Source organism: Pinus tabuliformis, chromosome 5_2, assembly GCF_031772625.1.
Source record: "Pinus tabuliformis cultivar Carrire ecotype Pingquan chromosome 5_2, CPIR1, whole genome shotgun sequence".
Lineage (NCBI taxonomy): Eukaryota > Viridiplantae > Streptophyta > Pinopsida > Pinales > Pinaceae > Pinus > Pinus tabuliformis.
The window spans coordinates 743,658,971-743,731,059 of record NC_142306.1 but is presented as its reverse complement, the minus strand read 5'-3'; the positions used below and the strand labels follow the sequence as shown (position 1 = coordinate 743,731,059).

General features: G+C 37.2%; 1 protein-coding gene across 2 annotated transcripts; it reads left to right on the top strand.

Moving 5' to 3' along the window:
* Positions 1-26,747: 26,747 nt before the first annotated feature.
* On the top strand, positions 26,748-66,811 carry LOC149161377 (protein SGT1 homolog A-like). 2 transcript variants are annotated; one of them, XM_089436978.1, is made up of 11 exons: positions 26,748-27,197; positions 39,914-39,983; positions 40,175-40,299; positions 41,581-41,767; positions 42,052-42,148; positions 42,307-42,372; positions 58,896-59,034; positions 65,854-65,942; positions 66,051-66,155; positions 66,254-66,348; positions 66,445-66,811. In XM_089436978.1, exons 1-11 carry the CDS (start codon positions 27,038-27,040, stop codon positions 66,446-66,448), a joined length of 1,137 nt encoding a protein of 378 aa, XP_089293104.1. In that variant the 5' UTR covers positions 26,748-27,037; the 3' UTR covers positions 66,449-66,811. The 2 variants fall into 2 exon arrangements, with proteins under 2 accessions (XP_089293104.1, XP_089293103.1); XM_089436977.1 differs by having other exon boundaries at positions 26,749-27,197; positions 66,254-66,811.
* Positions 66,812-72,089: the final 5,278 nt, after the last annotated feature.

Sequence of the window (72,089 nt, the reverse complement as noted above, 5' to 3'; positions counted from 1 at the left end):
AAAGAGTTGAACGAGTTTTCTTTTCATGTCTTTTCAAACTCTTTAAACATAAAAATAATATCGAGTTACCCCTTCGTTAGACTTGTTAAACATAAAAAATATAGGACTTGTCAATCATGACGAGACCAAACCTCTCCATCCTAGGGTTCATTAAAAATACTCCGAAGGATAAGCTTATATGACAAGCATATGTTATCCTCCTCAAGCTTGCACAAAAATAAAGAGTTACTTGTTAGTAATGGTGGGGCAGAATTGGGAAAGAACGTTTGTTTTTGTATTACAAAGGGCAGCGTGTCGCCCTTGAACATGACACTTTGTCACCTTCGTTTTTGGGTTGGGAAATCCATTTGTCTCTTAGTTGACCATACCTCATTGAAATTCTTTAAACTGGTTTCTGGTCTAATTTTTTAGTCAAATGTTGCCAAGTCAAAATGTCATGTCGTCGATATGTTCAAAAGAAATCCAACCTCAGTCAAAATTACGTTGCAATTTATAGCCTTTAATCGCATTGGTCATCCCTGAGTCAGTATTGGATTACTCTAAACTTGTCCTTCAAGACTTGACATGAGTTTCATGTCATAAGCCCTCCTGTGTTAGGTCGCTTCCTATTGACTTCGGCTCATTATCTAGGAAGTTGATCTAAAAACCTTCTTCAGTACCTTGGAGCCTGCATGCCTTAATGGCAGGTTTCTCGCCACCTTCAATGACAGGTTGTCATCATTGACCTTCAATCAAACGATTCTATGAGTGTTCGACTTGAAGACATCTTTCACACATCATAGATTGTATTGGAAGTACCTTGAGAACCATTGTAATTATTAGTGGTTTCTCTCACACTTGTTAATGGTTCACATCATTAACCGGTAATCAAGTGGTTTCTACAATGTTTGACTATGAAACATTCACTCACATGGTTAGATTCGTACTACATATCGAGAGATGGAGATCACTACCTTGGATCTAGTTTCATCCATCTAGGTTGCATGGAGTTATTAAATATTAATGATTGTAAACATAGATCCAATTATGGTTGAATCCATATTATGTCTGCTATTGACATGGATCTTCGGATGTATTTCCATATTGATTCTTTGAGATATTTATGTTGTGAGTATGATAATGCCTACCTCAGTGATGATTATATATTTTATTGTAACCTTTTATTGATTGTTTCAGGCCTCCAACCATGGTCTCTATTTCGAACCTTGGCATGATAAAGCGCTTAAGTCCTTAAACATCTTTTATGACTTTTCACTTTAGGGGGCAATCTGTTACATGACATTTTTTCACCATTAGGCAAATGATCATCAATCTGGATCTTTTGTTATCTATCAAAGTGTTCCAAAGCACCCCCTGCAAGGCTAGAAGCTAAACAATCCCAAAGAGAATGAAATTTCTGGATTACAAGGTCCAAAAACCTATTTTTGAGTACCTACATGGTTCCTTATCCAATTTCTGCACATACGCAGACTTGAACATTAAAGTCAACGCAAAAGTGTGCTCCGTCTTACACAATGGACTACGCACATGACTCAATGTAAGTAAAAATAAAAAAGAAAATTATAGCATCTTTGTTGGGCGAATATTTCCTAGCTAAAAGCTTTGAGTTGATGCTTACTCAATCTTGATCCCTCTCATCATGGAGCTAATTCCCTCTATTTGTGGATCCCCTATCCCACCTTTTAAGGATCTCATCCCTTAGGAAGAGGATCTCAAACCTCCTCCTCTTGTCCTATAAATCAAAAACAGGTTAGAGGGTTCGGGAGGACCACTGAAGGCAGGCTTATGTTGCTGAAATAAGGCTATAAGGATTTTCATCCAAGGAGAAGGTTGGAGATCATGGGAAGAGGCTTGTGATATCAAGGCAACCAGGTTATAAGCTTGTTCTCCTTTCAATTCACTACAAATCAATTGTTTTTTTTCCTAATCACGCTTATTTTGATGTTATTTGTGAGTTTCCTTGATCACTCACATGGTTTATAATTGATTATTGATTCAACTATATGATGTATGTTAAGTTAAGAACTTCATTTACCTTTTATTTTATATTCGAGATGGTTTGATCCCTTTGTATGTTTTTGTCTATGCAGATCTCTTTTGGAGTACCATGGAGAAGTTGTGGAAAACATTGGGAAAACCTCTAAGGAATTGAGGAAAATATGGTTGTGGAAAGCACTGAAAGGAATTCAGCAAGAACTTCGCTAAATAGGTAAGTGATTCTTCGCATACTACATGTTTCAATTAGTCATAAGCTAAGGAAATGTAGCAATTATTTTCATGTTTGTTACTTGGTTTTGTTTGAAATATAGGGAGATCCTTCCTGCCCGTAAGAAGGATTGAGTCGACCTAACACCATAAGTCTAAGAGAGTGTTATATATATGGAATAGGAGGATTCACTAGTTTAAGCGCATGCAATGGTGTTAGGAATACAACTACATAAATTATGCTTTTTGAGTTGGGTTTTCCTAGACAAGGTTTGTGGATGAAGTGGTAGTTTGACATCTTTATTTCTTATATCTAGTGATATTAGTGCTTTTTTGGTGTGCAATTGGTGGAAAATACAACTCTAGTAAGTTTACTTCACTTTGTTTCAGTTTTTAAACTCAAAATTAATGACAATTTGTTAATTCGAATATGGGAAGAGGCAAGACTAAACAATTTTCAAGTTTGAGCCTAGAAACACTAATGAGACACACACACACACACATGCAGGGCATTGTCCCATTTATGAGATTGCATAAATTTGACGAGTTCTCAAATGTAACAAAGTGTACATAACGAGGATAAAGCAACAATCGCCTCTATTGTAGACCAAGTGTGAAATCATGAAACAAAAAGAGATAATGAAGTTGCTTTACAAATGGAAACCATGCAACAACAAAGACAATAAATTGTTGAGTTATAGGTTGAGTGTGTTACCCCCAAGAAAATGGTTACTAGTATGGTTAGCATCCATACTATGGCATTCTTCATGGCTCAATTATCTATAAGTTCTTGGGGCATTAAAGAGGGCAATAGAATCCATCAATAGCCAATAGATGTAGCGATGGAGTTTGTAGAATAGAAATTAGTTAGCATTGAATTGAAGCAGAAGTAAAGCATACTGAAGCAAAGGTTAATAAAGCATTCTCTTTAATAAAATATGAAGTTTTTTAAAGTTTATTTACTATTAGATGTTTTCATTAGAATAAATATTCATCATAGAACTCATAAGTGTCTTTTTGAGAAAAATATATATAGATGAAAATTGTTAAACTCAAATTTTAAACTTTCTCAAACTAATTTTGATAAATGATGATTTTAATATGCACATGTATACTAAAAAATGTAGATGTAATATTTTTGCAATATAAATATATGTTTTTAAAAACAAAATAAATTACATCTATACAAGAATGCATTGAAACTAAGCAATAAGTAAATAATAATATTTCTTATTAATTTATAACCTAACTTATATATTAAATAGACTTATCATTATTAAAGTAGAACCATACGAGAATAGGAAATAAGTAAATAATAATATTTTTTCACTAATTTATAAACTGAATTTTATATTAAATTGACTTATCATTATTATTAAAATAGAACTAAACTCTTAACATGGGTTGTTTTATGCACTGTGATATCCACATATAAAAATGTTTGATTTTTTATTTTTTTAAGAAACGGGTAGGTTGATATTAATAAAATGGGTAGGGTTATTACATTGTTAACTTTATAAATCCTATAAAAAAAAACACTCTTAATTTCTACATAATGGCAAAACATTCAAAATTATGCATAATTAAATCTAAAAACTACCTGCTTTCCATGTCTAGATTTCCTAGGCTATCAGCTAATTTATTTTTCTCCATCTCCACCTAAGGTAGAGGCGCTGAAGGTTCTCCTTGATTCTCCCTTTCTTTTGGGGCTTCTGGAGAACGAGGCTGAGATGATTCAAGTAGGCCAAAAAATTCCTTGAGAATGCTCACAGTGGTCACCTCAATGGTCACTTTTATGCCTTCTACCATTTCCGAGAGTGTTTCTTCCTTTGTGGCAAGAGTTTTTTCCATGAGCTACAAATGGATCATGTCCTCACACAAGTCTTCCAATTGACGAGAGACCAATGCAAAGTGTGACCTCGCTTTAGCTATATATTTCTCACTAACCTTGGCGACGAGAGACCAATGCAAAGTGTGACCTCGCTTTAGCTATATTTTTCTCACTAACCTTGGCGACGAGAGACGAGAGTTCCAATTTTGTTTCCTCAATTTGTATAGGCCACAATATCTCAAGGCTTGTATAGTTTTTGGGTTATTACATGTTGTTGCATCTTGGTATTCGTGTTCTCTCTCCCTCCATTCCATTTTTGTAATTCAAAACCCTGAAAATAACCATGGAGGATTATTAGAAAACATTGCGATTATTTTTTCAAAGAAATTTGTGTGTTTTACTAGTTTTTACAAACATAGTGAATTTCCACAGTTCCTGTGTGAAAAACTGTGCAAATTGCATTTTCTAATATAAAAAAAAAAAAACCAGGTCGGTGTGCACGGACCTGACGAGGAGCAACTACACACACCGAGGGTGATTTTTTAACTAATAAAAACCCCTAAAAAATCTAAATTTAGGGTGAAATGCAAAATAAAAATAATCAAAACGAAGGTAATGGAAAGAGGGAGAAAGCAATTCGTGATTTGGTCCATAGGTTTCGTCAAAATCCACCTCTGAAGTTTTTGGTAAAAATGCACTCTCAATGACTCTCAAATGGTAAAAACGCAAATGGTAAGAGTTTTTTTTTATTTTTTGGACTTTTATAGGCTTTTTAAGCCAATTAAAATATTATTTTTTGCCTTTTGCTTCTGAAAATTCAAAATTTTAGTGTTTTTACTAGGTTTTTGAGCGGTTACGATAATTTTTTAGTTTAAATGTGCAAAACACAAGTTTAATAACGAAAATGAATCTTTTTGGGTATGAGTATATTTATCACTTTTTTGAACTCGTTAAAACTTACGAAAAAAGTGAAACCCTGGAGTTCTCTTTAAACCCTTTTCAGACTCCATAAACAACAAAATCTCATCGAGTATTTGACTATTCGAACTTGTAAAAGTAAATGAACAATTGTTTATTCTGTATAAGTTTAACCCTTTTACAGACTAAACTAGATTATTTACGAAAAAGGTACATTGACTAATCAAGGTCAATAGAGTTCTCTCCTACATTATTTTACCCTTTTTTCGAGCTTGAGACACTAAATTTACGAATAAGAACATTTCAGAGTTTACTTATGTTTTTCTCCTAACTCCCTAAAAATGAAAAACATTGAGCTTTACTTTCTTCGAGCTCGTTAAAACTTCATGTTGAAAGAGTTGAACGAGTTTTCTTTTCATGTCTTTTCAAACTCTTTAAACATAAAAATAATATCGAGTTACCCCTTCGTTAGACTTGTTAAACATAAAAAATATAGGACTTGTCAATCATGACGAGACCAAACCTCTCCATCCTAGGGTTCATTAAAAATACTCCGAAGGATAAGCTTATATGACAAGCATATGTTATCCTCCTCAAGCTTGCACAAAAATAAAGAGTTACTTGTTAGTAATGGTGGGGCAGAATTGGGAAAGAACGTTTGTTTTTGTATTACAAAGGGCAGCGTGTCGCCCTTGAACATGACACTTTGTCACCTTCGTTTTTGGGTTGGGAAATCCATTTGTCTCTTAGTTGACCATACCTCATTGAAATTCTTTAAACTGGTTTCTGGTCTAATTTTTTAGTCAAATGTTGCCAAGTCAAAATGTCATGTCGTCGATATGTTCAAAAGAAATCCAACCTCAGTCAAAATTACGTTGCAATTTATAGCCTTTAATCGCATTGGTCATCCCTGAGTCAGTATTGGATTACTCTAAACTTGTCCTTCAAGACTTGACATGAGTTTCATGTCATAAGCCCTCCTGTGTTAGGTCGCTTCCTATTGACTTCGGCTCATTATCTAGGAAGTTGATCTAAAAACCTTCTTCAGTACCTTGGAGCCTGCATGCCTTAATGGCAGGTTTCTCGCCACCTTCAATGACAGGTTGTCATCATTGACCTTCAATCAAACGATTCTATGAGTGTTCGACTTGAAGACATCTTTCACACATCATAGATTGTATTGGAAGTACCTTGAGAACCATTGTAATTATTAGTGGTTTCTCTCACACTTGTTAATGGTTCACATCATTAACCGGTAATCAAGTGGTTTCTACAATGTTTGACTATGAAACATTCACTCACATGGTTAGATTCGTACTACATATCGAGAGATGGAGATCACTACCTTGGATCTAGTTTCATCCATCCAGGTTGCATGGAGTTATTAAATATTAATGATTGTAAACATAGATCCAATTATGGTTGAATCCATATTATGTCTGCTATTGACATGGATCTTCGGATGTATTTCCATATTGATTCTTTGAGATATTTATGTTGTGAGTATGATAATGCCTACCTCAGTGATGATTATATATTTTATTGTAACCTTTTATTGATTGTTTCAGGCCTCCAACCATGGTCTCTATTTCGAACCTTGGCATGATAAAGCGCTTAAGTCCTTAAACATCTTTTATGACTTTTCACTTTAGGGGGCAATCTGTTACATGACATTTTTTCACCATTAGGCAAATGATCATCAATCTGGATCTTTTGTTATCTATCAAAGTGTTCCAAAGCACCCCCTGCAAGGCTAGAAGCTAAACAATCCCAAAGAGAATGAAATTTCTGGATTACAAGGTCCAAAAACCTATTTTTGAGTACCTACATGGTTCCTTATCCAATTTCTGCACATACGCAGACTTGAACATTAAAGTCAACGCAAAAGTGTGCTCCGTCTTACACAATGGACTACGCACATGACTCAATGTAAGTAAAAATAAAAAAGAAAATTATAGCATCTTTGTTGGGCGAATATTTCCTAGCTAAAAGCTTTGAGTTGATGCTTACTCAATCTTGATCCCTCTCATCATGGAGCTAATTCCCTCTATTTGTGGATCCCCTATCCCACCTTTTAAGGATCTCATCCCTTAGGAAGAGGATCTCAAACCTCCTCCTCTTGTCCTATAAATCAAAAACAGGTTAGAGGGTTCGGGAGGACCACTGAAGGCAGGCTTATGTTGCTGAAATAAGGCTATAAGGATTTTCATCCAAGGAGAAGGTTGGAGATCATGGGAAGAGGCTTGTGATATCAAGGCAACCAGGTTATAAGCTTGTTCTCCTTTCAATTCAATACAAATCAATTGTTTTTTTTCCTAATCACGCTTATTTTGATGTTATTTGTGAGTTTCCTTGATCACTCACATGGTTTATAATTGATTATTGATTCAACTATATGATGTATGTTAAGTTAAGAACTTCATTTACCTTTTATTTTATATTCGAGATGGTTTGATCCCTTTGTATGTTTTTGTCTATGCAGATCTCTTTTGGAGTACCATGGAGAAGTTGTGGAAAACATTGGGAAAACCTCTAAGGAATTGAGGAAAATATGGTTGTGGAAAGCACTGAAAGGAATTCAGCAAGAACTTCGCTAAATAGGTAAGTGATTCTTCGCATACTACATGTTTCAATTAGTCATAAGCTAAGGAAATGTAGCAATTATTTTCATGTTTGTTACTTGGTTTTGTTTGAAATATAGGGAGATCCTTCCTGCCCGTAAGAAGGATTGAGTCGACCTAACACCATAAGTCTAAGAGAGTGTTATATATATGGAATAGGAGGATTCACTAGTTTAAGCGCATGCAATGGTGTTAGGAATACAACTACAGAAATTATGCTTTTTGAGTTGGGTTTTCCTAGACAAGGTTTGTGGATGAAGTGGTAGTTTGACATCTTTATTTCTTATATCTAGTGATATTAGTGCTTTTTTGGTGTGCAATTGGTGGAAAATACAACTCTAGTAAGTTTACTTCACTTTGTTTCAGTTTTTAAACTCAAAATTAATGACAATTTGTTAATTCGAATATGGGAAGAGGCAAGACTAAACAATTTTCAAGTTTGAGCCTAGAAACACTAATGAGACACACACACACACACATGCAGGGCATTGTCCCATTTATGAGATTGCATAAATTTGACGAGTTCTCAAATGTAACAAAGTGTACATAACGAGGATAAAGCAACAATCGCCTCTATTGTAGACCAAGTGTGAAATCATGAAACAAAAAGAGATAATGAAGTTGCTTTACAAATGGAAACCATGCAACAACAAAGACAATAAATTGTTGAGTTATAGGTTGAGTGTGTTACCCCCAAGAAAATGGTTACTAGTATGGTTAGCATCCATACTATGGCATTCTTCATGGCTCAATTATCTATAAGTTCTTGGGGCATTAAAGAGGGCAATAGAATCCATCAATAGCCAATAGATGTAGCGATGGAGTTTGTAGAATAGAAATTAGTTAGCATTGAATTGAAGCAGAAGTAAAGCATACTGAAGCAAAGGTTAATAAAGCATTCTCTTTAATAAAATATGAAGTTTTTTAAAGTTTATTTACTATTAGATGTTTTCATTAGAATAAATATTCATCATAGAACTCATAAGTGTCTTTTTGAGAAAAATATATATAGATGAAAATTGTTAAACTCAAATTTTAAACTTTCTCAAACTAATTTTGATAAATGATGATTTTAATATGCACATGTATACTAAAAAATGTAGATGTAATATTTTTGCAATATAAATATATGTTTTTAAAAACAAAATAAATTACATCTATACAAGAATGCATTGAAACTAAGCAATAAGTAAATAATAATATTTCTTATTAATTTATAACCTAACTTATATATTAAATAGACTTATCATTATTAAAGTAGAACCATACGAGAATAGGAAATAAGTAAATAATAATATTTTTTCACTAATTTATAAACTGAATTTTATATTAAATTGACTTATCATTATTATTAAAATAGAACTAAACTCTTAACATGGGTTGTTTTATGCACTGTGATATCCACATATAAAAATGTTTGATTTTTCATTTTTTTAAGAAACGGGTAGGTTGATATTAATAAAATGGGTAGGGTTATTACATTGTTAACTTTATAAATCCTATAAAAAAAAACACTCTTAATTTCTAAATAATGGCAAAACATTCAAAATTATGCATAATTAAATCTAAAAACTACCTGCTTTCCATGTCTAGATTTCCTAGGCTATCAGCTAATTTATTTTTCTCCATCTCCACCTAAGGTAGAGGCGCTGAAGGTTCTCCTTGATTCTCCCTTTCTTTTGGGGCTTCTGGAGAACGAGGCTGAGATGATTCAAGTAGGCCAAAAAATTCCTTGAGAATGCTCACAGTGGTCACCTCAATGGTCACTTTTATGCCTTCTACCATTTCCGAGAGTGTTTCTTCCTTTGTGGCAAGAGTTTTTTCCATGAGCTACAAATGGATCATGTCCTCACACAAGTCTTCCAATTGACGAGAGACCAATGCAAAGTGTGACCTCGCTTTAGCTATATATTTCTCACTAACCTTGGCGACGAGAGACCAATGCAAAGTGTGACCTCGCTTTAGCTATATTTTTCTCACTAACCTTGGCGACGAGAGACGAGAGTTCCAATTTTGTTTCCTCAATTTGTTCCTTCATTGTAGGTAGACCTCCATTACTGGCTGAGGCTGCCATGATTTGAGCGACCAATATTCAGGAACTCTTCAATGCAAATTTCTCCTCTTAATTGCTACTTAAATAAATCTTATGTCGCCATCAATGCAGAGGGGAGCACATTGAAGGCGGAGGTCCCTACTCTTCTTGCTCAAATCTTGAATTGCCATTTTGGAGCCCACTAGTCGACTCAACCTCATGCGAAGATTAATGGCATACATTTCGCTTAGGGTAGCTACCTTCTTCAAACGAGATTGAAAATTTAACGCCTGCTATGTCCTCCACCAACTATCTGTCTGCATGATGCACTCCCACCCTGGCTCCCAGGTGTAAACATATATTTCTCTATCCAACATAAATAATGTGGGATTTTTGATGGTCGTCCAGTTCTCGAACTGAGTTTCGCACACTATTTCCCTGTCATGTATTATCTCCCTGCTCATTACTGCCCTTAGAGGATTATTCCATATTTTTTTTATTCATGGGATGTGATGTAAAGAAGGGGTCCCTGGATCAGGGATCAATACTCCTTGTTTAAGGGAGACTCCCTTATTTGCTTGAGCATATGCCATCTGGTTGAGTTCCCTTTTAACATGGTAGAATTCAATGTTATCGAACTATCGAGATAGAGACTCAATCCGTTGAAGGATGGGAGGAGTAAGATCTACAACTATTGTCGAGAAATTTTAGCATTTCTGAATGATGATCATTCAGTCTCCAATTACCCAAAGTTGACGAATTCTATTTGCTTTTGCAGTGGCCATTCCTTGCCAAAGAACTAGGGCTTCTACTTGATTATTTCTATCGATTCCTAGCCCCCATGTTGATCCAAAAATAAAAAGTGAAGATTTCATTAAATAATTTGTAAGCTAGTTCATGTATTTTAAGGAGTGGATCATGATTGCAAAAGTACACAAACTTAAGTGAATTTGAAGAATCTTAACAGTTAAAAATGGACAAACATGTGGCATCAAACACAAGCAAATTGATAACAGAGTTCACCCATCTTGGGCTATGTCTCGAGGTCCAACTTCTAGTGGTGACCTTTTTATTATATGCTCAAATGCTCAATAAATCAACATACAAGATTTAATATACAAATTTAGCACTTCAATTGTGTCCAGAATGCTCAAAAACCCTTGTTTAGACTCTTCTTAAGATAAAAAAGGCTCAAAATGAGCAAGTTAGGCCTATTTATTCAAAATTGCCTATAAAGTCTACAACAAAACCCAATTGCTCTGACAATTGTTCAACAAATTTGCCCCAAACCAATTGGTAGGGAACTGGAGTAGTTGGGCGGAGGTCACAAATTCGACCTGCACCTCCCGCCATTGTATGTGTTGATTTTGTTATATATATATATATATTAAACATGGTCCTCCACCCTTGTCCAACTATCTTGCTCTTGGTTCCACGTCATTCATATGGCCTAGGACTTGGGCCTTGGGCGCAGGCAGGGTGCCACAGGCCCCACCCCCAAATAATTCGCCAATTGTTCCATTATATAGGTCGTAGACCATGGTCCAAGTCAGTCAGGCATGCTCGCTGACCCACCCCTTCCTCCAACTGCTCCACTAATGCATGTTAAGTGAAAGTCATTGCCCATAGTTCATCGAGCATTATTATAGATCGATTGGTCAGGAAGGCAACTTGTATAGTGGAGGTCATGTGTTCGATCCCAATGGAAACTCATTTGGTGCATATACCATGTTTTTCTGAACTTCCAAGGGCCACGTGGTGCCCTCTAATTGGCCCACATGGTGGCTTGTGAATGACTCCAATACAATCCCATCCTACCAATAACCATTCTCCACATGTCCTCATGGGATTGGCCCACATGCCATTCATACAACCAAGTCAACCTATTGACATCAACACCACGTCAACGTATGGATGCCATGTCTACACAGTCAACCCTGCACTTTGACTTTTTCTTTTCTTTTTTTTGCCCTGATAGCTTGCTCATATGGTGTCAGATTGAGGTGATTCAAGCGTCATTGGAATCAGAATGAAGAGCACTATAACGTGGTGTTCGTATCAAGATATTTTGAGCACTTTCATTTTTTTTAATCATTTTCTAGATCCCCTGGATCACTCCTCCCAACTGGAAGCTTTTGGACCACCAAAAGTCTATTTTTACTCAACAATTAAGTGAGGGTACAACTCCCTCACTTTCCTGATCTCTATCCACCTTGATTTTCTTAGATTGGTACCTTTAAGGCCCATACAAAGATACTCCATATTTCCTTTACCTGAATTTCTTATCCTCATGTCAAGAATAGTGTCTTCCTACAACTCATTTAAATATTCAGGAGCAAAGTCTTCTATAGATGGAATCTAAACATTCTCTTCTTGATCAACGATTGTAGGAGGCTCATATAATCTCAAGTTTTTCACATTCACAACATAATAAAGTTTCATGTAAGGTGGAAAATCTAATCGGAAAGCATTGTTACCAATCTTCTCCAAGATTTTGAAAGGACCATATCTGATTGGTTTGAGCTTTTTACCTTCACCTTGTAATATTTCCTTGCTAATGTACAACCAAACTTTATCTCCCACTTGGAAATCATGATCAACCCGATGTTTATCATGTCTTGCTTTGTACTTGGCTTGTCTTTTCTCTAATTGTTCTTGTACCCTTTGATGCACTAATTGGATTTGTTAAATGAAATGCTTGGCTTTGTCCACATCACTATGTCCATCTACAATATATTTACCAAAGATGAAATCCAAAGGAGATTTTGGAAAATAACCCAAACAAGCTTCAAATGGAGATACTTGTATAAATGAATGCTTGGCACGATTGTAGGCATGTTAGATGTAATGCAAATGCTCATCCCAAAATTTAGTATGCTTACCACAATATCCTTGAAGGATATGCACTACTGTTTTGTTCACTACTTATGTTTGGCCCTCAATTTGTGGATGAAATGTCGTGTTCTTATTCAACTTTATATTTATTAGTTCCTAGAAACTTGACCAAAACTTCCTGATAAATCGAGAATATCGATCAGAAATAATAAAAGTAGGTAACTCAAAATGAACCTATACATTTTGGAAGAACATATTTGCAGTTTGTTCAATTGTGATTTGTTTCTTACAAGGCATTGTATTCTAGGTAAATCCTCTCTGCGGATAGATACGATCCCTCTAGCCCAATGAGTGGGTCTAGCAACAAACGAGACAATCTACAAGACACTTTCCTAAATTACAATTGAAATGAGAGAAGAGGAAAGAGGCCTAGCTCACTCTAATGCTATAATGCACTCCTTTGTTGAAGATCTTGATCTCTTGCTCCTCAGGCTCAGTCCTTAATGCTCACAACATTTGAATACCTACACAAGAGGCCACAGACATAACAAAGCATAAAAGTGAAACATGCATAATCGAATGTAATCCACTTAACAAATCAAGGAGAATTAAGATAAATGAAGCATTGACACAAGAATTTATGGAAAGTGAACCAACAGTTGTATATATTAATGAACAAAAGAGGAAGCATACAACCTAGGCCTTAATGTTAGTAGCCCTCCTTGAATGAATGTCCAAGTCCAAGCTCAAGCTCTCCAAGCACTCCTTCTCCAAGCTAAAGTGAAGAGCATGTAGGCACTATCTCAGCATAAGGGCGCAAATAATCAGAGACCAACCATTTGGGAATGGAGGGGAATGAATGTATAGGCAGGTAGAGGGATTTAGGATCTCACCAAAGATAGGGGAAGGTCCTCATCTCAAGGAGGAAGCTCATATGGATAAGATCAAAGGGTAATATTGGGAGAATTCGACCACATCCACAACAAACATCATCTAACTCGTCGTTCTGGAAGCCTCTAGATCAAGAAGCTTCTCTTCCTCTTTGGGAAAACCTTCCTTTTAGGGATCAGCGCCATCAACACGAGCAGGCAGTGTCACAATCACGTTGACCCATAAATTAGGGTTTTGAGCTCAATTTTCTCAGGAAAATATCAAGGCAACTTTTCATTAGTTATTCAGGGAGGATCTAGACTTCATATCAGGATGGGTACACTACATAGTTGTCAAGTTTTGGGCACTTTGGGGTATGGCACAGGGAAGTGCATGAGGTGTGATAAAATACTGTGCAACACCTACCCGCAATTCTAAAGTTGGTAATTCCTCACCTCCCAGGCCTGAACGTGAAATATCGTACCATCAAATTCAGGCTCTCCATCCCATCACTCGTCAATTTGCAAAATATGTTGGACTGGTTCCAGGAGTGTATGCTCTTCCATATTCTCAAAAGAAGAACAAGACTACCCCCACAGGAGTAGTAGTTACATCTGTTGAAGAAGCAATCTTTTCCACTCTTGAAGAGCTAACAGAAGTCATGGAGAAAGAAGCAGAACCTTCACTCTTTCAAGGAGAAGAAGAAGGAAACCCCTTACTCTCTGGTTCAGGTGCAGGAGGAGGAGGTTGAGGGGAAGGAAACAAAGGAGGACAAGAAGAGGAGGAGGAACCAACAGATTCAAAAGAGTAAGAGGAAGACAACGAAGAAGACAACATGGCAGACCAAAATCTGGATTGGATGACTCAGGGCCCATTGGCACTTCCGAGTGTCTTGCACAAGATTCCAAGACACGTAGAGAATCTCTTAACGAAATATGATCCTAACAAGACAGTGAAGGCAGAAGATCGCTTAGACACTTTCTACCTACATCTACAGACACTCAAGGTACGTTATGATGATGTTGCATGTAGACTATTTCCATGTACCTTGGATGGTAGAGCAGTTGTATGGTACCACAATCTTCCTCCAAACTCCATCCAGAATTGGAGGGTATTCAAAAGTATATTTCTTGAAGACAAGACCCTTGCCGTGTTACTAAAGGAGTTGGGTAGTCTCAGGATGGAGCAAAAAAAAAAAGGTCAAAGATTTTAATTAGAGGTTCAACCGTATTTTGAACAAGTTCTCAGATGACCCTAACCTCACAACTCCATCACTATCGACTACTACACTTATGCCTTGTCGACTAGTATTGTGCAATTCGTCAAGCGAGCTATGAAACCAACTTTAACAGAAAATTATGAAGAGGCTATTGCCGTAGAGAAGGACCTATGCGCTATTGGATTCATTGCAGACGATGAACCCACTAAGGACTCCAAAGACATGAGTAAGAGGTCTCAGACCTCTGTGAGCAAGGCCAAGGAAAAGGAAACAAATGATATTGAGAACCTTACTCGTCTCGTCAAGTCCTTGACCACTGAAATGGCTAAACTTAAATAGAGGACAAGCGAGACTACCATGAGCAGCAGGCCCCCAGGTATCCGCAAAAGAAGAATGTAGCTTCCAGCAGCAACAACAACCAGCCGACCAAATCTACGCAGAGCTCCAACATGGTTATGAACATTAAAAAACAAAAAACAAAAAACAAAAAACAAAAAAAAAAAACAAAAAACAAAAAAAAAACAAAAAGCAAAAAACAAAAAAAAAAAAAAAACAAAAAAACAAAAAACAAAAAACAAAACAAAAAACAAAAAACAAAACAAAAAACAAAAAACAAAACAAAACAAAACAAAAAACAAAAACAAAAACAAAAAACAAAACAAAACGTGCCCATAATGGAACCATGGAATGAGTAGCCTTGTTACATAGTTGCATGACAAGGTCATGGTTTATGAACAACCAAAGTCTGATGAAGAAGAAGAAGTTGCTACAACCGATGAAGCTCCAAGCAATGGGCATGTAGTAAACATGTATCATTATGCTCTCGTAGCCTAGAAGACCACTACCGATAAGGAGCCTCTGAGTGACAATCCGACCCAGAAGTAAAATAACCGATACAAATTGAGAAGCGAAGGGGCCACCACTGTCATTGAGGTACCGAAACAGAAATTCAGAGAAAATCTGTTAAGGAAAATGGGTCCTCCGGTCGACTCAACATAGAACACTTAGAGCAAGTTTGGGAAGACAGCTTCAGCGAAAAGTGTTTCCACAAGCAGTAAAGACAAAACTATCCCACCGGAAACCATGAATTCGATTCCACCCCCAGACACTTCAGTGAGTCTTCCCGCAATATAGTAAAACATTGTAGAAAATATGAAGAAGGCTCATGTAAATATTTATTTGTTTGAACTTGCAAAAATCACGAACTAGCGGGACATTCTTCTACGAGCACCTAGGAAAACCTATATTGGTGATGCCACCTCTTCAAGCAAAAGATCTAGTAAGTCCCCTGATGCTCTCACATCTGTGCTTAACGTGCTCCACATGGAGGAGGCAAACCCACTCTAACCACCATCCTTATTGTCATTTGAAATCTTTAACTTCAATATTCATAATTGCTTGGTTGATTTTGGTGCATCAATTAATGTCATGCCACTCTCTGTGGCAAAGAATATCAACACTCAATGGAGTAAGACAGATGCAGATATCATCCAACTGGACATAGCTTGTGTGCCAGCAATTAGTGAACTCAGGGATGTGATCATTCGACTATCATCTAATGAACGAGTTCATCAATGCATCAATATTGTAATTGTGGAAATCCTGGAAACATATGGGGTATTGTTGAACAAAGACTGGTCAAGTAAACTGTAAGGATACTTTTCCACTGACTGGTCACACTTATGGCTTCCGTATAAGGGCGAGAACAACCAGATTCAAGTATTGTCAAAGAGATACATGAAGCACAACGTAACTCCCTTGAATGGACAGAACGAGTCATTGGCTTTTGCAAAACTTGTTTTTGGAAATTGTCTTCTGTAGACACAGTTGGGGTGCTATCTTGTAGAGCCATCCCTTGTCCCATCAGACACACAGTTGGACCTCCTTACATGTTCAACTGTGGAAATGAAACTGGTATAATAAATAGTAGTAGTAGTGGTAGTAACAATAGTACTAGTGCGGTAAGCGGTCCTTGTACATACGATATATGGACCATGTACTTTGATGGATCCAAAATGTGGTTGAAGTTCAAAGAATCTTGTGACACTGCAGCCCTTGGCCAATCCTGTATCCACCTTCTTTGTATTGGTTGTAACTTTTGGCCGATGAAGTTCTGGTGGAAAATACAAACCATCTGTGAGAAGAGTTTTGGTCCAACCATGAACCTGTGTCCAATTTGGCAACCTCATGCCTATACTCAATTTTCTGCTTTGGTGTTTTCGAGCTTATCCAACTAGTAGAAATGCAGAGGGGAAAATCTAAGCGAGAAAACCTAAATCAAAGGCCTTTATATGCTTCTTTGAAGGAACAACCTCTCCTGCTCTCAATAATTCAGGATCTCTCTTCTGCCCCAAAATAAATAAGTGTCGATGCATAGTTCTCTTTAAATAAATAAATAAAGGCGAAAGAAGAGAAAGGCTTCTTGCGCAAAGAGGCAAGCAACTCCACCGGGGTACTATCCAGGCTCGTTGGCAGTGGAACAATTCTTGTGTTCTTGCGTGAATCCGTCGAGGTACTGTCTAGGTCTGCTGGTAGTGGATCAACACCAGAGATGAAAATCTATACTCTGGAAATCTTAAGCTCGCGAGCTAAATTACCCTTCCCAATTCGAAACACTATGATCTGGTTGAATCTTATGTTGTGTTCAACTGAGAAGGTACAAAGGAAACCATGTCTGCCCATGGGGGAATTTGTGAAGCCAAAGTGATATACACAATGGATCAGTACTCCCTAAGGGACCAAGGCCCTGCACTAAAAAAATGAAACAAGACAGAGAAGCTTGTATTCAACAAGTGTGTCACCAAGTGTTGTAGCAGCTGTAACACCCTCCAAAATTTTGGTTTGCACTTAAATTTCGGAGCCTTGGTCTTTCCCTCTATTATTGCAAACACTTGAGCTCATTTCATGAGCTTTCTAAGAGTCTTTTCACCCCTTTTGCTTGTTCGATCGATTATTGTCTTCTTGCATGTTTGATTGTTTTACCATGCTTGCGGTCCTTTTCTGGTTATTTCGAAGGTTGGTCTTTGTGTATTCGAGTTGTCTTAGCTATGTAAACATCCGTCCCACTCATACACAAAGTTTTAAGCATTATCGCACACGTGTCGTCGCAGTCGTCCTAAAGTCTATCTTAGATGTCGCACTTGTCATTGTTTGTCTTAAGAGAATCTCACTGAGGGTAATGCTTTGCCTTGTTGTTCTGGTGGTCTATGTTGTCGTGTCATCAAAGTATGATAAGTGTGTGATCACAAGTTCATGTTCCTCACAAGCTCACTTTCCTCCCACACTTAGCCATTTCTCTGAAATCCTTCCGACTGGGCAACTCACTTTCACCGGACCCCCGACTGAACTACGCATTGCACTGTCTCAACCCTCAGTGATGCAACCTTGATGCCTGGAATTACATAGTGCACAGTCACTATGCCCTAGGTTAGTTGCACTGCGCAATTCCAAAGCTGAGCAGCCTCCCTTCATCCCCATAATTGCGCAATATGTTCTCCTGGTTTGACTTGAATTACACATTTCGCAAGATCAATCATCAATATTCTTCCTAGCCTGTTGGAACCCCATAATTCATAAAGGAACAAGCCTACCTTACCTCCCAGAACTGCGCATAAGTGTCTCCCCAATGTCCCCCCTAAACTGGGACTCACTGATCTCAAGAACTACATAGACCTGTCCTCCCAAGCCCCTCTGCTGCTCAGTCCTGCCTTGCCTTTGAAAATTATGGGGACTTGCCTCCCTCGGTCCCATCCTGCATCAACCACTGACTGTCTAAACTGCGCAATCCCGTCTCCCAATGGTTTCTATGCAATTTTCACTGGCAGTGAAGACTGTGCTTAGGAGTTCCTCAGCCAAGTCTGAGCTATGCTCTGCGCAATCTAAGTGACCAAACTCTCTCCCTGTCACCTGGAACTATGCAATGTGCAATTACTGGCCCTCTTTCCCAGCTTGTCACCTGCTCGGGCCCAATCCATGGATAACAATGCTTCATCTTAGACTACAGAGTTTTTGGATTTAATGTCATCCCGTCATGAGTGAATTGCAAAAACCGGTACACTATTAGATCATGGCAAGATGATGAAGAAGGAAAAGAAGGAGTGAACATGTTAGAAGACACAATTACAGCTTAACAGACAAAGAAGCTTATCAAGAACAATCATAGAGAACACATGCATGTAACCACCTCTCAAGACCGAATATCATTGAAGACCTTGCATCATCAAGCTATGTAGAGGAGAAGAGAAAGCACATCCAAGAACACATCTATCACTCAACAGTAGCAATGACTTGACATTGCCACCTCAACAAGCTAATCCATGTCAGCAGTGTCATGTCAAGTCATGTCATGATTTCTTAAAGGCCACATCACTATTATGAGCCATGTATATTGTAATGTAAAGTGGAAGTCCAATGGAAACACATGAATATGAAGAGTCATGTCAATTGAAAAGTCATAGGAAGTTGAAAAGTCATGATGGTGGTCAAAGAGTCACAAGGGTCAAGCATCACCCCTTGGTTATATATAGCCCCTCATTGTATGAGCAAAGGACTTTTCACCTTGGCTCCTCCCGTAAAGCATATAGAGTTTCAGTCAGTTCTTTGAGGAGCAAGGAGTGGCTCCAATGTCCCACTACTATGGCTAGTGATGTGTGATGTAAACATGTGTCTTAGAACTTTTGCTTAATATAGAAGCCTTTTTAGGCCAACACTTTTCCATGCATGACTTATGGATGTTTGTAAGACTATTCTATGAGCATTTATATTTCATGTTTGTTTCACATGTACTAAGATAGTTGAACTATTTTGGTTATTTTGGTGTTTATCTTGTTGGGAATGTGTTATAATGGTTGTCACTTTTGTCTCATCCTTGTGGACTACTCCGCAGGATACTAGATAGACCTTTCCCCACTCATTGGTTATAACGATCGTCACGTTCGCTGTGGACTATTTTGCTGGATGGTAGACGAATCTTTCCTTGTTCTTTGGTTTTAACGACTGCTGCATATCTTGTGGAATATTCTGCTGGATGTTGGACAAGTCTTCTTGGTTCACGTGTGTCTCTTCCTGGGTGGTACTATTACCTCTCACTTAGAGGCTCACTTTTCTCCCTCCCTTTTGTAGTAAGAGAACCTACACACAGTTACACTGCACACTCATTAGGCACACTCACCTTGCTTTTCTAAGGTACCATTGCAACACTCTCTTGTGTTGAAAGCTAGAGTCGAGGCAAATCTCTAAGTATTTGGAAACCGGGCTATCATACCGGATGGGACTCTTACACCAAACAATGCGAGTTCTGATTGGGACCTCATATCAGGGAGATCCCTTGAATGTTGGCAGATCCAACACCATCAACACACTCACAACTATAAAGATGGAAGTGTTGTTGCTCCTAGCCTTCCAAAACCTACAAGGTTGACACCACAACTATTGGAGGAAAAAAGAACATAAGGGCTTTGTTACAGTTGTGATAGAAAATATACTAAAGGTCATAAGTGTGTTGAGAAGAAATTATTGTACATATATTGTGAAGAGGAAGAAAAGGAACAAGAAATATCAAAAGAAGATGATATAGAATAGGAACCAACCCTAAAGAAAGAAGAAATGAATCTGACCATATCTCGTAATGCATTGGCAGGAATTACCACTCCTCAAACTCTCAACATAGAATGATATATCAAGAAGAAAAATGTAATAGTGTCAATTGATTCAGGTAATACCCATATTTTTGTTCATTGTAAGATAGTCAAGGAATTGGATTGCTTCCTATATCAAGCACCAGAGTGTGAAGTGATGGTTGCAAATGGAGGAACTATAAATTGCTCTAGAAATTGCCATAATATCAAGTTAACCATGGGGGAATATGTGTTGAATAATCTAATGCTTTCCATTCCAATGGGTGGTGCTGATGTTATACTAGGAGTCTAATGGTTACAATCTTTGGGGACAATAACTTTTAATTTTCAAGAACTTTTCTTGATTTTCTTTTGGAAGGAAAGGAATTTGAATTAAGGGGTATCGTAGGGAAACCATGAAAGATAATCAAATCTAATGGCATGACAAAGCTTCTGAACAAACAACAATGGGGCATAATTGCACAATTATGCTCACTAAATCATTTATTTCTCCAGATCTCAAAAAAGTATGGGACAATCATTCCAAGGTATTTGAGACTCCCAAAATCCTCCCACCTATTCATGATCATGATCATGCTATTCATTTGATTCCAGGAAGTGTTCCTCCAAACACCAGGCGTTATAGATATCCCTATGCCCAAAAGAGTGAAATTGAACGTATGGTTTTTAGAAATTCTAGAGGCCCGTATAATTCAATCTAGTCAAAGTTCTTTCTTTGCTCTAGTCGTATTGGTGCACAAGAAGGATGGATCATGAAGTATGTGTCTGAATTATAGGGAGCTCAACAAGCTCACTATTAAAGATAAATTTCCCATTCCTATCATTGATGAATTGTTGGATGAATTACATGGAGCAATTTACTTCACCAAGATGGATCTTCATTCAGGATATCATCAAATTAGAATGAAGACTGAAGACATTCTGAAAACAACATTCAAAATTCATGAGGGTTATTATGAATTATGGGTCATGTCTTTTGGCCTTACTAATGCACCTTCCACATTTCAAGGTTTGATGAATTTCATTTTCAAACCCTTCCTTAGAAAATTTGTGTTAGTATTTTTTGACAATATACCAATCTACAACAAGTCTTGGAAGGATCATATTCAACATGTTGACAGGGTGCTCAAATTATTGGAGGAGAAACAATTATATGAAAAAATCTCCAAATGTTTCTTTGGAGTACATGAGGTGGAATATTTGGGTCATATTGTATCTTAAGAGGGTGTTAAGGTAGACCCTAACCAAATTAAATCCATTAAGGAATGGAAAATCCCCACAACCATAAAGCACCTTCGAGGATTTCTCAGGTTCATAGGTTATTATTGCAAGTTTGTTAAGAAATATTAGAGAATAGCAGCATCTCTAACAACATTACTGAAGAAAAATTCATTTTCTTGGACTCCAAAAGCAACTAAGTTCTTTGAACATCTTAAAGAGGCAATGTGCCAAACACTGGTTTTAGCTATGTCTGACTTCACAAAAACCTTTATTTTGGAATGTGATGCCTCAAAAAATGGAATTGGTGTTGTTTTAATGAAAGAAGGGAGAGCCATTGCTTTTGAAAGTTGTCCAATCAAAGGAAAGTATTTACACAAACCTATTTATGAGAAGGAAATGCTGGCAATACTATATGCATTAAAGCAATGGCGACCTCACCTAATGGGAAGACACTTTAAGGTAAAAACAGATAATGATAGTCTTAAATACTTTTTGGAACAAAGATTATCTTCAGAAGAGCAACAAAAATGGGTCACAAAGATGTTGGGTTATGACTTTGAAATCATCTACAAAAAGGGGAAGCAAAATGTTGTTGCATATGCCTCTCAAGAAAGGATGAGGATGTGGAAGCATTTCCTTGTGCCATTTCTATTATCCAACGTGATTGGATAACTGAAGCAAAGGATGAATGGAAGAATGATGAAGATGAGTGGACACTCATTCAAAAGTTGCAACAAGATTCTAGTACATCTAATACATTTAGCTGGAAAAATGATTCATTATGGTACAAAGATCACTTATATTTTTGTGAGAATTCTCAACTCAAACAAAATATTCTTTTGGAATTGCACACCTCCTCCTTAGGAGGGCCCTTAGGATTTTTAAAAACTTACCACATGGTAAAGAAGGATTTTTTTTGGACGGCCTTAAATTTGATATTCAAAAGTTTGTGGCAGAATATTTGGTTTTCCAACAAAATAAAGTTGAGACAATTAAAAGCCCGTGTTTATTACAACCTTTAGCCATTCCAAGTTAGCATTGGGAGGAGGTCCCAATGGATTTTATCAATTGTCTACCCAAGTCTGAAGGAAAGACTGTCATCATGGTGGTAGTTGATAGACTTACCAAGTATGCACACTTTTGTGCATTATGTCACCCTTTTAGAACCAGTACAATTGCTATTGCATTTATGGAAACAATTCAAAAGTTACATGGAAACCCAAAGATTATTGTAAGTGATAGAGACCCCATTTTCACTGGAAATTTTTTGACGGAATTATTTTCTTGTCTTGGTACTCAATTAGCTCATAGCTCATCTTATCATCTTCAATTCGATGGGCAAACTGAGATAGTGAATAAATGTTTGGAAGGATATCCTCGTTGCTTTGTATCTGATAATGAAACACAATGGGTCAAGTGGTTACCTCTAGTTGAATGATGGTATACCACTTCCTTCCATACTGCAGTAAAAATGACCCCATTTATGGCACTTTATGGATATCATCCACCATCCATTACATCATCTTTAAGAGAAAATTCTAAGGTTCAAGCAGTGGAAGAGCACATCAAGTATCAACAACAAGTTCCCCAAGTCTTAAAGGATAACCTCATTGTGACACAAAATCGAAAGAAACAAGAGATAGATCAACATCACAATGAAAAAAGTTTTGATGTAGGTGATTGGGTATTTTTACGACTACAACCATGCAAACAAATGTCCCTGAAGTAAGCTAAGAAGGATACTAAATTATCACCCAAGTACTATGGTCCTTACAATGGGTTGCAAAAGATTGGTACTATGGCATACAAATTGCAGTTGCTTGCATCTTCCCGATTACATCTAGTTTTCCATGTTTCATGCTTAAAGAAGGTTATCGGTGACAAGTTCCCAGTTCAAATAATGTTGCCAGAACTTGACGAAGAAAGGAAAAACATATTTGAGCTTGAAGCAATCACAGAAACAAGAATTCAACAGCTACGAAATCAATTAATTTCATAGTATCTCATTAAGTGGAAAAACTTACCCATTGAAGATTCCACATGGGAGGATGAGAATTTTATAAAGAAGCATTTGAAACTACTCAAGCGTTGAGGACAACACTTTTTGGAAGGAGAGGGGCACGTTAGGTCCCTATAATACTAGTGTATCCCCCTTATTCTTATTGTTAGTGTGGCCCCCTGTCGTTATTATTGTGCCCATGTATCCCCATATTGTTATTATTGTGCCCCATAAAAGCCCACTATTGCTATTGTTGTGCCCTTACATTATTATTGTTATGTAGGCTCTGATTCATAGAAAATTTTAGGGGCGAATGTTCGCCCTTTGGCGAAATTAAGGGGTTTTAAATTTTTAGTGGGCGAATATTTTGTACCACAATACATTTTTACAAATCACCTCAAATAACCCACCTTATTTTAAGGGAGAGAGTAAAAAATGTAAATTTAGCCCTTGAAATTAGGAGTTACAACCTTTCATTCGCCCATTTTCAAGAATAGGTTTTATTTAAGTGAATCCATTCGCCCATTTTCAAGAATAGGTTTTATTTAAGTGAATCCTATGGGCCAAAGGCCCAAATACCATATTTATAAAAGAGGTATGGTAAATTAATAAAAATATAAATAAATGAGAGGTATGGTAAATAAATAAAAATATAAATAAACTAGACGCATGGTAAATAAATAAAACCTCTTTTTATATTTAGTCCATAACCCTCGTTCTATTTATGAAGGCTCAAGAAAGAGGTTCTATTTAAGTGAATCCTATGGGCCAAATACCATATTTGTAAAAGAGGTATGGTAAATTAATAAAAATATAAATAAACGAGAGGTATGGTAAACAAATAAAACATTTTTTTTTTATATTTACTCCATAAGTCACCTTATATTTAGGAACACTCAAAAAATGTGTTATATTTAGGTGAAACCTATGGGCAAAATACTATTGGACAAATACCATGGACTAGATTGTTATTAATACCATGCAAAAAAACATTATTAACCCTAATATTAGTATTAATAAAAATAAAAATGGCACATGGTATTGAACCATGGTATTCACCAAAATGGCACATGGTATTGACCCATGGTATTCACTTGGAATGTAGCCTATTTAAATGGGGGAATTAGACCAGCATAGATCCATCTTTACTCTGGATCTACTAACCCCCGAGAGGTATCAAATATCGTGATATGCAAACTAGCATAGAGTGAAAAAATATTTGATCTGATCAAGAGTAAAAATGGATGTTGTAATTTAATGTATGTTAAACATTTTAGCTTGGTTAAAATAAAAAATAAAATAAAAATCAACTATTAATTTTATTAATTTTTATAAATTACTAATATTTTTAAGCTCCAGGTTTATGATAACCCATGGTATTGACCCATGGTAATACCATGGTATTCATGTGAGCATAAACTATTTAAAGAGGAAATTCTATCATCTTAGATTCATCTTAATTCTGGGTCTACCAAGTGCTTAGAGGGATAAATAGATTTCATCCCCCTAAGAGTGGTAGATGTGGAGTTAAGATGGATATAGGTTGGTTTTTATGATAATGAAGATATTAAATAGACTTAGGAAATTATATTGTAAAAACATTTTAAGGTGAATGGTTAAAGCATAGACATTGGACAAGTATATTTGTATACTTTTGTTTTAAACTGAAACAAATCCAGGGCTAAAAGGAATGAATTGATTGCACTAGTCATCCTTCTATAACTTTCCAACACATGCTGGAGTAAACAGATTGTAATTTGGGTATTTTTTCTAATTGCAAATAGGAACATACTTGTGTATTTGCAGGGTGGTTACAAGGTCCCTAGAAGTGATCAATTTGAATTTTTCTTGGTTTTATATATAGTATTAGGTTTTTTCTCATGCTTTCTGTGAATGGCACAGGTGAATTTTATCCTACACCCACTAGGTTATTGATATGTAATTTCGGTAATTTTGATTTCAAAGATATTTAAAGAAATGCAATGATTTCATTTGTGTATTCAATAAACACAAGATTTTATAATTGAGTAAAATATTCACCATGCCTGGTGAGAGAAAATTATATATACATATCATATTATTGATAAAATCGCCTTCCATTTTTCCTATATACCATGGAGATTCGCCCATTTATTATACATGTAAATTTAGGGGGGGTTCTTAAAATTTTCCCTGCTCTGATTATATTGTGACCCCTTAGACTCCTATATATACCAACGAGGTCTTATAGTTTGTATCATCCAAGAAATGTTCATTTATGTTATGTAAATGAGGTTTCCTCCTCGAAGAGGATAATTTTTAAGTCGTTAATTTATCTTTTCTTCTGTTTTGTGAGTTGGTTGCATAACACCAATCTTGCGACGAGCCAAAGCTTGTTCTCTAGGCATTTTAATCGCAAAGGAGAGAGAATAAATAAAGCAGAGGGAGAGTGTATAAGCACTGGCAACCCGAATAACCACAAACCAATATTGACTGTAGAAACTAGTTGTCGCACCCTTGTAGGGTGGCTACGTGATAATTAAGAGATAAGACAACAATAAACACCCATATGCCTTAAGCCTATACCGACTGGAGTGTTTTCGGGAGGAGTTGAAGGTGATGGAGCTTTAACAGTTGATAGGGATGGTTGAGAGTGAGTGCCAATAGTTGACACAAACTCAAAGAAGTAAATGGACTAGGCCAGGAGAGCTTGGTCCTTTGTCTTACTTTGTCACAAAGATGTCACTTGCAAAGCTTTTTCCTTGCCACTGTTAAGCTTTAATAAAATGACAGGTATAGATCAATGTCAACAAAGAAACATTCTTAAAAACATGTTATCGTTCTCGTAATATCCTTCGAGTGTACCACTGTATTCACTACCTATCTTCATTACACATTAATTCTTATCTTCCCTCCTAAAACAACGAAAACCTTAATGCCATGCACGACTAAAATCCCAACTTACTTCCATTTTAGACTTCGTGTCACATTTTTTTTATAATATAAATAGTGTCTAAAGACTAAAATATTCATGCAATTAAGAAAACAACCACTTAAATGAATTGTAAAGTACTTCTTAACCCAATTAAAAAAACAAATAAAATAAAATAAATTCAATTTACTATTACTTTCGAGAGGGAACTATCCTTTATCTCATAATTATTGTTATAAAGAAAAAAAAGAAACTACAACTCTATTACCCAGAAAGTACAATGAAAGTCACTTAAATTGTGCGAAGCGAATGAGTCAACACTGTTAGTGTGGTCTAGTCAACACGATCTAGGACACTGTTTTGGAAGTCAAATAATTAAATTAGAAAAACAAATAATAATTGAAGTCGATCTGCGTATTATAAAACTCAATTTACCTTCGGAACTTTCGAGAGGGCAATTTTACCGAAATTAAAAGTCTTTAGGTTGGAAGTTTCGCGATACAGAGACACCGGGTATTAAACCATCCCTGAATGATTCTTGAAACCTTGAGTTCTCGCTAATAGTCTTCGAGGCATCCCAGTTATAATTACGATAATTATTATAGTTAATTTATTTCTTACAGACTCGGGGCACCGGGTTTCGGAATAGGAAGACTTATTCTCTTATTCTGCTCTTGGGTTCTCATTCTTTTTCGATACCGCGGAGCATTCCCCGGTTCGAATTTCTGTAAGTGCATCAATGGCCGAGGAGCTTGAGAGGCAGGCTATCGAGGCCTTTAAGGAGGACGAGTTCGAACAGGCCGCCGATTTGTATACGCAAGCCATACGCCTGGATCCTTCCAATGCCGGGTTTTATGTTGACAGGGCCTGGGCGAACATTAAGCTGGAGAATTATACAGGTAGACTCGAAACCTTGACATTCTGGTGTATTGCCCACAATGCTGCCGGTGCCTTTAAATGTTTTTTCAGTCGCCCTAGGGTTTCAAATCTGATCCCAAAGTCTCGAGGAAACTGTTCATTATCTGTCTTGAAGTGACTTGTGTGGGTTTTTATGGATTGCTTTGCAGTTGGATTGTTTTCTCTGTTTGTAGAACTGGAGGTCAAATCCTATGAAGAAAATATATAATGTTTGACTGTGTTTTAAGAAATTCTACATTATACTTGTTTAGCGGTTTATTTGATTTCGTTATGAGTTTAGTTCCCATGGAGTGATTGTTAATTCCAATCTGTCGAGAGAACGGATCCGTTGGAGGAATATAGGGTTCATCGTGTTGGCTAAAGATCTATCGATGTTATAGCTGATTGTAAGTTTAGGATGGTGTGTTAGGAAACAATAGTTTTAAATTACTTTACAATGTGATCCTATATTTCTGGGTCCAAGCAAGGGTGCTCAATGTTTCTGCAGGAGGATTTGGCCTTTGGTTTCAATTGCCAGAGTATAGTCTGAGGATGTATTGCAGCTTGAATTACAATCACGGTTTTGGTGCATGGAGCTGTGAAATTGAACGTTGGAGCTTTGAAAGTTTGAATCAGTGTTAACATGATAAGTCATTTAAAAATTGATTTGAATTGCATCTTGTGAAAACAATTCTGCATATAGCCTATTTTTTTCCTTTTTTTTGTTATCTCAGATCTTTCTCCCTTTTTGGGTCAATTGTATACGTTTATGCGATGTTCGCAACTTTGGTTCCAGTTCATGGTAGCTTATTTAAGGTTACATTTTTGAAGTATTTAAGCCTTGATGCCAGTCTCGGCAGTTTATGCGATGTTTGCAACTTTGATGCATCCCATGACAACTTCTCTGAGGTTATATTTTCACAGTATCTAAGCTGGGATGCCAGCCTCGGTAGTCTGAACTGAATCATAGAATGCGTTCGGAAGTTTGTTTTGGTTGGAGTCAAAACAAAATCTGGACGCAGCGATGACTTATTGGTTCTGGTTCTTTGTCACAATGCGGTGACTGGTTTATTTTGCCTGAGTTATTGTGGAAACTCACATGGGTTATGTTTTATGATATTCAACTCAATTTCATTGTGCATGGTTTGTTTTGTCAGAAGCAGCCACTAGACGTCTCACTTTGTAATGCAGGTTAATGTGTTCGCAAGTTTGTTTTGTTTGGATTCAAAATACTATTTTAATGTATTGATGCCGTATTGATTCTGGTCTATTTTTGGTATTTTTGTTGGTTAACTGTCCTTTTTGCCCACTAAGGGTCTGTTTTGTATACAATGGGAACAGTCGAGTACAACAACCATGTAAATGTGCTTCCTTTTTCACTGTTTTAATGCATCCCTTTATCCGGTGCGGTGCATGTGTTCGAGTTTGAACTGGGGTCACTGTGGTGGTAAGTGACCCTACTTACCACTTACACCACACTGCGTAACCAACAAACTGATTCTGCTCCATAGCTACGATGTGTTGATTTGCTTGTTTTGTTGGGAGTGATTACAGATATCTAAATTGAAAATGAGATTTTATTAATGTTGATGAATGACCCTTTCAGGTATTACATAAATTTAGCGTAGTACTTTTTCCGTTCCACAAGAATTATATGGTTATGGGAAGGAATTAGGTGGCCACCTTTTGCATTGTGATGCGAGGATATAAACCTCCTTGGTGGGGAATTTGGTTCTTGATGTTTCTTGATCCTATGATTATTTATTTTTATCCTATTTTGTGGCATACCCCTGCTATATTTTAATATCTCATAACTCTTGTATTTGTTTTACGGTAGTTGGATTTTGTGAGGACATGGGCCATGGTAAACTTAGGGACCTCTCTGAGAGTTCTAGTTGTGCATCATTTTGTAGAACAGAATTGTATTTTACTAAACGAAGCTCTAGAATATGTAACACAAAGCTAGACCACTCTAATTTGACAAGACATTCCATGATTTGTTATATGACACTTGAATTATTCCTACGTCTTAAGCCTAGTAGGAAACTTTTACGGGATTATATTTGTCAATGGCATTCTCCCTTGGATTTCCTTGAAAACGAAACCTACTAACAATACAATCTTTCAAGGAATGAACCTAATTGGGCTCTAGAGTGGTAATGAATCTTTATGTACACGTTTCCTAAAAATTTGGCCTAATTGACTAGAATGTACATGTAAAATTGGCAAATCTAATGTTTTGGATATGAGAAACAATCTCGTCAACGAATGAAATTCTATAGGAATTAGCCTAGAATATGATTAAATTTAAATTCTAAACACTTGCAACAGATTTGTGAATTTGCTTGAGAAGTGTAGGCCCATAAATTCTGAATTGCTATAATATATGAAATTAATTCTGAACACTTGCAACACAACTGTGAATTAGCTAGCTTAAGAATTGAATGTCCATAAATTTTGAATTGCTATAAATATGGGAAATTAGTGAAAGGCTCTCTCTAAAATAATATGTCTGGCAACAACTGACTAATATGGAAGAGAATGTTATATAAAAACATAAAATATGTAAGAATCAACTTCCATAACTTACATGAAATGCTAGAGCTATTTTGTAGCTATACATTGTTCTCACCATAAAAACATTTCTTGTTATGACCCCATTGGCGATGTGGATATGCCTTATCATGCTATGTTTTCAGAGAGAAAAGGCCGTTGATGTGGCTATGCCTGATCATATGTTTTCAGAAGAGTAGGCTGATGATGTTTTCCCAAAGAATGAAAGAAGGTAAGTGCAAATGCTGTGGCGAAAAATGGGATCCTAAACGTAAATGTGTCAAGGGAAAAGAGACCAAGAATCTGTATACATGCGAAGCAACCAATGATTTAGACAGTGAAGAATCAGACGTAGACTAAATTGAAGATTATCCACAATTTTCTTTAGAACCATATAACGATAATATTTTGCAAGTATCATTATCGGCCATGACAAGTATATCTCAGCCCGAGACATTAAAGTTAAAAGGACATATCAAAAAGAACAACGTAATGGTTCTAATAGATATCGACAACACCCATAACTTTTTGGACTCAAATATGGAGAAAAGGCTCAACATTTCGCATATCCCATTCCCAACATGAAAGTGTGATGGTAGCTTATGGAAAGGAAATTGAAAATGTAGGGAAATGCCATAAACTCAAATTACAGATTCAGGACTACAATTTGGAATCTCTGTTCTACACTATACCATTAGGAGTGGATGTGGTCCTAGGTATCCAATGGCTACAAACCCTAGGCACTTGCTTTGTCAACCATCAAAAGCAATTTGTAAAGTTTAGAAGGGAGGGGCAGAAATACAAGTTATTTGGGTTTCAGCCCCCGCAGAATCAAATTGTATCGTCATCCCAGATGATGGATCCGATCCGGAAGGGAGCACCAACATATGTAGTGCAATGTCATCAGATGGAGATGTTGGCTTCAGGATTGGTGAGTGAAGAACCACCTGAAGTTCAAAAATTGATTCAAAAACACAAAAAGGTGTTCCAACAGCTTCCTATCAAGATGCTGCCTGAAAGAGAAATTGAGCACGTCATCAAAGTCAAATCAGGGTCAAACCCTGTCAATATCAAGCCGTTTAAGTATCCACATTATAAAAAAACTGAAATTGAAAGATTAGTCCAAGATCTTTTGAAGTGTGGAATCATCTCAAAAAGTAGAAGCCCTTATGTTGCTCTAGTGGTTTTAGTCCAAAAGAAGGATGGATCCTTTAGACTATGTGTAGATTATCGAGGACTGAACCAGGTAACGATTAAAAATAAGTTTCGGATTCCTTTTATAGATGAATCTACCGGTAAAGATAGACTTGCTACCATAACATTCCTTGTGCAGTTATTTCAAAAACACAACATTAATCTAAGCTACTTAATAACACACTTTTCAACAATCTATGTAATAACATTTTTGCATCAAGCTAATTTCTCGCAACAGCTAAATATAACATTGATGGGACATTAAGATAAAGTCCATCATTGATTTCGATTCCACTAAAGGCTGTTTTTACTTCTTACTTGGATGTTCAATTTGGACAACAGTCTCCTAGTAGCCTAAGAATTGTGATAGATTTGTTACTTTAATCCTTCAAAGAATTGACTGCCACATACAATATGCACACACAATCTTCTGTGATATATATACATAAATAGCAAAAGAAATACTCAACACTGATCAACACTTTAGAAAGAAATCAAACTATATTAATATCCAACGATGATCAAGGAAAAATCAATAGAATTAAATACAATTTGTAAGCGAATCAACCCTTTACAAAGAAATAAAATTACATTCATATCCACTGACGATCAAAGGAAAATCATTGAAATTCAAGATTGCAGTTTGTATAAGTAGCAAAACAAAGACGACCTAACTCATCCTGTAAAATCTAAACCAATCTAGACTAACAAAAATGCAAAATGATAATAAAGAGGAAATGTGGTAGGATTTAATCAATGAAGAAAAACCTATAAATGTATCAAAGAATAGTCAGGAGACATGCTTGATGTCTATTGAATGATTTGAAATACTTCTGTTTCTGTGTTTTGTTTAAATGGAAAGAAGGGAAAGCATGTTAATGCTTGCCCATATTTAGTGGCAAGAACGCACAATCAATCATAAGTGCAAGAAAATGCATGAACTGGATGAGATTTTGCTCAAATTAAACAATCATACTGATCAAAGTATATAAGAATACAGAGGAGGAGACTTTTTCAGAATTACTTGCAAAAACAAAAAGTGAAATGCTTTCCCTTTAGTTTCACAAGAAGATATACATTAGCTGAACAGTCTTTTGCAAGACAATCAACTTCTTTCCAACAAATATATCACCCAGGACAATTGAAGTGTTATAACTAAATAGCAAACTTTCCCATACGATTCCATATAGCAAGGTGTACCCAAATTTTCATCCAAAGCTGACTGCTAAGGTCCTAAAAGGATCCTGTGTGCAAGACACACTAACCAGATTCTAGTGACTGCACAACACCAACTTTCTGGATAAAGGAAAAACAGACAACATTGTTGATCTTAAAGATGGAAATAGGATCCATACTTGTCAAAGAACAATCTGAACATATGTTCAGAGACTCTGACCCTGGAAGCATGAACATTAACTTGCAAACTTTGGCACAACACTCATTTTGGAAAGTAATGTGAGCCTTCTACAGTAGTAAACATCTCTGCTTTTTTTCTTGAGAGAGCCATTGATTTACATACTTAGAAACAGGGGTGCAGTCTGGCCATACTCCTCTACTTCATGTAATATTTGTAATCTTGAAATTCTTGACATTCTGAATTTTTTTCTTGCAGTCTATTTCTTGAGAAGTAGTATCACAAAATTGTGCAGATTCAAAGCATTATCTACAGAAACTGACAAGAACTTGATGGGTGGATTCCAGTAGGCTGACGTTTGATTCTTGCCTCTTCATACTTGACTGGTTTTTGGCTGAATAAACCGCAGTAGTATCATAGATTGTCATGGCATATACTAGTTACTTAGTAAATATGATCTTCTGTTCCAGCTCCATGTTTCGTGATCTTTGCTATTTTTTTTTACAAGGACTTACATTACTTGGAATCAGAAGTGCAGACTGGCCTATCCATTGTCTGCAGAACTTAATATTTATAACTACTAAATACTTGACCTTTTGAATTTCACTATGAGGACATGGAAAATCTGCATTGCAAGAAAGGTTAACTAAATTGACATGCCTTCAATAAAGAATTTAATGAGGTGATGGGGTTGTAGACGGAGAGGTTACACCGAACTGCGAAACTGCTTCCCCAACCACTGTTCGCAAACGAATACTAGCAAACAACTCTGTGCTCTTCTGCTCCTAACAACAAACAACAAACTACAGTGATGGAGTGATAAATAGGCCGAGGAACAACATTTATGGAGGGTTGTGAGTTGGTTTGGCAGGAACTGGAGTTTTTTTGGCGCCAATTTGTGTCAAGTCAGCCGGTTTGGTGGGAACTAGAGTTTTTTTGGTGCCAATTTATGTGAATTCATCTATGGGAATGCCGAAACTCCAAAAAAATAGTTGTCAATGCTCCCGGAACTGTCCTGAGCTCCCATTGCCGCTCCCACTAAAGAGGAAACGCTTCCATACCTTTCCAAAGCTCTTTGGAGTGCGGGAACCATTGGAACGGGTTTCCCACCTCTCGGGAGCCATTCTGATGTAACAGAGGAAAATCCTCAACTGGTGCCTCTCCTCTTGGCGAGGAAGGCTCTGAAATAACCAAAGGAGATCTTGAACTCTGAGATACTGTCCTTGATGAACCTGCACTAGGTGATCATGTACTCTGTGAACCTGTCACCCTTGAAGAAGGTAAACCCCCTGATCTTGATGTACCACTTGATGCCCTTGAAACCTGTAGTGTGGCCCCTTGCTGAGGAGCCTACTGCTCTACCTTATTAGCCTCCTGAGACCTCCTCAAATGTCACATCCTTCCTCAAGACAATCTTCCTTTGTGCAGCAAGATATATATGGTAGGTTTTGTTGGTTTCACTATAAGCCACTAGGATACCCCTCTTTGCTGTGGGTTCCAACTTCGTTCTCTTCTCCTCAGGGACGTGTAAATAAGTAAGGCACCCAAATACCCCGATGTGCCCAACTTCTGGCTTCTTGCCGGTATAGACCTCCTCAAGAGTCTTGTTCCCCAAGACTTTGTGTGGGCTTTTGTTCGGCAAATAAACAACAATATTACATGCCTCGACCCATAAGAAGAAAGGTAAACTTCAATCATGCAACATCGCTGTTGTTGCACCCACAATGGTCCTGTTCTTTCTCTCTACCACCCCATTTTGTTGATGGTTGTATGGTACAATGAGCTCCCTCTTGATGCCACACTCACACAAAAATACCTCAATCTTCGCAAAAGTGTACTCACCCCCATTATCTGATCTCAACACGCTGATTTGCCTCCCTGTCTGGTTCTCCACAAGAGCCTTAAACTCTTGGAATCTACAAAAGGCCTCATCCTTGGTCTTCAAAATGTAAATCTAGGTCCTCTTGGAGTGGTCATTAATGAATGTCACATAGTACTCATATCCACTCTATGAAACATGGGACATAGGACTACATACGTCAGAATGAATCAAGTCAAGGATACCTATAGCTTTGTTGTCATTGCTTTGGAAAGGTGTCTTAGTGTACTTTCCCAAAGCCCACCCCCTGCACACATCATGATGCTTTGTGTTGAAGTCAGGAAACCCAGTAACCATCTCCCTCAACATCTTGAAAGCTCCATGGTGCAAGTGGGCCATCCTCCTTTGCCACTACTCACATAACTCACTGCTACTGGTTTGCACTACCATAGGTCGAAGAGGCTGAAACATAAGTTTGTATAGACTCCCAATGCGAGCTCCAATCATACGAGCAAACTCGATACTAGATCCCCTGGGATATATCAACACATGCCCCTTCGGGAACAATACCTCATGCGCCTTGTCCTCCAAGCTAGAGACTTATATCAAACCTTCTTCAACCCTGGAACATAAGGAACATTTGTCACCTTTAGAGGAGGTGATGACTCCCATTGAAATGAAGCTTTCCCCATACTTGCTGCCTTGACTTTGGAGTTGTTTCCAAACACAACCTCCGATACAATATCATCCTCTAAAAGGTTCGCGAAGTGCTCTCTAACTCAGTCACATGGCAAGATGCTCCACTGTCTATGCACCATGCATGGGAAGATGTGACATGAGTGGCTAAACTCACCACCAAAGCACACTCTGAATCAAACATAGTCGCAAAGTCATCCACATTTGCTAAAGCTGCAACTCCCTATTTCTTCTTACCCGTTTTGTTGGGACACTGTATAGCATACCCCTTGTCCTCCAAGCTAGAGACTTATATCAAACTCTTCTTCAACCTTGGAACATAAGTAACATTTGTTACCTTTAGAGGAGGTGATGACTCCCATTGAAATGAAACTTTCCCCATACCTATCGCCTTGACTTTGGAGTTGTTGCCAAACACAACCTCCAATACAATATCGTCCTCTAAAAGGTTCGTGAGGTGCTCTCTAACTTTGGTCATATGGTAGGATGCTCCACTGTCTAGGAACCATGCATGGGAAGATGTGACATGAGTGGCTAAGCTCACCACCAAAGCACACTCTAAATCAAACATAGCCGCAAAATCATCCACATTTGCTGAAGTTGCGACTCCCTATTTCTTCTTATCGTTTTTTTTGGGGCACTGCATAGCATAGTGACCCATCTTCCCACAAGCAAAGCATTTCACTTTGTTTATGTCCTTCTCCTTAGCCTTTTGCTTCCCCTTCTCCTGCTTTGTTCCACTAGAAGACCCCTTCTTGATCTTCTTGCCCTTTTTGCCTTTTGCTGCAAGAGAAACATTCTCATCTTCACCTCCCCGACCACTCTTGTTGCCCCTTTTTGCACTCCTCGTGATCTCCTCCTAGATGAAATCATCCCACATCCTCCTCCAACCAGGAAAGTGCTCTCTGGCCACCAAGTCGTGGATAAAGCCATCCCACTTCTCGGTGAACACATCTAAGGCAATCCTAACTTCTAACCAATTGCTCATCTGGAACAATCTCTCCATTGGCAGCTAACTCATCCTTCAACTGTGAGACTCTAGTGAGGAAAGAGGTTACACTGTGGGTCTTGGTCATCTTGGTGTTGCGTAGGCTTTGTCTCAAGACAATCTTCCTGTTTTCATTGGAACTCTAGTGCAAAGAGACCAAGGACTCCCACATCTGATATGCATATGTCACATCCCTGAAACATGAGGGAATAAATGGTCCCTGATGGCATCTAGAAGCATCCTCTTTGCCTTCACATTCTTCTTGTTGAACTCCACCAAGCCAGATCAGTGGGTGCTTGCCCAACTGTTTCAACAACATCCCATAGTTCCACCTCCTCCAGTAAAAGCATAACCCTCTCCTTCCATGGGCCAAAGTTTTCAGCCCCTGCCAATCTGTCCTCTACTCTCAACCCGGTAGCCATGACCCCACAACCAACCTAATGGAGCAAATCTGGAAGCTAGAATCTTCCTCCCTCTGAACTATTGAAGTCTTTAGGTTCCTAGCAAAGTCTTTGAACTGTTTGAAGACTTTAGATGTTTGTTGCCCTCTTTATCAATTGACTGAAATTAATGATTTGAGCCTCAACTTGGCTCAACTCAGCTCGGATACCATGTAGAAAAATTATGATCTCCACCCTTAACCCAGTTTACAATTTTGCATATGTTTGTTTAGGCCCAACCCACATGTTTTGTCACGCTGATATAAAGTTCAGTATGCATTCATTGCAAACATTAAAAGAGTACTAATACTATTTTTCACTTTCCTATCAATTGAAAATTAACACAAGAGACACTAGTTTTTGGTCAATTTGACCTTCGAAAAACCCCACAACCTTTTGGGGAAAACAAGTCTTCAAAGGAGGATTTTGTTGCTTTAGAAATTATAAGATAAGTACAAAAATTCATTGTACTTATCTCCCTTTTTCTTTTGTAGCATTAGTTGCAAATTTTGGAAATTTGTGCCCACTGAACAATTCATATTTTCAGCAAATTTAGTGCCTAGAATTTTGCATTTTTCTATAGCTCAGCTCCTTGGAATTTGTACCCAAACTCGGTGTCGAAGTTTGTGCAAAACCCAACCTTGATTTCTGTTCCTGAAGGTGATTTTTTTGCCTCAAAAATCATGCCAGATATTAGCTAAATCCTTGCATGATTTTCGCATTTTTTGAGTCTGTTGTCTTGAAATTCGTGCCTCGAATTTTGGGCGGGCTTGACAATAGTTGCATCCTTGAAATTTGGGCTTGATTGCTCCTTGAAATTTGTGCCTCCCTGCCTCGAATTTTGTGCTTGTTGTAGCCGCCTTCTCTTCGATTTTCATGCTGCTGTGGCTGCCTCCTCCTCCTTGGAATTCGAGCCCTCCTTTTAGCAACAAGTTCTCTCCTCCTTCATGAAGTTTTCCTCTCCTCTCTTCTCCTCTTCTCTCTCTCTCAAGTGTGAAGTGAAGAATGAACCTCTCTTTTCTTTTTTTCGTCTCCTTGAAAAATATTGAACCCCTAAACTTAGGATCCTATGGCTGAGATTTAATCTCCAAATTTCAAGATGTGTTGTTGTGATCATTTATTCCAAATGACCCCCCCCTCCCTTATACATTGGCCCCATCACTTAAAAGTCTCTTAGTACCTTTTTCAAGTTTTGTACCTTTTTTTTATTTTTCTCATAAAGTGATTTTTCAGCTCACTTTAATATTAGAAAATTACACTATGTACTTTACACATAAAGTCACTTTATAAATTACTAGTGACTTTAATATTAGAAAAAGTACATGGTACAACACTTCTAAGTACTTTTTCCACCCATGACATTAATTTAACTCATAAATCTCATTGAGACAAAAGTCCATTAATGTGCTTACTAGGCTAAAAGGGATAAAAGCCTAGTAACACCTCTCTTTGTTACTATTTTCAACATTCAACACCTCCTCCAACAAAAAATGCTATCTACAAAACAACAAAAGTGGATTGAATAAATTGTCGCCTTTGATATGGATATATTACATAAGAAAGGGAATGACAACGTAGTAGCTGATTCTCTGTCTAGGAAAGACAAAGAATTTCATTACTTGCAATTTTAGTTGCTGTCTCAGAATGGCTTAGTGAAATTCGAAGTGAGTATGCAAAAGAACCAGAAACAAGTTCTATAATCAATAACCCTCATAATTCAAGATTTGAATGAAAAAATGATATTTTGTGGTACAAGGGGAGAATTTACCTAAGTCCAAATTCTAAATTTAAACCCAAAGTTCTCAAAGAGTCCCATGACTCACTGTCAGTGTGACATGTAGGTTTTTTTAAAACCTACTATAATGCACACCAATCATTTTTCTGGAAGGGAATGAATAATGCTATTCAAAACTACGTAGCAAAATGTTATAAATGCCAGAGAAATAAAAATGAGAACATTAGGACACTCAGATTGCTCCATCCCTTAAACATTCCAAATCAGAAGTTGGAGGAAATATCAATGGACTTTATCAAAGGGTTACCTGTGTCTAATGGCAAGGACAAAATTCTCGTAGTAGTCAACAGACTCACCAAGTATGCACACTTCATTGGAATGAAGAAATCAGATTCAGCAAAAGAGATCGCTGAGATATTTTGCAAAAATATCTACAAATTACATGGATTTCCCAAAGTCATTGTTAGTGACAGAGATGCCAAATTTAAAGGGAATTTTTGGAAGGAGCTTTTCAAACATATCGGAACGTACCTCAACATGAATTCTGCATATCATTATCAAACAAATGGTCAAACAAAAACTGCTAGTAAGTGCTTAGAAGCTTACCTTCGTTGTTATGCAGTAGGCAAACAAAGTAAGTGGGCTCAATGGTTACATTTCGTTGAATGGTGGTACAATTCAACTTATCACACTTCCGCAAAAAAAACCCCATTTCAAGCTCTGTACAGATGTGAACATCCTAAATGGAAGGACTTGGCCATCACCGAGACAAAAGTTCTTGCTGTAAAGGATTAGTTAGAAGAAACCCAAAAAGTCTTTCAAGCATTAAAAGAAAATCTAAGTATTGCAAGAAATTGCATGAAGCAGCATGCCGACTGATCCAGAACAAAGAAAGAATTTGAAGTTGGAGAAGGGGTATTTGCTAAACTTCAACCTTACAAGCAATTATCCCTAAAGCAAGAAGGAAAAAACAAATTGGCGTCAAAGTTCTATGGACTGTATCAGATTAACAAAAAGATCGACCAAGTACCATACAACTTGTTACTTAAGCCTTCTAGATATAGTAGAGTTCACAACATTTTCCATGTATCTTGCCTTAAAAAGGAATTGAGCAAACACCAATCAGCACAGATAATGCTTCCAATATTAGATGATGAAGGCAAGTTCGTCTTAGAACTAGAAGGAATTGTTACCACCAGGCAAAAAAAATTACGATCTCGAGTAATTACAGAGTACCTTTTCAAGTGGAAGAACCTACCAAAAGAAGAAGCCTCTCGGGAGACATAAGCATTTCGTCAACAACACCCATCGTTACATATGCTTTGAGGACAAAGCATTCTTTCGAGAGGGAGACAATGTTATGTATAAAATTATTTTTCTAACATAAATTAACTTCATTTTAGACTAAGGGGCACAATCAAAGATCATGCCCCCTCATGTAATGACACTTGGGATATATTTAAAGTGAGAGCCCTCATTCATTGTAATGGTCATCCAATTATTAATGAAAACATATGTATTTTTGTCTATTATTGAGGAAGTCCGCTCTATTTTGTAAAATGAATCGTCAGAAGTTGTGAGAGAGGAATGTTTGTGTGTACTTGAAAATCTTAAGAGAAGAAAGATTGATTAGGATAAAGGGTGAGATATTACAGATATTAGGATAAAGGGTGAGATATTAGGATAAATTCTATTTTTGATGGAATATTTATCCTGGGCTTATTCTCGAATCCTGGGCTTTTCATATTCAGAAATTGTTTAGTTTTCTCTAATGAACTGGCCACATTTAAAATCATCAGTGGTACTCATAGTGTGCTCATTAAGTTGGATGCTTCATTTTTGTTGAATTTACAATTAGTATATGTTAATTATTTACTGATTAGCTTGAGAATTTATGTATACTGAGCTTTTATTTATTTTATGTCCTTGTGTCTAATAGACGCTGTGGCTGATGCAAACCGGGCAATAGAATTGGATTCTTCTCTGGCAAAGGCATATCTCCGTAAGGGGTAAACATTTTGTTCTATGTTCACATTCTGACATTTTTCTCTTTCAGGTTTTGGTGGTGTGAAAATGCAGTCACTGATCCACTAGCCACACATGTTTACAGTTGAAATGAGAGTTAATTCAAATTTGTCATCCCGACTTGGCATTTATATTCAAATGTCATTCTAATATATCTTATCTTTTTACCTTACAGTATTGCTTGCTTTTCTCTGGAGGAATATCAAACAGCTATGGCTGCATTTAAGGCAGGATCTGTTCTTGATGACAACAATTCAAAGTTTAAGACGTGGATCGATAAATGCGATGCACAGCTAGTTGGTAAATTGGTTCTACCATAAAGAACCTATCTTTGAAAGAGATAGCCTTCTTTAGTTGTATAAGAGTAATAATATTTGATTGTTCTTTGTTCTTGAGCATTTAATCTCCAAAGAATTGTAATGATTGATTCTAGTGAAACAAACTTTAAAATCTCTGTTTCTGGAAAGGATATTCTAGTCTTTTGTGTTCCCAGGAAATTTCGGAGAGGAAAAACCGATCTTTGTTGAATAAATTACCTTCAGTTCTTAACTTATTTGTCATTATGGACCTTCTTTGCACCCTTCACGGTTTTAGAAAATTGTTCTGCCCATGCGATGTTTGAAAAAACTGTCTGAAATCTTGCAAAATTTTGTCTAAGGCACCTGAAGAAAAGCTTCCACGTCAATTGCAAGTCCAAACATGTGAATAGTTTTACCAGTGCATAATGCTTGCTCTCACAGGCAATTTTGCTTGTGTTCTTCCTGTTTGAGAATTGTGAGTGTTTCTTTGCTGGGTTTCTGTGTATTTCTGACTTGTCTTTTTTCTAAGTTATTCATTTATAATCTTAAAAAATATATTTAGCCTTCGTCTCCTGTATTCATGACTATCTTCATGGGCCACTGTCTAATAATAAACTAGTATAGATCTAACTTAATTCTGGATCTCTTGAGACTTGGAAGTTTGTGCCTTTGTGTTCAATAGATCTGGGGTTAAGATGGATCTATGTTAGTTCTATTGAACAAGTCTTTAGACAAAAGCAGTGACATACATGAGATTCAACAGATCCTCTCTCTTTTAAGGAATCAAAGATGAACTGATGTAAATTCTTGATAATAGGAACAAATGGAATCCCTTACGATTGCATATTTAAGATCTCCCAAATGGACAACCTATATGGAGGGTCATTCAAAATGGCAGAAATATCATTTCTCTATTTAGTAGTACTTCTGATAATAATATTCAAATTGGGACAAGGTTTTTCTTTGGCCATTTTTTTTTATCTCATACTGCAATAGGATGTTGAATCAGTTACATCAGTTATTCTAGTTCTGGATCTAGTGTCAGAATGAAAGGAGCCACAATTAGAATTGTGTGTTCATTTATTGATGTATCATTGTCTTCTTTTATGCTCTTTTGATGAGAAGAGTATTATGAAATATAATGCTTGTTTCTGTCTTCCGCTTATCGAATATGTGATGGTTAATGAGTTTGAGATGTTCATATAAGTGTATGTGGCATGGTTTATTTGATGGGTATTTGACCTGTAGTATTTTGTCTTCATTTTGATTTGAAACCATACAGAAGAAGCTGCATCAGATGGAAAAGAATCAGAGTCTGTTTCTCCAGCAGCAGCCAATGGACCTGTTGCCCCTGTATCAGATAATGGTCTTCCTAATGTAGGATCAGAGCAATTGACTTCCAGAGATAATACTAATACTAATAATAATAATCTTGGTGAACCTTTGCAACCAACTAAACCTAAATACAGGTAAAAATTATCATTGTGTGTATAATGCTTTAAATTTTAATATTATATGTTGGATATTGAAGCATTTGATGTCCTTCTGTTGAAGGATCTTAAATCAGAGGATCCTTATCGGTTTGTACCTGTTAAGTTCTTCCTGTTTGTCAAATAGCTGTTGTTTGAATTGGATGAGGCTTAATGGTGATGCATTTCAGTCTGTGCACAGAAAGCACAGCTTCCGTCTTTGCATGACTCCTTTTATTACTGTTATTCTTATGGTTTGAACATTCTCATTGTTTCCTGTGCAGACATGAATACTACCAAAAACCAAATGAAGTAGTTGTTACCGTGTTTGCAAAGGGAGTGTCTAAAGACATTGTTACTGTTGAGTTTGGCGAACAGTTCGTATGTTTCCTCTCCTAGAGGATGATTGGTTCTTTTTGTTTCTTATTTTGTATAATTAGTGGGGTTAAGGATTAGTTGGACTATTTTTTTTTGGTTTATATTATTGGTATAATAATCACTCTAGTGATCTGGTGGTTTTGGTATTCTTGTGATTTCAGTTGAGCATTATCATTGATGTTCCAGGGGAAGACAATTATGTTCTCCAGAGGCGTTTATTTGCTAAGGTAACATTTACATTATAGCAATTTGTGTTGTTTTATGTTGTTGCCTAAAGGTGCATATGCATGGTAGTTGGCTGTAGTGTTTTGCCTGTGATGCACCTTTTTGGATTCTACAATAGTCTATGTTCAGTTTGAATTTGCAATACTGGTTTGATACCTTGTTTCTCTGGTTGTTCTGTAATTTTTAATTTCAAATACTGCAGCTTGCCTGGTTACCTTTTACTTTTATTGCCTGACTGGACCTTGTATCAGCTGTATCATGTGGAAATAAAACTAGTTCAATGTTATTTGGATCTATTATGGTATCTGATATTTGACAATGCTCTATAAGAAGACGGATTTAAATGCTATCATTTAACCTTTCTGAACTTCTTAAGCAACAGAGAACATTAGGTACTTCTTCAAGTTGTTATTTATGTCTGAATACAATGTTGTATTACATGTAGCTAGAACCTCTTATGAAATGTGGCAAACTAATCATATAGTCAACCCATTGTGCCTGAAATTGGCAGTAAAGGTATCTATGCATTAACTCAATGTATGATATATCCTGAATAGGAACGGGAAAATGATGTTGGTGGTCAAATATTTGTATTGCAATAATGTTGAAAAATGGTACCAAGGAAGTGTTTTCTAGTGCTTTGTGCCTAGCCTAGGAAAAGTGCTAAAGTGAACCTTTTGCGAAGTAACTTTATTTATAAAGTAATTTTAGGAAGTTAGAAAGTGGCTTCTTCTATTTAATTACTAAAAATGATTATATAAAGTTTGAGTAGCTCAAGTGATTTTAGAAAGTGTTTCTTTTTCTAAAAGTGACTTAAGTCATCTCAATGAGAGATTAAGTCACAATTATTGATCTTGAGATGACAAGATTTAAGCTTGGCCATTGAGATCAAGGAATAGTGGTTTCAGTAATAATGAGTTTATAAAAGGAGGAGGTAGGAATTTTTTATTCCTCATGAGATTTGAGAAGAGGAGGAGAGCCAAGGGAGAATTTTAGCAGAGAAGGGCAAAGTACAACATGTACAATAGTAAAGACAGCAATCATGTAACATGAATTCCAAGGCAGAGAACAGGCACAGAATTCAAGGCACGGACAGTGTGATTTGGCAATTGGGCTATATTTATTGTAGAGAGGAGGCATAGAATTTGGGGTTGTTTGAGGGTGGTTGAGCATTGTCTTTTTAGGCTATTAGAGCTCGATTTTTGAGGCAGTTTGAGGCTCAAAATTGAAGGCAGCCTGTGGGCATGAATTTCTAGGAGTAAGCTGTTGATTTTCTGAGTGTGAAGGTCATGAAAATCAAGGCAGCCAGTTCAGGAATTCAGGGAATAGCTACAATACATTCTCCAAAGAATTTTTGGGAACAAATTTCAAAGGAGATAAGTGGATTAATTGCTATTATTGTACGTTGTAAATTTTTTTGATAACAAATAAAATTTCTATCTTGGTTTTCTCTTCGGGGTCTTTCTAGGGTCTTTGGACCAAAAATCACTGCGTTAAATTTGTGCGATTGCTGCATTTATTTTCAGAGAAAGTGAAAGAGTAGAGAGGGCTTATGTGTTTCATGTTTTAGCAAATATTCATGTTTAAAAACAACAAATTTCTATGTTGGGTTGGACATTAAACTGATGTGATTTCTAAAACAGAAATCCGGTGGGCCTACAATTTTCTGCATTGTATCAGAGCAATAGTGAACCTATCAGCTAAACAGTGTTGAATAACAAGCGTAAACAACCTACATACCCAGAGATTTGGTGGTTGAGAGAGATTGTTCACCGATTTTCAGTGTTGGATAGTTGTGTTGACTGAAAGGGTCAAATGGCTATTGGTTTGAGGTTGGAGGATATGTTGGGGTATGGCTGAAAATTTTGGCCCATGGAAGGAGAGGAGAGTTTGAGTTGTTGGATATTGTCGAGAATACAGTACAACCACCTACTGATCCTATTTAGTTGTCAGGCTTCAACAAGCACAATGTGAAGGCTAAGAGAATCCTTTTTGATACGATTAAAATACCACTTTATAGTTTATACCTCATGTGTTAGGGAATAAATTTTCTTACAAGATGTGGGATTCCTTGATAAAACTTTCCAGAGCACTAATGAAAACAAAAGGATGGTGTTATGTGAGAAATTGAGAAACATCAAGATGAGCAAGACTGACACGATCACCTCATACTTTATTCAATATCACACAGGTGAGAGATGAGTTGGCTGTAGTAGGAGAGATTATTCTTGATGACTAGTTGGTCAGGATGGCATTGAGTGGCTTCTCCAAAAAGTGGGATGGATTCATGGCTGACATTGTGGCCAAAGAGCATCTGCCGGGTTGGGGAAGTTTATTTAGGAGGAGATAGGGGGAATGCTAAGAGTGGCAATTGACGTAGTGGGGAGGATGAGGAGGAGAATGTTGCCCTTGTAGGTAAGGGAAAGAAGTCCAAGAAGGGGCCTATGAGTCGGACCAAGCAGAAATGGAAACATAAGACACAAGATAAGGACATGAGCAAAGTGAGATGCTCTGCTTACTATAAAATGGGGCACCACGCCTTTCACTGTCCCAACACGAAGGGGAAGAAGAAGAACATTGCGGCTTCTGTGGAGATAGAAGAGTTCCCTTAATTTGATAGAGAGTTTTCTATGGTGGTGAGCCTTGTCACAGATTTATCCTCTAGTGTGTGGCACCTAGACAATGGAGCTTAATGCCACGTGAACGATGTTAGAGAGCACTTCACAAATTTGGTTGTGAGAGACATAGATCATAAGGTAGTGTTGGGTGATGACTTTACAGTTGGAGCAAGTGGTGTGGGGATTGTAGTCTTTCAGAAGGAGTCACATTCTCCCTTGAAAGTGACAGAGGCCCTATGTGTTCCAGGGATGAAGAAGAACCTTATTTCCATATCTGCTATTGAGGATAGAGGATATGTAGTGGTTTTCTATGATGGACAAGTCCTCATGCATCTCAAGGGATCAAACATCATTTCGGTGAAAGTGATTTAGATCCGCTTTGGGAAGTGATACGAAGTCATGTTTTAGTCGACACTATGTGAGCTATGACATAGGAGGATGGGAGTGGGACACTTGCGTCACGGGGCTTTGCGCATTTTGAGGGAGATAGTTACAAGTGGACCAATGTTTGGCATAAAGCATCATGATGTGTGCAGGGGGTGTGTTTTGGGAAAGTACACCAAGACAACCTTTCTGGGCAGTGACAACAACATGAGTGATATCTTAGACTTGATTCATTCAAATCTATGTGGTCCTATGTCTTCATCTTCTTTGAGTGGATATTTATATTAGTCACTTTCATCGATGACTACTCTAGGAAGACTTGGATCTTTTTTAGGTCTTCAAGAGGTTCTGAGAGGTCAATGCTCTTGTGGAGTACCAAATAGGGTGGAAGATCAAGGTCCTGAGGTTTGACAATGGGGGGGCTTACACCTCCCATGAATTTATATGTTTTTGTGCTAGTGCAAGCATCAAGAGAGAGTTGATAGTTCCTTACACCCCACAACAAAATGGGGGTGCTGAAAGGAAGAACATGGCCATAATTGGGGCTGCGAGAGCCATGTTACATGATCAGGGGTTACCATTCTTCTTATGGACAAAGGCATGAAACATTCTAGTATATCTACAGAATAAGAGTCCACATAGAATGTTGGGGAGCAAGACTCTTGTGGTGGTTTTCACTGGGAGGAAGCCAAAGGTGGGGTACTTTAGGATTTTTGGGTGTGTTACATATTCACATGTCCCTTTAGAGAAGAGGACAAAGCTGGAGCCCACGACAGAGAAGGGAATTTTTTTTGGGTACAATGAGACCTCAAAGGCTTATTAGATCTATATTCTAGCCTTGAGGAAGGTGGTGGTGGTGAGGCAAGGTGTGAGGTTCAAGGAGGAGCGAGCCTTGAGGAGGTCGAAAGATTTGGGTCATGTAGAGCAGCAAAGTGCATAAAAGAGTAGTGCATAATAGGGAGGTTCACCATAGGGTCCAAGATCACAAGGGTCTGGTGGTTCACAGGCTCTAGGGGTGATGAGTCCACAGGTTATGGGTACAACGAGCATTTTTTCCCAGAGTACAAGTTCCATGCAAACCATAGGGGCACCATCATCAGGAGTACTAATTATAGAGGAGGATATACTTGCCCTAGTTCAAAAGGCTACTTCAGGGAAGAGGAAGCCTAAATGGCTTTGTGATACCTTGTAGGAAGCCTAGGGGACAGTGGGAAAGCCCAAGTGGTCAGTTAGGGAGAGCAGACCACTTGAGAGGTTGGGTAGCTATTTGGCTATGTGAAGATCGAGCCATTTAGCTGTGAGGAGGTTGTAGGCCAACAGGTCTGGAGGGATGCAATGCTGGAAGAGTGCTTCCATCATGAGGTGAGGGAGAGGGAAAACTTTTCTCGAGTGTCACAAAGGGAATAGGGGGTGTGCAACAACTTGAAACTCCCCACACAAGTAACCACCGATTGACTTTCTCTCCCTGATTCTGCAACTTATCCAACTCCTTTGGTCACGTTCCATGCTCCCCTCCTCAACAATCACTGGTGGGGCTTTCTTACTTTATGGAAAATAAGTGAAAGTGGATGGTTATTTAAATCACTGGAAAGTTTTAGTCCCGATCAAAAAGGTAAAATCCAGTTACATGATATGACTAGCTCCCCAGCCCAGTTACCATATATATTTAGGCACCTTCCTTCATTTCTCTTCTATCCATCTTGCCCTTCCTTTGAAGTACCTCTCTTAAGAACACTGTGTGGGATATTGTGTCTAGGTTGAAGGGAAATTAGTTGTGATTTAAAGATGACTCTACAAGATCAAATGTGTTGTGGATGGTAGCATCAAGAAGTACAATGTTTATTTTGTGGCAGATGGGTTCTCACAGGTAGAGGGAGTTGACTGTGATGAGACCTTTGCACCTATGGCTTGGTAAACTTTGATTTGAGTAGTGATCTCCATTGCAGTAGAGATGGGTTGGAAGATCCATTAGATGGATGCGAAGACCACTTTTCTTAATGGGATTAGCCAGGAGGAAGTATATATCGAGCAACCACAGAGCTTTGAGATGCATGGGAGAGATTCTCATGTATGTTGACTGAAGAAGGCCTTGTATGGGTTGAAGCAAGCACGAAGAGCGTGGTATTTGCAAATCGATTCCTACTTGCAATAAATGAATTTTGAGAAGAGCGTTGTGGATTCGAACTTATATTACATTGTGGTTGGCGAGAATCTGCTCATTCTTCTACTGTATGTAGATGATTTGTTTATTACAGGAGGAAAAAAATTCATTGAGCACTACAAGAGACACATTGTTTTAGAATTCAAGATGATTGATATAGGATTGATGTACTATTTTTGGGGATTGGAGATTTGGCAGGAGGATGGGCATATCTTCTTGGGATAGGGCAAGTATGCAGTGGACATATTGAGGAGTTTTCATATGGAGGATTGCAGGCCCATGACCACACTTATGATTACAAATTGGAAGAAGCTACATGCTTCTAATTTTGAGTTGGTAGATCTCACTTTATATTGCCAGTTGATCAGTTCGATGATGTATTTGGACAATACCAGACCAAATATTGTTTCGCAGTCAATACATTGAGTCAAACTCATATTGGAGCTTAAGAGGGTGCATTGGGTGGTTATGAAACATGTGTTGTGGTACCTATAAGGCACAATGGATTATGGTCTGGACTCTGGACTATATCTAGGGGAATGGAGTTAGGTTGACTGGGTACACAAACTTGGATTGGGTAGGTAGTGATAGTGACAAGAAGAGTACATTAGGTTGTTGTTTCATGTTGGATTCGATGGTAGTGTCATGGTTTAGAAGGAAACAAAGATCAGTGGCACTGAGTTTTGCAGAGGTGAAGTATATGGTAGCTAGTGAGGTTAGTTGTGAGGCGATTTGGATTTGCATGATGTTGTATGGCTTATTTGGTCAGTAGTTGAGACCCACTATGATCTATTGTGATAATCAAAGTTGTGTCAAACTCACGAAGAATTAGTATTATATGACAGGTCAAAGCATATTGACATCACATGCAACTTCATCCAGGATTATCTTAAGAGAGGAGTAGTGAAGGTAGAGTACATAACCATTGATGAGTAGGTTGCAAACTTTTTCATGAACTCCTTGCCAAGGGGCAAGCATGTCTACTTCAGGGACAAGATGAAAGTGGTGAGAAACACCTTCCTTGGTAAGAGGGAGTGTTAAGAAATGGTACGAAGGAAGTGTTTCGTAGTGCTTTGTGCCTAGCCTAGGAAAAGTGGCAAGGTGAACCCCTTGTGAAAAAACAACTTTATTTATAAAGTGATTTTATAAGGCTAGAAAGTGGCTTTTTCTATTTAAGTACTAAAAGTGACTACATAAAATTTGAGTGGATTAAGTGATTTTAAAAAATGGCTTCTTCTAAAAGTGACTTAAGTCATGTCAATGAGAGATTAAGTCACAACTGTTGATCTTGATGACAAGATTTAATCATGGGCATTGAGATCAAGGATTAGTGGTTTTAGTAATTAATGAGTTTAAGGAGAAGGGGGAGCGAAGAGACATGGTTTTTTAATTCTTCATGAGATTTGGAGAAGAGGAGAGCCAAGGGAGAAGTTTAGTAGAGAAGGGAAAAGTACAATAGGTACTACGTAAAGATAATAGCCAGGCAACAAGAATTCCAAGGTAGAGAACATGCACATTATTTGAGGCAAGGACAACATTATTTTTGAGGCATTTGGGTTGCATTTATTGCAGAGAGGAGGCATGAAATCTAAGGCTGTTTGAGGGTGGCTAAGCATTGTTTATTTGAGGTTGTTAGAGCTTGATTGTTGAGGCAGTTTGAGGCTTGTAATTGAAGGCAACTTGTGGGCATGAATTTCTAGGAGCAAGCTGTTGATTTTTTGAGTGTGAAGGGCATGAAAATAAAGACAGCTAGTTTAGGAATTCAAGGAACAACTACAACATTTTCTCTAGGGAAATTTTGGGCACAAATTTCAAGGGAGATAAGTGGATTTAATTGTTGTTATTATATGTTGTAAAATTCTTCAATAAAAAATAAAATCTCTCTCTCTCTCTCTCTCTCTCTCTCTTTCATTGGTTTTCCCTTCGGGGTTTTTCTAGGGTCTTTGGACCAAAAATCATTGTGTTAAATTTGTGTGATTGTTGCATTTATTCTTATAGATAAAGTGAAAGAGTAGAGTAGGCTTATGTGTTTCATGTTTTAGCAAATATCCGTGTTTAAAAACAATAGCAATTTTCTATGTTGGGTTGGGCATTAAATTGATATGATTCCTAAAACTAAAATTGGGTTGGGCCTACAATTTTTCTACAAATAATGAGATGCATTTGATAGTGTAGGTGGAGATTTGTTGGGGCCGTGGGTGGTTACACTAATTAACTTATTAAAAAGTTTATTAGATCTATCATATAATAAGACAAATAAAAAGCTAGCATAGATTGATCTTAACACTAGATTTCTTAAAATCAAGAGGTTCACACATTATTTAAATACCTCAGTGATGAAGAGATCCTGGTTAAGATGAACCTATGCTAGTACTAAACTGTTAAGTCCTCTTACTTTGTTGACCATGGGATGTTTGCGCATGTATCATGACAAAGGTCGTTTAGCAACATTATGCATTCCATTTTGCAATCACGTATTGTTATCTCAAACGCATGATGTTATGTTCACTAAGTTTCTACTTAAAAGGACGCCGGAAGTCAAGAAGGAATATAATTTTTTCATCGACTATGGGCACTTTGCCATTCCCTGCCTAAAATATTTTGGTGGCTAAGGTTGTACCTGCATTTCTACCTCCTCTCCATTTTTTGATTGGATGTTAATACAATTGAATGGTTGTGGAGGCATACCTCCACAAATTTTCAAATAACTTTATTTTGTTCCATTTACTATAAGATTTGTTGGAGGTTTCAATGTTCATTCAGGTTCCCAAACCAGAAATGTATGTCTCTTTACATGTAGACTTTGTGCCCACATTCTCCAACCTCTTAAACTAGATTCAACCTACAGATTACTTCCTTATTTATGGTGCTCCCTTCAACTATTGGTAACAAGAGTCAGATTGATGAATTTGGATTAGTATGGATATGAGGGACCATCCCCCTTCCCTACATACCTTAAATACATTGATATAATAGATCTCTTACCAGCAGGTAGACAAGAGCAACCAGACATTAGCGACAACTTACCTCTTTTAATGTAATGTGTAATCCAGCTCTTCCCTTGGATCTTTCTTAGGACACCATTTTATCTTGTTTTCTTCTTTCAACCGTGGATGTTAGGAGACATAGATCAAGTGGACCATGATTAATACCTAGATCCTTTCCCTCTGTACTTCCACCTCTTGTTGTGGTTGACTATACTTGGAGTTTAGGATTTTCCATGTTTTAGCATGGATCTTAGGATTTACTTTTCTTTTTTGCTCATTATATAGGTGACATACTAGTACTCCATACTTTGTATTGAACCCTTCACTCAACAATCCCATTGACCTATTTTGTGGTCCTCCGTTGGACATCAATACAATTAGCTTATCTTTATCCACTGTAAAATTTATTTTGGTTGATTTTTTTCATTTTTGCTTTTCCAAAGAAATCTTTTCATGCCATAGTATCATCTCCTATCAGATTCAATAGCTGTCCTTGGTGGTTCATGCTATATCTTAACAATTTACTTATGTTATTGGGTTCCCCCTTTCAATCCATCTTTTTCTTCTACATTAATTTTTTTTGAGGATTTTTTTTACATTATTTGTACACAAGATCCCTCTTTTATTTTGCATAGAAAAAATCATAATTTTATTAGTGGATAACAAAATAACATTTTATTGGCATTCATAACACCTTTCAAAAATGGGTGTTACAAGGGTATACCTCCCCATTACAACATGAACACTATTCACTCTTTCAAACAAGTATTTTAAGGAGCTTGTATTTCTCTTTGCATAGTCTGAGCCCATAGGCTTTTAATATTATAAAGTTCAATGATTTAGATCCATAAAATTAAAATATAGAAAAGGATTTCACCAACAAGTCCAAACATAATTTTAAAAATCGGCCGGTCTGAATTGGAAACCTGTCAAATTGGCTAGTTAGATAGGTTCATCCTTTTACTTAAATTTTTAACATTACCATGAATTGACTCGAGATGTTGAGAGTGGTTTCGACCTCTTTGGATTTCATATGCAGAAATTAGAATTTTAGATCTCACTCAAAATCCAACAGACTCAGGGTTTCAGGATTTGGGGGATTACAATGTTTCCATTTGATTTTGTCATGTGTGAGGGTATGGGATTGGCATTTGATGAAGAGCATGAAGCCATTTATTTTCCTTGATGTTGGTGGTATTGATTTTTGAACTCCTCTACCATGGCCTTAACAAAAGTATACCCTTCATTGAAAGCAAAATAATTGGTTCGACATGCTAAGCTTTTTTGACCATATTATAAGGTTGAGGAGATGAACCCTTCACTCAAACCAAAATCATTAGTTAGGCATATTAAACTTTTTCAATTTCTACTATATTTTAAGCTTGAGGAATCCAAGTTTGAAGACTTTGAGCTAGATGATGTTTATGTAGCTCTTCTTGATGATCCCATTTTTAGTAGTGGCGAATCAATGATGAATTTGATGAGTGATCATGTTGATCAATGATTTGTAGTAGGCTATTGGCCTTAACAAAAGTATACCCTTCATTGAAAGCAAAATAATTGGTTCGACATGCTAAGCTTTTTTGACCATATTATAAGGTTGAGGAGATGAACCCTTCACTCAAACCAAATCATTAGTTAGGCATATTAAACTTTTTCAATTTCTACTATATTTTAAGCTTGAGGAATCCAAGTTTGAAGACTTTTAGCTAGATGATGTTTATGTAGTGGCGAATTAATGATGAGTTTGATGAGTGATCATGTTGATCAATGATTTGTAGTAGGCTATTGGCCCAATAACTTGTAACATTGTTTTTGAACTCTAGAGGCCACTTGGAGCCTCATTAATTATGTATTTTGCTGTTGATATGTATTTCACTTTGTGCCATTTTCATGTAATCACCCTTACATGGTATGCAGACTAGCAAACTTTGCATGTTTGGTCTCTAATAGTTTGGAATTATGGTTTGAAATCTTAATTTTTTTTTTCCAGTAAAATTATTATTTTATGTGTTTTTTTCTTATCCGATTCATTGAATCTTGCTTGATGTGGTTCTGCTTCAAATCTTGGATAGATAGGTGGCTTGTTCAAAACTCTGTTTTTGTTTTTAGAACTATGGCTCCAAACATGAAACAATCTTTTTAAAAGGGCCTAGATCTAATTCAACAAGGCAGTCCTCTTGGTCCTACCAGATGTGCCAGGCACTTGGAGCCATTTGCAAGTCTTCCTTGACAAAGCATCTACCAATATAGTTCTTTATAAAAGACACAGATGGAAGATTAAATCTATCTTAAACAAATTGGAGTTCCTACTCAACCACACCCAAGCAATGATAACATGAAGAGAGCCTCATATGGGTTTAATGAAACATTGCCATGCCAATTCTCGAGAGTCATTTATAGACAAACCTTTATGTAATTTTTTTATACAAACAACGCCTTCCACTTCCACACACATTCAATATAAAATAGGGAACTAACAAGTGTAAGGAAGATTCATCAAATGCCTTATAGAGACCAAATCTTCTAGGACCCTATTGGCTTTCTCTTTGAATGAAGGTCTGTGTTACTCTATCCCTAAGAATAAACCACATAAATATTCTTGATTTGAGGGGACATTTGGGTTTCAATATTTTTTTGATCTGCCACTGTAGCATATGTTCCTTCTCTAATCACCTTATATTCTAGGTAGGAGTATATTTATCGCTTCTAATAGAATTTTGAGGCCAAACGAATCTCATTAGCGTTCTCTTTTATCCTTGCATAATTGCTACTTAGTATTGCTAAATAATCATTCCACATTTGACCTTCAAAATAATTAAAGCCAAGTGTCGGAAGTCATCCAACCTTGCCTCTAAATTCTAGATGAATTTGGGTGAATCACTCGAGAGAAAAATTATCCCCTATCTCTAAGGGCAGGTACTATGTTTCTTATAAATGGTTCCATCCCCAACCTTCCAAACTAACCAATTTCCTATCAAGGACAAGGACAAAACAATCGTCTTCAATATTATTGGGACGTTTTGCAAGACTTGACAGGAACTCTGATGCATTCTTCCATAGAAAGAGGTTCAATATACCACCATTCCTTCCTTTTTATGATCCTCTATTAGATTTCCTGTGAACTTGACATTTGTTATTGAATTCCTAGCAAAATATTGATTTGCAAAATAAATACACAACTATGTTCCTTATCCAAATTTAATGGAAGCAAATTTAAATAACCAATCTCAATCACAATGACACAAATAGATTTCTACACAACAAGTTTTTCATTAAAGCAAAATCCAAATTTGTGTGTCTCGTCCTAGGATAATGGCCCAATTGAGAAAATATAGGATACAACAACTCGTATATGATCCAATAGATTTGCCCTAGGTCGGTGCTTAATCTCTTTTGTAGATTTAGATCTCCAGCATCTCTGCGCAACCTCGGACCCAACACACTACTCGTTTAGATGTTGCTCTCAATCTTATGTTGCTATATAATGTGCCTTTCTCCTCTCCAAAACCTCACTTTTATAACTTTGCATTGAGCTAAATCTATAACCCTAACCCTAATCTCAAAGTGATTAATGTTCGAGATTAGATCTCGCCTCACTTGAAATCAATGAGTAAGATTAAAAATTACCAAAGTAAATTACTTTACTTTTCATAGGTTTCTTTTAGCTCAATAAGCCAACATACTAATATGTTGTATTTTCCTAAGTTAGACTTATGCTAAGTTACATTAGCAACTTGCTCACATTTGGGCAAGTGTTGTAAGGAGAATATGGGCAAATTTTGCATGCCTAGACACAAGGCCTGTGTAGAAGTACTTGCTTGAGCTACAAAAATCAACACTCCGTCTTAGTGAGGGAGGTGGTTTTGGAAGAAATTGCTCCACCTGGGTCCATCTCTAGTCCCACCATATCATTCGCTGTTGTAACCTCTCTCTCTGAACTATAAGACTTCCCTGCTGCTTGCTTTGGAATTTGCACTAATGATTTGAAGATTTGTTGCTCCTAGGAGGTCTGAGCATCCATCAATGTTAGCGCTCAAACAACTGGTTTTGACAGATTTGGAAGAGGCCTCCTGTCCATCTTCCATATTAGAAAATTGAGTCGTCGGTTCCAACTAAATTTTTAGAGCTTCTTGCACGATATTTTTCACTAACATTGATCCCTGATCCAAGATCCTCTTGGATCTACCTACAGGTGGTCTTGCAGGTCGAATAACTTACCCTTCTAGACACCAAACCTCAATAGTGTGTTTGAGGTAGCTCCCTATAAATGTGTGAATACTTGTTCTTTTTGGGACACATCATCATACCCTTTATCTTCTAGAGTTGAAACTGAGAGCAAATTCATCTTCAACTCCAGGACATATAACACATCTGCCACCTCTGGAGATCCTCTTGATTCTAGCTGGAATGACGCTGTTCCAACTCCTTTCACTGCATGTATGGTACTCATACCAACTTTGACATGCATGTGTGCATTTGTCTTTGAAAGAATGAACATTTCTCTCATTCTTGTAATATGGCAAGATGCTCTACTATCCATGAACCATGCATTGGTGTCCACAAATTGGGCACTTTTAAGACTAGTGTCTGTAAGACAAGCAACCACTAATGAGAACTCAAATTTTGTTATAATGTTTTAATATTTGCTAATGTTGCAACTTGTGCTTTCCCTTTGTCTTTCTTTTTGTTTGGACATTGGCTTGCATAATCCCCTGTTGGGAGATTTTCTCCTACTATGACTCCTTTAATGAAGGTACCCCATCACTTTGTGTACTCATTCAAAGTTGTCCTTACCAATTTTAGGTTTGACACTTTCTCCCCCTATTGCAAAAAGCTCATCTTGTACTTGAGATATTTGGGTGAGATAAGAGGAAACTGTATCAGACTTGGACATCTTAGTGCCTTGAGTTTCTTTCAACATCATTTTCTGGTTCTGGTTGTTGCTTTGGTATAGCTTGGTCAATGCCTCCCACATTTCTTTGGTGGCTTTCTTTTCAGATATATGAGGAATAATATGATCCTTCACTCTGTTTGAGATAATCCTTTTGGTTTTCATGTCCTTTTTCTTATGGGCGACCAAAAGTGTTGCATCAGCAGGACAAATCTAAGTTTGTTCTACAAACTTCTAGATTTCGTACTTCTCTAACACCAACACAATTCTTTGTTTTCGGATATTGTAGTTAGACCATCCAAACAATCTTCAAACTTTAGTCCAATAGCCATCTCTCTCCAATTGATCAAACCCTTTGCCAAAAGCAATTTTTCTTGATGAAGAAGAAAAATGTTCTTTGAGTCTACCTGCTGGTGCATACCTCTACGCCATAAGCCGTGGCATTGCACTGATCTAGTCACACATCTCTGACAAATTGCCACCATGTTGACCTCTGATGCAGTGTCTCACAACAACCAGTCGATCGATTGTCACTCCCTTTGCTTTGCAATCAGTTGGCCTTGGCAGTTGTTCGTTGCCTCGACAGTTGGTCTGCTGCTCCATGGCTATGACCTAGCAACTTGTGCCTTCCTAGTACCTTAGCTATTCGCTGATCCTCGATACCTATTGTTGGTCAATGACTGCACACTCTTACAAATTGCTGTAGCGACTGCCTCTCGACTTTTTCTGTTGTTGCTGTCACGACTTATCCTTACTAGCTTGTCTGTTGTCACGACTCATGGTTGTGCATCCGTGCTGGCCACCTCCTCATGTCGCGTTCCTATTTGGTTTGTACTATTGGTCGGTTGAGCCTTTTTATGCCCCTCGCTAGCTTTGCAATTTTGCCTAGCTTGGTTCTCAAAACTCAATCGATTACTGATTGGGTCTACTCCCTTTGTGATAGTCGGTTGATTTATGTTCCTCATTGCTGCTTGACTTAGCTGCCATTGAATCGTGGTTCTGATAGCCCACTAAGGGTGTCAACCACCTAGTTCACCTTATTTATTTGTCCCTTTTTTTAAAAATTTCGTCCCTAAAAACATCTTCAATTGTTTTGTTGTTTTCAGCCCCTCTCAATCTTTTTTTTTTTGGTTTTTTAATTTTTAATTTATTGTTTTTAATTTTTAATTTTATTAGTATCTTTGCACGATTGTGGCCACACCTAGCTCAATGATCTTGTACATGACTTCAGAATTTTTTGCTTTGATACCATGTTAGATTTCCCACAAATCCGTTGCAATTTTGAGATCAATTTTCTTTAGAGTTTTTACTTTGATACCATGTATGATTTGCTAATCTAGCACTTGATATGTTGAATAAATACATAGCTCGGTTCCTAACACAAATTCAATGAAAGCAAATTTAAAGAACCGATCTCAATCACAATGTTTCAAACAAATTTCCGCCCAACAAGGTTTTCATTAAAACAAAATGCAAACTTATGTGGGCTCCCATCTTGGGATAATGGCCCAATTGAGAAAACACAGAATATAATAACTTGGATATGATCCAAAAGATTTGCCCTAGGTTGGTGCTCGACCTCTCTTGCAGCTCTAGATCTCCAAACTCTCTGCATTACCTTGGATCCAACACACCACTCATTGAGATGCTGCTCTCAATCTTATGTTGCTATAGTGTGCCTTTCTCTTCTCCTCAACCTTGCTCTTATAATTTTACATTGAGCTAAATCCCTAACCCTAACCCTAATCTCAAAGTGATTAATGTTTGAGATTAGATTTCACCTCACTTGAGATCAACGACTAAGATCAAAACTTACTGTAAATTACTTTACTTTTCCTAGGTTTCTTTTAGCTCAATAAGTGAACGTATTAATATGTACTTTTTCTAAGTTAAACTTAGACTAAGTTACATTAGCAACTTGCTCACTTGAGCAAGTGTTCTATGGAGAATGTGGCCGACTTCAATGTGGCTAGACATAAGGCCTGTACAGAAGTCCCTGCTCGAGCTACAAAAGTCAACATCCTCCAAGCATATTTAGCTGCATTAACTTTTGAAAAGGCATGCATGTTCTTTATGCTGCAACCAGCTAGTGCCTTTGGTGTAGCTTTTTGCAAAGGCATGTGCATTCTTTACACTGCAACCACTTTGTGGCTTTGGTGTAGCTATCTTTTTCAAATGTGTTCATGGGAAGGCCTTTTTGTTTTAATCTTCCATGATTCCATCCATAGGAACCTAAAACTTGTATTTCCTTATTCGTTCCAAAACCCATTTAGGAACAAAAGATAGTGAAATCCGATACACGGTTGGATTTCAATATTGATTTGACTAGTACTAATCTGCTGCACTTGGGCAAGCACTTATAAAGACAGTATTTTCTCCACATTGGGGATAATCCATTCTCACTGCTTCTTTGTATAATCATATGGCTTTAAGGTAAAACCTAAGTATTTAATGCTAAACCTAAGTATTTAATGGTAAAACCTAAATTGGGGATCTGGGAACCTATTTAAGATAAGCTCTTTATATTTCTCGGAAATCCCCATTAAAGATATGGAAGTTTTCCCAATATTTATTTACATGCCTGTTGCTGAAGAGTAGATGTCTAGAATCTTCTTACGCTTACAGGCATCCTTGCAAGATCCATTGGTAAACAGTAGGATACCATCAACAAGTAGCAAATATAACAGACCAGGTCTGAATAAATTTGAGGCTGAGCCATTAATGAACACCATAAATGGTATTGATGAGACACAAGGTGTTACCCAATTAACAAATTATAGATTTAAACTAAAATGAATCAATGCAAAGGAATATGTAGAGGCAACTCACTCTGTCATAGGTTTTGGATATGGTTACCATTGCAGATAGTTTTTCAACTGTTTATAGAATAAAATGCTTTCTGAGGTGCCCCACAACTTGATTTGACGGTGTCCACAGATGTTAGAGCTGTACCTCCAAACAGTTGTTTTCTACACAAATTTCCCACAAGTTGTCCTGTATGGAAAATCTTGTCCCCAGAAGTGAAATTTTAAGTTTGTCACAAACAAAGCAATCTGTGATCTTTGGTCCTAGTACATTGATTTCGTAAGAAAATCACCTCTATATCCTGGACCCCTATTAACCTTTTAAGATGCAACGAAGTTTATATTTATAGGTTTTAAATTTTATTTTTTCTTTTTTAATATTTTTGGGGTTTTGGGCTTTTAATTCTTTTATTTTTGGGTTTATGGGTTTATTGGTATAAAATGAGGGTACATTGGTAAAGATTCTCATAAGTAGGCTTACCACACTGTAGGTAATTTTACCAATTTCTTTACTACTGATTATTTTCTGTAATAGGTCATTTCATTAAAAGATAATGTGTTTCCTCTATAGTGTTATATATTTAAACAAAATGGAATTCTATGTTTTCAGTTCTTAATGGAGTTAACTTTTTGGCATTGAGATTTGATATTGGCTCCTCTGTTTTCTGTAATGGCAGATAATACCAGAAAAATGTAAGTATAGCATATTGTCAACAAAAATAGAGGTGCGTTTGGCTAAGGCCGAGCCAATCAATTGGACATCTTTGGAATATGACAAAAAGCAGGCTGTACCGCAGAAACCAAATATTTTTTCAGGTTAGCCTATAATTTTACATTTACTTTCTCGCAGTGGATATGAAAGATTTGTCGTCGGAATCCCTTATTTCTTTTAAGCTTTTAAGCGCATGTAACGGTTTTTATAAACAAACAAATACAATTGCCTTATGATAAAGGGCACATGTTCAAGCCATAACTTCATTCTTTCAGGATAAGGACAGATACAGGTAGTGTGGTGATAGCAGTTTGTAGTTAGAGTAGTGAGTTAATAGCAGGTTGATGTGGCAGTCCTTGTTTTTACATTAACGAACTTAGAATAGTGGGTTATTAGCAAAGTTGAAGTGGCGGTCCTCGTTTTTATATTAACTACAAGTAAAAATCCTTTGGCAAAAATGCTCATGTTGTTTATTCCATTATACAAATTCTATTGGTTGAGTGGAATTAAAGGCTACATTATAGACGAGGATGTTCTCCTTAGCTCTTTAGGTTCGTAAAATGGTGAAGCCTAACTGTTCTACGTTTTTTCCCTTTTGTTGAAATCTGGTGATATAATTCTTGGTGAGATCACCATTTTTCGTTGTTTGAAATGTATTTTTGAATGTTTGAAATGCATTTTTGAATGCATAAATGGATTCTGAGCCCAAAAAATTCCTTGAGGAATGAATAACTCAAATATTTCATTCTAACAATTTTAAAATTTTTGGTCAGATTTTAGGAAAAGTCATCGGAAAATATGCTTGGAAAGGGCAAAAATGTAAAATGTTTAGACTATAATTTCATGAAATATGTGGTTAGAAGTTAGGTGTATAACATTAAAAGTGTTTTGATGGGAAAGAAAACCTGCAATAAAGGGAAGCAGGGTCCCTCTGGAATAGTGTTATTATGGTGCATGGTGGTATAATGTGTCCAGTACTAGCTCCAAAGTTGACGTCAAGGTGTTCTAAGAACACAATGTTGCATTCAAACCATGGCCTTTTACCATCACAGTCTTTTAACGAAGCAAACTCATTAGAAGGTTGTATCACGGAGAAATTTGCATCGTCACTGATCAGATATTTTATATTATCATTTTACCCTTACCGATTGTAATGTAATTTTATCATTATACCTTCACAGAATTAGGAAGCATGGTTGGTTGTTTGTGACATTTCATCGTCACAAAATTAGGTCAATGGGACTATGATAGTACAAGTAGTGATTGTGTGGAAAATTGGACTGTAAAAACATCTCCTAAACCAATTCTAGAACAAGAAAGATATTAAGAACTAACAAGCTACAAAGTAGGTGCTAAGTACCAGGCTTAGTGAGAGTAGGAGGATGTGTTGGTACAATAAGAATGCTAGAAACTGAAAATCTTGGTACTGAATAAAAAGAGACGATGTCAAAGGTTGCTTGATCTGGTGGCTGAGGACCCACTGAGGTGGCCAAGATGTGGGCTTGCCATCGAAGTTGTCAAGCACTGTGTTGTTCAATGATATATCCACTGGAGAGTGACCGGGGCTGTCGATATGATCCTAGGGGAGCACACAAGTATGGATTTGATGTCTCTTGAACGAAAGTTCTAATCGGCCAGATCTAATGTGTCAGAATGCTGGACGTAATTATCTGGCATAGTAGGGGAAGGTTTCCAGACTTTCATTATCCTCCTAGAGTGAATGTTAGACCAGATATATTCACGAAACCTGTTTTCACAATTTTCTGGAATGGGCATACAGGGTATTTATACCAGAGTTGGACTTGTCATTTCTGATTTCCTCCTTTGAAAAGGAGGCTGCTTCCTGCTATGATCAGTTGTATATATGTCAGATGTATATTTCCTGACAAGAATGTTGGATGTTTCTGCCAGATGTTGTATGTCTGATGTTTGGTCAGTTGATAGCCAACCGTGAAAATCCAACACAGTACATATCTGGCATAGTAGGGGAAGGTTTCCAGACTTTCATTATTATCCTAGAGTGAATGTTAAACCAGATCTTCAAGAAATCTGTTTTCACAATTTTCCAGAATGGGCAAACAGGGTATTTATACTAGAGTTGGACTTGTCACTTCTGATTTCCTCCTTTGAAAAGGAGGAGGCTTCCTGCTTTGATCAGTTGTAAATATGTCAGATGTATATTTCCTGACATGAATGTTGGATGTTTCTGCCAGATGTTTTTGTAAGTCTGATGTTTGGTCAGTTGATAGCCAACTGTGAAAATCCAACACAGTACATATCTGGCATAGTAGGGGAAGGTTTCCAGACTTACATTATCATCCTAGAGTGAATGTTAAACCAGATATTCAAGAAATCTGTTTTCACAATTTTCCGGAATGGGCAAACAGGGTATTTATACCAGAGTTAGACTTGTCACTTCTGATTTCCTCCATTGAAAAGGAGGCGGCTTCCTGCTTTGATCAGTTGTATATATGTCAGATGTATATTTCCTGACATGAATGTTGGATGTTTCTGCCAGATGTCTTTGTATGTCTGATGTTTGGTCAGTTGATAGCTAACTGTGAGAATCCAACACAGTACATATCATTTTACTGTTAGACTAACATAGACAAATTCTCTTCCTTCTTAGGTAGTATTTATATGTTTTTAAGCAACTGTGATATTTGGAGCAACAAGAGGATTCGTCTGCCTTTTCACATATCGTTTCATTTATTACCTCATTTGCACTTTTTTGGTTGTGTACGTAGATAGATGAATGATAAAGTATAACTGGTTGATGGTTGGAAGGTTTCTTATTGTCGATTTACTTGCACATAAGGTAGCGACAACTTGATTTGTTTTAAACAAATTTTGTGATTTACTACTCCTGTTAGTCATAGGTTTAGAGCATAAAGTATCAAATACCAATCATCCAAAGATTCACCTCCCTACTGAACAGCAACGACAAATTCCTAAAGATTTCCCTTTTCATACTTTAAAACGTTGTCTTGCTTTTTTCTATGCTGACCGTTGTTGTGTTCTATACCCCTCTTCAGGTATTCTTCCTTATGGTAATAACATCTCAATTTTTTGAAACTAGTTACCTGTAGTAGCCTTTATTGCTCTTCCACTTTATCAGTGTGTGCGAAACTTGCTATTTCCTTCTTGATGATAGCTTGCCATTGCCTTTGAATTTGGCAACAAAACTCACTCTAAAGCTTTATCACGACCTCTTGTACTGCATGGAATGAGGCTTATTAAGTTTTGTGGATACTCATTAACCTTCGCTCCGGAACACACACATCTGCAACAGCTGGTATCAGTGGAAGCATTTCATTGGTAAATTATATCTCTATTATCATTACTGATTCCCAATTTTTGGATCATAGTCTTCCAACTCCTTGGGCATCTGGACTTTACACTCTGTTTCCATTCACGCTCACACTCCCATGAAGTGTAGGCCAGTTGCTTTGTCTGGGGTTTAGTTTCTATGAGATCCTAGGTACAAATTTCATGAGGCGGCTTTGAGAGTGGGAGCAAACTGTGGGGAATAAAACTGTCCCAGTGGCTGGTCAGGTTTGACCGAGATTCACACAATTCTGGTGACAGTGTTCCACAATTGGGCAGATTGTTCTTTCATCTAACATTGGGGCTAGTTCCTGCCTAGGCTCAGCCTAGCTCAGAGAAAAAAAATTAGAGAGAGAGAGCTTCCTCTTTTCAAAATGAGGTTAATGTGCCCAGATTCTCAATGAGGTAAATGTATGCAGATATGTATATATATATATATATACACACACACTAGCTTTTGCTTCTCACAATGAGGTTAGCGTGCCCAGATTTAGCATTTACAATGAACCACTAGCTGTGAGTGTGGGGTATCTATTCTTGCTAAAGTTTACGACATGCGCTCATATATATATATATATATATATAACACTAGTTTTTTCCTTTTCACAATGAGGTTAACGTGCCCAAATTTAACATTTAGGAGGAATCATTAGCATTACAATTTGGCTGCCCTTGGTTAAGCAGCTGTGAGTGCGGGGTATCTATTCTTGCCAAAGTTGTTTAGGACATGTGCTTGCCTCCAACCACTGTTTGGTCATCGATAAGCACTAATGTGTCACTTTGGGGGACTTGCAACCACTGTTTGGTGCATCGATAAGCACTAATGTGTGACTTTTGGGGACTTAAACCTTGGTGGGAGCAATATATTGTGCCCATGAATTCTTGGAGTCTAAGAGAATATCAGTGATGTAGATTTGTCATTTTAAATTCTTACAAAAAAACTGATCAAGGATAATGTACCCATGGATTTATTTTCAAGTTAAGGGCACAACAGTAATGTAGATTTGCAGTTTTAATTACAAACACCAAATCCAAGCACAGGAGCCACACTTTGTTTTCCAAGACTACTTTCTTGCTGTTGGTGGTTCTTTTCTTAAATTTTTAGATAACCATCCAATCTTCTTTTATTTGCTAAGCAACATGTGTCTGTCAATAGTAAATACCTTTCCAAACAGTTGGACACTGCCCCTGAACATGGCCCTTGAGTAATTGCAGAGTACTACTTGTAATCTTACAACCTGATGTAAAACTGTGATCAACTTTGTGGAATCTGCTGATTGCATGTATGCTGATCTGCTATGTTTATTATGGCCCCACTAATCACATGTATGCACAGTCTATCTGTTAACTCGTGAGCTGCGAACCATTATGTCTGCCTGTTGTTACTGGCCATGTTGGCTGTTCCTGCACTTGTGTCTGAATGTCATTTGTTCTTTGCAGTATGCTTTCAACTGTAACTGATGCTGTTGTTTTAGCCTGGTGCGAGCTACCCAAACTTACACTGTTATGCCGCACTGCAATTGAAACTGTCACGCTGCAAGATCGCTAACATTACTGTCGGACAAGATGTCACGCCGGCTTTCGGCATTAATTTATATGTTGAGTTTTCAATCTGCCTACCATTGTCTGGACTTACCATTAATCTGCTATTCTCTGCTGTCTTCTTTGCTGACTGACACCAAGCTGTCTCGCGTGGATGATTTAAGATTAAACTGTATATATAATTTAGTTTGCTTCGTCCTTTAATATATATAAAGGACGGAGCTAACTAAATTACATAGTTTGATCATTATATGTATATACCGTCCCTCTATTCTTCCTTCTTTACAGCGTTGACTTAAAATAGGGCTGTTCAAAAGAGTGTTGCATGGGATCATTTCAGGGTTTCCTGCTTGCACTCCTGGGTTTTCCTGATTATTGACCACTCCTAATAGGTGTACAGAGTGCTCATTTCCTCCCATTTTATTTTTTGGGAAGGACTGTTTCTCGTTTATGTTCTACTTGCTCCTTGCTCTCGCTCCCAGCATTCCTCTACTCGTTTCCTGCTCTCCCTCCCGGCTTTGCTTTGTTTGTTCCTTTGCAACACTGTTTCAAAGCCTATACTAGAACATAATGCCTATCCAGCTAGTTGATAAGGGCATTTGCAAACCTTGGGCGAAGTCTGACTTGAGGGCTACCTTCCTACATCAGAGTATCGATCCACCAAAAAATCAAAGATAAGCAGAGGGAGGAGGGAGGCTTGACTTTCCACGATACTTGTTTTTTGCAGAAAAAATAAATATTTTGCATTGAAAAAAGAATGCTAAAATAACACATTTGGAATCCAAAAAATTGTATAATTGAGCATTCCATATGTCAAAAATGCCATGAACCATGTTATGAAGTTGCTAATAAATGAACATCAACCATAGATTTAAAACTCGGACTTGGACTCGGAACTAACTGAGGGTCAACTCCAGCTCGAACTCCGTCTCGGTATCAACTCAGACTAGTTGATTCCAATGACTCGGTCTTTGTAACAAGTATTAAATATTTAATTTTAATGAAAAATCATATTTTTAAAGATTTTCATTTTCATGTTTTCAAATTCAAAGCATTAGAATAATAGAGAGAAGACAACACTTGATCAAAGCATGCTCATGAATATATCTATTGTATCAAAATGGCAGAGTGCACTGTTTAATAAAAAAATACATGTAATATGTAGAGATCAGAATAAAACACAACCAATGCTGCTCCAAAAACCAACCTCTCAATGCTGCTCCAAAGATCGCCCAAGAACCTCCTCAAAGCTGCTCCAAAAGCCAACTCCAACTGCTCTATACTTCTCACAAATGCTCACATAAATGCAATGAGATAGTTGTGAAGAAATATGAGGGGGTTGAGTCACCTTTATAAGCGTGGGAGAAGGGTAGAGGGGTTAGGAAATAGTTTAAACAAAAAAATAAATTGATTTCAAGTTTGCCTAGCCTGCCTTTTTTTCCTGCTGCCAAGACCGACTGGTTTAAGTCGAGCTCGGTCGGTCTGACCGCTCCATTGCTGAACCGGATAATTGACCTAATCGGTCCGGGCAGGGGTATGGCTCAGTCGATCAGGCTGATTCTGAGTCAGACCGGCCCAGTTTTAAAACTATGACATCAACAAACCAGGCCAATTTCAAATCTGAAATCGATTCAAAGCTTGCTCCAAGATGTTGTAGGTATTATTCTGCAAAATGTGTTGACCTTTTTTCACAACTTTGCTCCAAAACTTTTGTGGGGATTTGGTAGCATTGTTACTATTTCATGGTTTTTCATCTAGCTGATTCATGACGTACATGTCTGGCCATGTGAGTGTGTTTTTGTAAAGTGAACTGCATATTTTATCAAAATCCTCACTTGAACTTTGATGCGCTAATTGTTAGTCATTACAACCTGACACACGAAGTTTCTCCATGCATGATGAATATTAGGTTCAGTTTGTTACTCTTGAGAGTGATTTGGACACTAAAGTGATGCCTCAGTTTACTCTTGGTCTAACTTATGTAACGTTTTTCCTTGCTATATACATTTTTCCTTCAGCTTTTGGACAGTTAACATCATTGAGTTGGATTGCAGGAACTGAAATTCAGAGAACCACATACCCATCTTCAAACACAAAAGCTCGTAGAGATTGGGATAAGCTTGAAGCTCAAGTAAAGAAAGAGGTCTGAATTTTCCCAATTATTTCTCTTTTTGTGGCTCTTTTATATTTTTTGGGAACCGTGCTTTTTGAAGCTAGTAGATATTTACAGAGTACACTGATCGCTCTGCAGGAAAAGGATGAGAAATTGGAAGGTGATGCAGCTCTTAATAAACTTTTCCGGGATATTTACCAGGATGCAGACGAGGATACAAGGAGGGCTATGCAGAAATCCTTCGTAAGAGCTTATTCCAAGTGAAATGACGAACAACATTTGAAAGCTATAAATAATTACGTGCCACAATTTACTAATTTCTGACCCATTGTTTTCTGCAGATAGAGTCGAATGGCACCGTTCTCTCCACAAATTGGAAAGAAGTAGGTGCTAAGCATGTTGATGGCAGCCCCCCCCAGGGCATGGAAATGAAGAAGTGGGAAATTTAACAACTTGCATCTAAGATTTAATCAGTGTATCATGAAATCTATTCGAATTTCTGCTTGCTCTAATTTTGTAATGTGGTATATAGGTGAAATGTGGGTAGTCATATGTCATTACCGGGTGGCTAGTCCAAAGCTGGGCGAGGGAAAAGATTTTCATAATTCATTGAATGTCTCCGGAAGATTTCGACATGTGGGCTTGTGGGCTTGCCTTGTTTGAAATTTTTTCTGTTTTGCTGTTAGCATTAACCAGATCATCTCTCATATGACAGCAATCAGACGCTCGGACAAAACTGCAAAATTTGATAATCCAAATGTGCCTGTAAGATTTTATTGGAAATTCAGTGTCTTCCCACGCTGGTATATCACTTAATCTGTGTAACATTAAGGGCCTGCTTGGGCTAAGCCATGTTAGGATCCTTCATTTCTTATTAAATTATTCCCTTTTGAGGTTCAGTAACATGTTTCCTACTTAACGTAATTGTAATACACAACTCTAGTGTATTGTAATACACAACTCTAGTGTATTGTAATCATATTCAGTCAATATCCGAAGTCCAGAACACTACAGTATCGTTCTGTTGTTATTGGTTTTCAAGTTCCAATTCTTGTTTATATTTCTCAACAAGCAATCCCCTGATTTATAATATCAATTTGGATGATGATGTATTGTTATTATATATTTCATTATTTATTTGTCGCAGGCTAAGACTTCTTTGCCTTAGAGCGGTGCTCTATATTTTTAGAACAAATGCTATTCGTGTTTAATGTACGAGGCACAGCTGGGTTCACATATATGAAGTCACTATTGCACCATAGGAAATATACTTTTTAAATAAATAATTTTATTACAACAATATTCAAGCCGCACGATTTAGGACTAATATTATGTTCCGCTAGGATTTGAAGGACGACAAATTTAGTTATTTTGAATTGTTTTTTGTGTCCTTGCCTCGTGGACATGAAAATAATTTCTTTCTTATAAGTTTTGCAATAAGAGGACGGTAATTACTCTTTTCTAGTAATTACCAGTTCATAAATATCAGCTCTCTAAAAGTGGGCAGAGTTGAGCTTTCTGTTCATTTCACTTCTAAAGATGAGCACGATTATAACAAGCGCTGCGTGGTGCTCAGTAGTCCCTGCCCCAAACTGCAAAATTTGAATAAGCCACGGCACATGGAACCAACTATTCAGCAAACCAAAATATTGAGCTCACTACCAATTTGCTTGTAGTAGGGTACAAATTGGTAATTATGCCTAGTTGATTGTTTTCTTTTCCAACCAAGAAGAGTATTTGTATGGTATAATTCAGCGCTTGGTTCACAGCAAATACATAATTCTGCGCTTGGTTCGCAGCAAATACATAATTGTGTGTTTAGTTCACAACAAATACATTAGGCATTACCGGGTTTTCATAAATAAATTTCAATGGTTTTATTTCCCATAGGAATATGTGATATGTGATTTTCCTTGAGGAGAATATATCTGAGCAACAAAAAGAGGGCTTTTATAAAGGAATATTTTACAAAATCGCTCAAACAAAACACAATTTACAACACATGTTACTATTTGATTAGAAAATCTTTCGTGACCAAATTTTCTGCTGCTGTCCCTGAAAGGTTCATTTAAATTTGGTCAATTAATCGCTGTAAGAGCGCTTTTGTAGGCTTAGGTTTTTGATTTGGTCGTTAAGCTCCTTAGGCACTTTTCTTGGGTCTCCCAATTTTCCGTTTTTAAATTTTCTTATATCAACCAATTTAACTCTATTTTTTAATAAATTTCATCTGCCATGGGGAATTTATCTTTAATTTGTTTACTCCCCTTGTTAGCCACAAAACATTGAGTAGACACTTCCAGTCATGGCAGACTCTCTTAACACTGCATCATTTAGTTGAAGGCTCCCTCCAAAAGGAAAAATTTTCCCGCCTTCGACTAGATGATGCAGTGTTAAGAGAGTCTGCCATGACTGAAAGTGTCTACTCGATGTTTTGTGGCTAACAAAAGTCCTGGTTAGAGATCATATATTTCTTTCATAATTATTTGTCAAATGACTAAGACCCCTTGAGTACTTGAACAATTCTCCTCTTCAGGGCTACAAAGTACCTTTCACCTCTTTCCACCTCTAATGATGCCAAGTTGGTTGTTATGCGTTAAATGGACACCTATTTTCATACATACAGTGTACAATTGGTAATGGAAGCAGGCTACAATAGATGCTTATGGCAAATGGATTGTTACGTGCTAAATGGACCTTAATTTCCATGTATGCAGTGTACAATTAGTAATTGGTGCCAAGATGATGTTGACTCAAATAACAATGTCGCATTATCAACTGCTCCCTCTAATGGAAAGATATTGTTATAGTAGCCTGAGTTGTAATTGACAATCTATTGAAAAATCTTTCGAATATAGTTGAAGTGGCAATTAACAAATCTATTTTAAGGTCCACGTTAACCCCGCTTACCCAATGCATACGAAGTTTGCTGAAACATCATACCATGCAAGATTCACTTCTCAGCGACTTGATTGCCATAGTTTTAAAATACGTTTAGAAAGATTCTTTCCAAACAATCCATGCACATTGATTGCCTTACTTTTAAAAGTACGTTTAGAAAGATTCTTTCCAAACAAACAATCCATGCACATCGGGGGTTGGTTGCACAACCCTGTCGAATGGGCTTGTCTTCATCCACAATGATTGTAAATTGGATTGAAAAGCAAATTGTATATTGGATTAGATTAAAATGTAAATGAGCTAATAAGAGATGAGTTAGATAGGCCAGTAAGGAAATAATAAATATGTTTATTTATTTATTTCAAAAATACCCACTTTCACTTTGACTTCACATTGCCTATGGTAGTGTTGTTTATAATTAAACTTAAGTTAAATGTCATAGTTAGAATTTGACTTCACATTGCCTATGTTAGTGTTGTTTACGATTAAACTTAAACTAAATGTCATAGTCAATTTTTAATTGTATCATTTTTATTAATGCGAACAATATTATATACAAAAATAGTGGTGATATTTGAGATTCCAATTCTGAGTTTCTTTCTTATTTTAATTGTTCAAATATCTCTATTTACATATTTTTACCCAATCCTCGAGGATTATGTGTCTAACATTCTCCCCCTTAATTTAAGGGGTGTTTGTGAGTCTAAGAATTATTCTGAATATTTCAAACTTTTCTCTTCTTAGTGCCTTGGTGAAGTTGCTTGCAATTTGCTCATTTGTGGAACAATGTTGTAAGCGAATAGCCTTGGCCTCCACATGATGTCAAATAAAATGACACTTTGTGGTGATATATTTGGTTCAATCATGGCATTAGGGATTTTTGGCCAATTTAATCGCAGAAATATTATTGATCAGAAAAGCAGAGTTTACTTGTTTTTCTTACAAATCTTCAAGACATTTTTTGAGCCACACAATCTCCTTGGTTCTCTGTATGCCACATATTCTACCTCTGTTGCAGAATTTATTGGAACTGATTGTTTGCATGACCTCCATGAGGCAACTCTTAATCCAAGCTGACGGAAACACGAGGTGGGGGTGAATTAGTATATATATATATATATAAATTAATTTTGCACTTACGAAACATTAAATAACATTAGCACCAAATAAAATCACATACACAAAACAATCAACGTCACATCACATAAATAGTACACAACAAATTTTTCGTGGAATTTCAATGTGAGAGAAAACCACATAATGCTTTCTAATATATTTGATGAGTACAATAATTTAATGACACCAATTGAAGGGAAACACCAACTCCCTAATACTCAGTTAGAGAAGCATTTAGGTTTATTAGGAAGCACCAACTCTCGGAAAGGATGCACCAACACCTTGTTAGCATCCGTTTGCTGCCTTAACACCACCTTGCCACTGTGAAGCTTTCTTAGTCACAAACTTGAAAGAGGCTTCAATCTCCGCCTTGCACTACTCTACCACCCTGAAGATAGAAAATAAACAAAATTTGTGAGCTACCAAGGATAATGATCCACTTAAAATAACACTCAATCATTGTCAATATTTCTTCATTGTTGTTTCTGCTAATCCTTGCTCAGATCGAGGTTCATAACTTAATCACTTACAACTTCAAATTTGCCTCTTAAGTTTTGTCAATTTCAATTTCATTGAATGTTGATATAGATATGACTTTTAACCCTTTGTTTAGAAACTTGTCAAATATTTATCTAATCTTTTGTAGTGTAGAATGATACTTAATGATGTACAACCCCAACAATTTTAACGAAAGAAATGCTCTAGCACATAACGTTCAAGATTGATACCTTAGATCTTCATGTTAATTTTGGGGTTCAGTCATGCTATAGTAGAAGATAAAGTTTTGCTATCATTGTCAATTGCCTCTAGGCTCACTATCTTGCCTTCATATAGGTCCAAAGATTAGTCCTCAGATTTGCCCTTTGAAAGTAGCCTAAATAAGCCTTAATTTGGACTTTACCTATGACCTAGATTGTGGTCTAACTAAGCGTATCTATGTCCTTAAGCTGCAACATAAACATGCCTTAATTTGCCCCAGACTAGAACTCAATTCATCCTTAGATTGCAGCCCAATTCATCCTCATATAGTGGCTTAAATTGACCATACCTTGGCACTTAAGTGCGGCCTAAACAAGAGCAGATGATCTCAAAACTTGGCCTTGATAACCTTCAACAAATTGGTCCTGCGAGTCGCCACAAAAAGGACAAGAGTAAAATTCAAGAAACAAACAATTTCCCTTGGCCCTGCTTCAGATCTTCAACACTGTCCACAATGTCAGAAATTCAAAACAATATCATGTTATTTGCTTGTCAAGAATGATGTCCTTAAGGGCTCACAATTACCCTATTTATACATTCGCAAGGGGGGGCAAGGTGGAGGGCTAAGCTTAAAGACAATTGAATTTTATGGCACTGACCTATACCACTTTGACTCTTTAAAAGAAAAAAACCCCTAATAGTTGGAGCTGACTTCAACTAATTTTGGTCGCGATAGGGACAAACCTTAACAACATGGTAGCTAACAAATTCCTTCAAATGGGAGATTGTTATAACCACTTCTTAAACAAAATATGCCAACCAATAAAATTGGTGGGGATTTGACCTAGGCAATGGGATTCGATTTCTTCGAAGTGGCATACTTCTTCAATCAAGAGGAGCTACGTGGTGTATCACCTACCGATGGAAATGGCATGTTGAGTACAATCAAATGATAATGGTCTGTATATATTTTCATTTTCATTTTGCATAATAAGAGCGGGGAAAGTGGGGTTTCTTCTAGAGTTGACATCAATGACAATAATTTTTCAACCATCTCCCCTTTTGGCATTGATGGCAACACACATTCTCCCCTTGCAATTGTTGCTCCCGTCGCCATGCTTTTGATCTCTCTCCCCCTTTGAGATCAATGACAAAGGTGACTTCCCTTGGAGAAGTATCTGCCTCTGTCTTCTTGTAATTTTCCTTCTCCCCCTTTATTCTTTGCTTGTTGGTATGCAGATTAATGTGAATCCAAAATTACTCCAAGTTTCTGCGAAAAATACTCGAAGGTTTCTTGTGAAAGAGACGGTGAAGATGTCATCGATCTGTTCCTTTGTCCCAATATACTCTGATATTATTTTCTACAACTTCTTCTTGAAGAAAGTGGTATTTGATAGGAATATGCTTGGTCGTGGAGTGCATCACATGATTCTTGGAGAAACTTATTGCGTTGGTGTTGTCACG

Coding starts and splice junctions, on each gene's coding strand:
- LOC149161377 (XM_089436977.1), top strand. CDS start 27,038: ATGGCCGAGGAGCTTGAGAGGCAGGCTATCGAGGCCTTTAAGGAGGAC. Junction 41,768..42,051: donor CCAACTAAACCTAAATACAG/GTAAAAATTATC, acceptor TTTCCTGTGCAG/ACATGAATACTACCAAAAAC. Junction 42,149..42,306: donor TTGAGTTTGGCGAACAGTTC/GTATGTTTCCTC, acceptor TTGTGATTTCAG/TTGAGCATTATCATTGATGT.